The sequence below is a fragment of the Oncorhynchus mykiss genome, chromosome 3, assembly GCF_057628025.1.
Source record: "Oncorhynchus mykiss isolate SJ-2025 chromosome 3, ASM5762802v1, whole genome shotgun sequence".
NCBI lineage: Eukaryota > Metazoa > Chordata > Actinopteri > Salmoniformes > Salmonidae > Oncorhynchus > Oncorhynchus mykiss.
This window is the reverse complement of record NC_143024.1, coordinates 81381034-81452016: the sequence shown is the minus strand read 5'-3', so window position 1 is coordinate 81452016 and position 70983 is coordinate 81381034. Positions and strand designations below refer to the sequence as shown.

Sequence of the window (70983 nt, the reverse complement as noted above, 5' to 3'; positions counted from 1 at the left end):
ATATGGATGTGGGTACACAGACCCACCAGCCACTGTGGCCTCATGAGTTCAGTTTTATGGCCCTCACCCCATTCAAATTGTGCCTCTTTATTCTCAAGGAGAGATTCTTTCTTTCTCTTCTTTTATTTGTGCCTCATGCTCTCTTTCTTTAATTCTTTATTGCTCTCCATCTCTGCAGGGTCTGATGGTCTCTCTGCTGACTGACTACTCCCCCCAGATCCCCATGCCCAGATTCTAACTCTATCCCTACTTGCCAAAGGTATCCTAAGTTAACAGTTTTGTAATACTACAAAACAGCGCTCGGTCAAGTACTTGATTGACTTTGTAGTCTGCCAGGTACATTGGAGCCTGTTTTAAAAGTGCAAACTTAAAATGTGCACTTAATGCATGAAAGTATTTTACAAATGTATTTGAACCAGGACTGAATCTGAGAGAATAAAAGCTTGTTTCTTTGTATTGGACGTGTGATTTGTATACACAATTCTAGTTTAAGATATTAGGAATTGATTTTGGGGTTACAAACAAATAAATAAAAGTACCTCAAAATGAACAGGCGTGTTTTCTGTCCTAACACTACTTTCTTAGTTTACCAACAACTGCAAATTTGACCAAGTCTTTGGGAGAAATGCTGCGTTCCATGTGGTACACCACAGAGATAGCTAGCATGTGCACCTAACGTTACCCTGCTCAGATTTGGCTGGGAAGATCACATTTATCCTTCCACATACAGGTTGCATCCAAATATACAGAATTACAATGTCATGCACGAATAAAGTTTGTAGAATGTAGGAAATTTAGTACACCATTTGCAACAGTAGTCGTGTAGACAAGAAAAGATGGGTCTAGAAGCACAAAACTTGCTTTGCGTCTAGATCTGTCTGACCACTTTAGGAAGTGCTAATATTTAGAAAATCTGTTTTTTGTGGTAACTAAAACAATTTTATGCTAACTCGTTTGCAGTCCCTTTAGAATTGTGTGCTATGCTAGCTTGCTGGCTAGATAGAGGTTTGCTGGTTACTTTGCAACAGAAGTTAGCTTCTGTCATCAACTACTGTTGTGTTGTTGTATTTTGCCTATTCCATTGTTTGTAGAATTTAATTTGAATATAGTCCGGGAACAGACACAATGTGGACACATTTAAATGGAGACACAAGGCGTGTTCGGAATTTCATGATCACAACTCCATTATCAGAGTACAAAAGCTGCATGAACTGTCAAGTCTAGACACGTTACCACATAACCTTCACTCCAAATCAAAATTCAAAACCTACAACCTGGTTTGGGGCGGAATTACTGAATCACCTGGAAGGATTACAACTACCAAAGATGATTATTCCAACACTTTACAGCAAATGCTCTGGAAAACAACAGAAACCTGAAAACACCATCCAACCTGGTACTGAGTGAGTAATGTTTAGTCTGAAGCTCTATTTTATTTCCAAAAGCCAAGAAGAAAAATACATTCAATTACTTTATAAGGACTGAATACTAAATTAAGGCTGCCAAGCTTGATACAACTTCAAGTAGCACTGACGTGTCAGTCAAGTGAGAGGTGTCAAAGTCCTTCAGCCCAACAATGGCAGGAGAGTCACACAGTCTACTCAAACCAAATGGAAAGGCCTTAGAAGCTGCCTCCTGCTGTTCAGAGGTAATGAAAATACAGTACCCTGTGTATATAAAGAATGATAAGGCAAGAAAAGATCACAAAATGAAGCTCCTTATGGAAAATCAAGAGACACTTTTTGCTGACTATTATAAAAATGGGAACATCAGCAACCTCATCTTCCACACAAACCACCCCCTGGCATGGCACAGTGCTATATTAGCCCACTACTCTGTTAAAAGGAGGGGTGTTAACGAGGGTTGAAAACTCAGGATACTAGACAACGAGGACTCTGAGTCAGCTAATATAAATCTCTATAGGTCTGGAACAGTAATGGTACAGGGCAACAACAAACAGTTTCAGCTGGACTTTCACCTAATCAAAGAATTAGTCCAGCAGGAGAAGCTCTCCTTTGAGAAAGATACCCCCACCCCGAGCGGGTCAGACCAGACCTCTTCATTATATAACGCCACAGACGAGCAACCCCAAGCGGAAAGTCAACCTCCCAGCACAGTACTACCCCCTCATTGAAATTAAGGATACATTTACCCAGCTGGAGGTAAGGCAGGTGGAAATGGAACAGCAGGTGAATACACTCCAGTCAGCATAGACCCAGACAACAGTCTAGCACAACAACACCACCTTAACCAGACCCGGAGAGCAGGAGGTGGAGAGAGACGTATCTGCACTCTGGACTGTGGTGAGAGAACTTCAATATAAAAAGCAAGAGCAGGAGAAGAACAGAGCACTAGAGGAAAGGATCAGACTGCTGGAGGAGAGGGTGAGAGGGATGGCGTGTGACAGATCAACCCACTAGAGATGTGGCCACCCCTGCAGAGAAGCCAGCAGAACAGCCCACCTCAGCTCCCGACAAAAGTCTCAAAACCACAGCAGAATAGTCCACACCAGGCCCTGACCATAGCGTCGACATCACAGCAGACAAATGAATCAAATCAAATTTTATTTGTCACATACACATGGTTAGCAGATGTTAATGCGAGTGTAGCGAAATGCTTGTGCTTCTAGTTCCGACAATGCAGTAATAACAAGTAATCTAACTAACAATTCCAAAACTACTGTCTTGTACACAGTGTAAGGGGATAAAGAATATGTACATAAGGATATATGAATGAGTGATGGTACAGAGCAGCATAGGCAAGATACAGTAGATGGTATCGAGTACAGTATGTACAAATGAGATGAGTATGTAAACAAAGTGGCATAGTTTAAAGTGGCTAGTGATACATGTATTACATAAGGATACAGTCGATGATATAGAGTACAGTATATACGTATGCATATGAGATGAATAATGTAGGGTAAGTAACATTATATAAGGTAGCATTGTTTAAAGTGGCTAGTGATATATTTACATCATTTCCCATCAATTCCCATTATTAAAGTGGCTGGAGTTGAGTCAGTGTCAGTGTGTTGGCAGCAGCCACTCAGTGTTAGTGGTGGCTGTTTAACAGTCTGATGGCCTTGAGATAGAAGCTGTTTTTCAGTCTCTCGGTCCCAGCTTTGATGCACCTGTACTGACCTCGCCTTCTGGATGATAGCGGGGTGAACAGGCAGTGGCTCGGGTGGTTGATGTCCTTGATGATCTTTATGGCCTTCCTGTGACATCGGGTGGTGTAGGTGTCCTGGAGGGCAGGTAGTTTGCCCCCGGTGATGCGTTGTGCAGACCTCACTACCCTCTGGAGAGCCTTACGGTTGAGGGCGGTGCAGTTGCCATACCAGGCGGTGATACAGCCCGCCAGGATGCTCTCGATTGTGCATCTGTAGAAGTTTGTGAGTGCTTTTGGTGACAAGCCGAATTTCTTCAGCCTCCTGAGGTTGAAGAGGCGCTGCCGCGCCTTCTTCACGATGCTGTCTGTGTGAGTGGACCAATTCAGTTTGTCTGTGATGTGTATGCCGAGGAACTTAAAACTTGCTACCCTCTCCACTACTGTTCCATCGATGTGGATAGGGGGGTGTTCCCTCTGCTGTTTCCTGAAGTCCACAATCATCTCCTTAGTTTTGTTGACGTTGAGTGTGAGGTTATTTTCCTGACACCACACTCCGAGGGCCCTCACCTCCTCCCTGTAGGCCGTCTCGTCGTTGTTGGTAATCAAGCCTACCACTGTTGTGTCGTCCGCAAACTTGATGATTGAGTTGGAGGCGTGCGTGGCCACGCAGTCGTGGGTGAACAGGGAGTACAGGAGAGGGCTCAGAACGCACCCTTGTGGGACCCCAGTGTTGAGGATCAGCGGGGAGGAGATGTTGTTGCCTACCCTCACCACCTGGGGGAGGCCCGTCAGGAAGTCCAGTACCCAGTTGCACAGGGCGGGGTCGAGACCCAGGGTCTCGAGCTTGATGACGAGCTTGGAGGGTACTATGGTGTTGAATGCCGAGCTGTAGTCGATGAACAGCATTCTCACATAGGTATTCCTCTTGTCCAGATGGGTTAGGGCAGTGTGCAGTGTGGTTGAGATTGCATCGTCTGTGGACCTATTTGGGCGGTAAGCAAATTGGAGTGGGTCTAGGGTGTCAGGTAGGGTGGAGGTGATATGGTCCTTGACTAGTCTCTCAAAGCACTTCATGATGACGGATGTGAGTGCTACGGGGCGGTAGTCGTTTAGCTCAGTTACCTTAGATTTCTTGGGAACAGGAACAATGGTGGCCCTCTTGAAGCATGTGGGAACAGCAGACTGGTATAGGGATTGATTGAATATGTCCGTAAACACACCGGCCAGCTGGTCTGCGCATGCTCTGAGGGCGCGGCTGGGGATGCCGTCTGGGCCTGCAGCCTTGCGAGGGTTAACACGTTTAAATGTCTTACTCACCTCGGCTGCAGTGAAGGAGAGACCGCATGTTTTCGTTGCAGGCCGTGTCAGTGGCACTGTATTGTCCTCAAAGCGGGCAAAAAAGTTATTTAGTCTGCCTGGGAGCAAGACATCCTGGTCCGTGACTGGGCTGGATTTCTTCCTGTAGTCCGTGATTGACTGTAGACCCTGCCACATGCCTCTTGTGTCCGAGCCGTTGAATTGAGATTCTACTTTGTCTCTGTACTGGCGCTTAGCTAGTTTGATAGCCTTGCGGAGGGAATGGCTGCACTGTTTGTATTCGGTCATGTTACCAGACACCTTGCCCTGATTAAAAGCAGTGGTTCGCGCTTTCAGTTTCACACGAATGCTGCCATCAATCCACGGTTTCTGGTTAGGGAATGTTTTAATCGTTGCTATGGGAACGACATCTTCAACGCACGTTCTAATGAACTCGCACACCGAATCAGCGTATTCGTCAATGTTGTTATCTGACGCAATACGAAACATCTCCCAGTCCACGTGATGGAAGCAGTCTTGGAGTGTGGAGTCAGCTTGGTTGGACCAGCGTTGGACAGACCTCAGCGTGGGAGCCTCTTGTTTTAGTTTCTGTCTGTAGGCAGGGATCAACAAAATGGAGTCGTGGTCAGCTTTTCCGAAAGGGGGGCGGGGCAGGGCCTTATATGCGTCGCGGAAGTTAGAGTAACAATGATCCATGAAGAATGAAGAACCCCAAGCACAGGGATCTCACCCCCTCTGAGCACCCCTCCTGTCAGCCACCCGGATAGCCCTCCTGACAACCCCCCCACACCCACTGAGGACATACGCAAGACACAGAGTGTACTCCTTATGGACTCAAATGGGAAATATATACACAAGAAAAGAAAAAAAATTCTCGAACACAGTGTGTCTAAACTCTGGTGTCCAAACACCCAGCGTGCCCTAGACTTTCTGTCTGAGGACCAACTAGGTTCACCTAGCCACATAATATTACACACAGGCACAAACAACCTGAGAACACAGCAGGAAAGGGTTGCCACAGCACTGAAGGGAGTGATTGAAAAAGCTCCTTCTACTTTTCCCAATGTACAAGTGGTTATCTCCACCCTGCTACCATACAGCGGGTAAATGCAAGTATTTCCCATGACAGTGCCTCAAAACCAAATGTTTTCCTGGCCCACCACTCCACCCTGGACTTGAACAGCATCTATGACCAGGTCCACCTATACAAGGCAGCAGTGCCCACAGAGGACCCATACACACCCAGACCCCAACCAATCAACACCGCCCCTAGTCAACTATGCCCACAACCCATTTAGGCCCCCTCAGATCTGACCTATGCCCCTCCTGCCCATCCCATGCACCCCACCCCCGCAAAGAGGGCCTCAACATGGAAGTCACACATACGCCCAGGCCGTGAGCGGGCAAACAGGCCCAAACCCCACTCTTACACTAACCCAACCCAATGGCATGTACCAGATGCTCAGCAGGCTCTGCTCACACTTACTGGCCTGAGGCCAAACCACACGAACAACAACATTGGACACTTTATGGAACACAAAGCCTTCACTATCTCATCCTGGAATATCCAAGGCCTGAGGTCATCTGCCTTTGGCCTAAAGATCAGGAACCTGGACTTCATCAAAGAAATCTCAAATACAGGCATTGTCATCCCACAAGAAACCTGGTGTAGAGGAAACAGGCGCATTGGTTGCCCTCTAGGTTAAAGAGAGCTGGTAGTCCCATCCACCAAACTACCAGGTATGAAACAGGTAGTTTTTTTTTTTTTAAATTTCACCTTCATTTAACCAGGTAGGCTAGTTGAGAACAAGTTCTCATTTGCAACTGCTACCTGGCCAAGATAAAGCAAAGCAGTTTGACACATACAACAACACAGAGTTACACATGGAATAAGCAAACATACAATCAATAATACAGTAGAGAAATCTATATACAGCATCTGCAAATGAGGTAGGATAAGAGAGGTAAGGCAATAAATAGGCCATGGTGGCGAAGTAATTACAATATAGCAATTAAACACTGGAATGGTAGGGTGTGCAGAAGATGAATGTGCAAGTTGAGATACTGGGGTGCAAAGGAGCAAAATAAATAAATAAATACAGTATGGGGATGAGGTAGATTGGATGGGCTATGTACAGATGAGCTATGTACAGGTGCAGTGATCTGTGAGCTGCTCTGACAGCTGGTGCTTAAAGCTAGTGAGGGAGGTAAGAATCTCCAGCTTCAGAGATTATTTCAGTTCGTTCCAGTCATTGGTCACCCCCAGCGTGTGCTGGAGCGCGTGCTACGGGTGGTGCTGCTATGGTGAGCTGAGATAAGGCAGGGTTTTATCTAGCATAGACTTGTAGATGACCTGGAGCCAGTGAGTTTAGTGACGAGTATGAAGCGAGGGCCAGCCAACGAGAGCATACAGGTCGCAGTGGTGGATAGTATATGGGACTTTGGTGACAAAATGGATGGCACTGTGATAGACTGCATCCAATTTGTTGAGTAGAGTGTTGGAGGCTATTTTGTAAATGACATCGCCAAAGTCGAGGATCGGTAGGATGGTCAGTTTTACAAGGGTATGTTTGGCAGCATGAGTGAAGGATGCTTTGTTGCGAAATAGGAAGCCGATTATAGATTTAATTTTGGATTGGAGATGTTTAATGTGAGTCTGGAAGGAGAGTTTACAGTCTAACCAGACACCTAGGTATAGATTAGAAAGCCGCCACGGTCATCCCCCTCTTCAAGGGAGGATGACCGTAGACGACACCATTCTGTATACCTCTGGCCCTTCGTTGGACAATGTGTTAATTAACCTCCAGATGATCTTCAATGCCATACAACTGTCCTTCCGTGGCCTCCAACTGCTCTTAAATGCAACGTCGCCTATGAGCACAAACCCACCGTCGCTGGACCAGACAGGACTGGCAAAAAGTGCTCCTCACAGACGAGTCGCGGTTTTGTCTCACCAGGGGTGATGGTCAGATTCGCGTTTATAGTCGAAGGAATGAACATTACACTGATGCCTGTACTCTGGAGCGGGATCAATTTGGAGGTGGAGGGTCCGTCATGGTCTAGGGCAGTGTGTCACAGCATCATTGGACTGAGCTTGTTGTCTTTGCAGGCAATCTCAACGCTGTGCGTTACATGGAAGACATCCTCCTCCCTCATGTGGTACCCTCCCTGCAGGCGTATCCTGAGATGACCCTCGAGCTTGACAATGCCACCAGCCATACTGCTCGTTCTGTGAGTGCTTTCCTGCAAGACAGGAATGTCAGTGTTCTGCCATGGCCAGCAAAGAGCCCGGATCTTAATCCCATTGAGCATGTGGGACCTGTTGGATCGGAGGGTGAGGTCAAGGGCCATTCCCCCCAGAAATGTCCGGGAACTTGCAGATGCCTTGGTGGAAGAGTGGGGTAACATCTCACAGCAAGAACTGGCAAATCTGGTGCAGTCCATGAGGAGGAGATGCACTGCAGTACTTAATGCAGCTGGTGGACACACCAGATACTGACTGTTACTTTTGATTTTGACCCCTTTGTTCAGGGCCACATTATTCCATTTCTGTTAGTCACATGTCTGTGGAACTTGTTCAGTTTATGATGTCTCAGTTGTTGAATCTTGTTATGTTCATACAAATATTTACACATGTTAAGTTCGCTGAAAATAAATGCAGTTGACAGAGAGAGGATGTTTATTTTTTTTGCTGAGTTTCTATCCCCCCACTAGAATCCCCATACTTTAATGAAGACAGCTTCTCCATCCTGGAGGGGGAAATCAATCATTTCCAGGCCCAGGGACATGTATTGGTCTGTGGCGACCTAAATGCCAGAACTGGACAAGAACCTGACACCCTCAGCACACAGGGGGACAAACACCTGCCTGGAGGTGACAGCATTCCCTCCCCCATATGCCCCCCTAGGCCTAACTATGACATCATAACCAACAAAAACAAGTCACAACTCCTGCAGCTCTGTCGCACGCTGGGTATGTACAAAGTTAATGGTATGGTTCGATGGAATTCCAATGGTAGGTACACCTATAGCTCATCTCTTGGCAGTAGTACTGTAGACTACTCTATCACTGACCTCAACCCTGAGTCTCTCAGAGCGTTCACAGTCAGCCCACGTACACCCCTATCAGACCACAGCAAAATCAGAGTCTACTTGAACAGAGCAATACTCAATCATGAGGCATCAAAGCCAAAGGAACTGAGTAATATTAAGGCATATTGTAGTTTAGAAACCTACCAAAAAACAATTAGGCAACAACAAATTCAATCCCTTTTAGACAACTTCCTGGACAAAACGTTCCACTGTAACAGTGAAGGTCTAAACTTGGCAGTAGAAAATATATATTTGACCTCTCAGCTTCCCTATCAAATCTAAAAATCTCAAATAGAAAATCGAAGAAAAAAAAACACAATGACAGATGGTTTGATGAAGAATGCAAAAACCTTACAAAGAAATTGAGAAACCTGTCCATCCAAAAACATAGAGACCCGGAAAACCTGAATCTACGCCTTCACTATGGTGAATCACTAGACAATACAGAAATACACTCAGAGATCAGCTCAATGTAATTGAAGAATCCATAGGCTCTAACCACTTCTGGGAAAATTGGAAAACACTAAACAAACAACAACATGAAGAAGTATCTATCCAAAATGTAGCTGTATGGGTAAATCACTTCTCCAATCTTTTTGGCTCTATAACAAAGAACAAACAGAACAAACAGCAGAAACATATACATGATCAAATACAAATCTTAGAATCAACTGGTAAAGACTACCAGAACACACTGGATTCTCCAATTACATTGAATGAACTACAGGACAAAATAAAAACCCTCCAACCCAAAAAGGCCTGTGGTGTTGATGGTATCCTCAATGAAATTATCAAATATATAGACAACAAATTCCAATTGGCTATACTCTTTAACATCATCCTTAGCTCTGGCAACTTCCCCAATATTTGGAACCAAGGACTGATCACCCCAATCCACAAAAGTGGAGACAAATTTGACCCCAATAACTACCGTGGGATATGCGTCAACAGCAGCCTTGTGAAAATCCTCTGCATTTTCATTAACATCAGACTTGTACATTTCCTCAGTGAAAACAATGTACTGAGCAAATGTCAAATTGGCTTTTACCAAATTATTGTACGACAAGACTACATATTCACCCTGCACACCCTAATTGACAAACAAACAAACCAAAACAAAGGCAAAGTCTTCTCATGCTTTGTTGATTTCAAAAAAGCCTTCAACTCAATTTGGCAAGAGGGTCTGCTATACAAATTGATGGAAAGTGGTGTTTGGGGAAAAACATACAACATTATAAAATCCATGTACACAAACAAGTGTGCGGTTAAAATAGGCAAAAACCACACATTTCTTCCCACAGGGCCGCGGGGTAAGACAGGGATGCAGTTTAAGCCCCACCCTCTTCAACATATATGTCAACGAATTGGCGAGGGCACTAGAAAAGTCTGCAGCACCCGGCCTCACTCTACTAGAATCTGAAGTCAAATGTCTACTGATGATCTGGTGTTTCTGTCTCCAACCAAGGAGGACCTACAACAGCACCTAGATCTTCTGCACAGATTCTGCCAGACCTGAGCCCTGACAGTAAATCTCAGTAATACCAATAATGGTGTTCCAAAAAAGGTTCAGTCGCCAGGACCACAAATACAAATTCCATCTAGACACCATTGCCCTAGAGCACACTAAAAACGATACATATATTGGCCTAAACATCAGTGGCACAGGTAACTTCCACAAAGCTGTGAACGACCTGAGACACAAGGCAAGAAGGGCATTCTATGCCATCGAAAGGAGCATAAAATTCGACATACAAATTAGGATTTGGCTAAAATACTTGAATCAGTTATAGAACCCATTGCTCTTTACGGTTGTGAAGTCTGGGGTCCGCTCAACAACCAAGAATTCATCAAATGGGACAAACCCCAAATTGAGATTCTGCATGCAGAATTCTGCAAAAATATCCCGTGTACAACGTAGAACACCAAATAATGCATGCAGAGCAGAATTAGGCCGATACCTGCTAATTATCAAAATCCAGAAAAGAGACGTTAAATTCTACAACCACCTAAAAGGAAGCGATTCCCAAACCTTCCATAACAAAGCCATCACCTACAGAGAGATGAACATGGAGAAGAGTCCCCTAAGCAAACTGTCTCTGTTCACAAACAGACCCCACAGAGGCCCAGGACAGCAACACAATTAGACCCAAACGAATCATGAGAAAACAAAAAGATAATTACTTGACACATCGGAAAGAATTAACAAACAACGAGAGCAAACTAGAAGGCTATTTGGCCCTAAACAGAGAGTCCACAGTGGCAGAATACCTGACCACTGTGACTGACCCACACTTAAGGAAAGGTTTGACTTTGTACAGACTCAGTGTGCATAGCCTTCCTATTGAGAAAGGCCGCCGTAGGCAGACCTGGCTCTCAAGAGAAGACAGGCTATGTGCACACTGCCCACAAAATGAGGTGGAAACTGAGCTGCACTTCCTAACCTGTAGCACAAAAGTTCTGGGACACCTCCTCCCAGCTGCCCACTGCACTGAGGCTAGGAAACACTGTCACCACTGATAAATCCACGATAATTGATCATTTCAAAAAGCATTTTTCTATGGCTGGCCATGCTTTCCACCTGGCTACCCCTACCCCGGTACAACAGCCCTGCACCCCCCACAGCAACTCCCCCATTTCTCCTTCACCCAAATCCAGATAGCTGATTTTCTGAAAGAGCTGCAAAATCTGGACCCCTACAAATCAGCCGGGCTAGACAATCTGGACCCTCTCTTTCTAAAATTATCCGCCACAAGTCTTGCAACACCTATTGCTTGCCTGTTCAACCTCCCTTTCTGAGATCCCCAAAGATTGGAAAGCTGCCGCGGTCATCCCCCTCTTCAAAGGGGGAGACACTCTACACCCAAACCGTTACAGACCTACAATATATCTATCCTACCCTGCCTTTCTAAGGTCTTTGAAAGCCAAGTGAACAAACATACCACCGACCATTTCGAATCCCAACGTACCTTCTCTGCTATGGTTTCCGAGCTGGTCATGGGTGCACCTCAGCCACGCTCAAGTTCCTAAACTAAATCATAACCGCCATCGATAAAAGACAATACTGTGCAGCCGTATTCATCGACCTGGCCAAGGCTTTCGACTCTGTCAATCATCACATTCTTATCGGCAGACTCAACAGCCTTGGTTTCTCAAATGATTGCCTCGCGTGGTTCACCAACTACTTCTCAGACAGAGTTCAGTGAGTCAAATCAGAGGGCCTGGTGTCCGGACCTCTGGCAGTCTCTATGGGGGTGCCACAGGGTTCGATGCTCTTTTCTCTGTATACATCAACGATGTCGCTCTTGCTGCTGGTGATTCTCTGATCCACCTCTATGCAGACGACACCATTCTGTATTCTTCTGGCCCTTCTTTGGACACTGTGTTAACTAACCTCCAGATGAGTTTCAATGCCATACAACTCTCCTTCCGTGGCCTCCAACTGCTCTTAAATGCAAGTAAAACTAAATGCATGCTCTTCAACCGATCGCTGCCCGCACCTGCCCGCCCTTCCAGCATCACTATTCTGGACGGTTCTGACTTAGAATATGTGGACAACTACAAATACCTAGGTGTCTGGTTAGACTGTAAACTCTCCTTCCAGACTTGCGTTAAGCAATCCAAAATTAAATCTATAATCGGCTTCCAATTTCGCAATAAAGCATCCTTCACTCATGCTGCCAAACATACCCTCGTAAAACTGACTATCCTACTGATCCTTGACTTTGGCGATGTCCTTTACAAAATAGCCTCCAACACTCTACTTAGCAAATTGGATGCAGTCTATCACAGTGCCATCCGTTTTGTCACCAAAGCCCCATATACTACCCACCACTGCGACCTTTATGCTCTCGTTGGCTGGCTCGCTTCATATTTGTCGCCAAACCCACTGGCTCCAGGTCATCTACAAGTCTTTGCTAGGTAAAGCCCCGCCTTATCTCAGCTCACTGTTCACCATAGCAGCACCCACCCGTATCACGTGCTCCAGCAGGTATATCTCACTGGTCACCCCCAAAGACAATTCCTCCTTTGGTCTTCTTTCCTTACATCTGCTCATCTGCTGCCAATGACTGGAACAAACTGCAAAAATCACTGAAGCTGGAGACTCATATCTCCCTCACTAACTTTAAGCACCAGCTGTCAGAGCAGCTCACAGATCACTGCACCTGTACATAGCCCATCTGTAAATAGCCCATCGAACTACCTCATCCCCATATATATATATATATATATATATATATATATATATTTGCTCATTTGCACCCCAGTATCTCTACTTACACATTCATCTTCTGCACATCTACCACTCCGCTGTTTATTTGCTAAATCGCCACTACGGCCTATTTATTACCTTACCTCCCTAATCTTACCTCATTTGCACACACTGTATATAGATTTTTTATATTGTGTTATTTGACTGTATGTTTGTTTATCCCATGTGTAACTCTGTGTTCTTGTTTGTGTCGCACTGCTTTGCTTTATCTTGGCCAGGTCGCAGTTGTAAATGAGAACTTGTTTTCAACTGTCCTACCTGGTTAAATAAAGGTGAAATAAAATAAAAAATAAAAAACCTCCTGCCCAATGTATTGTTATTATATTAAGGCTAATCTGAAGATGGTGCTGGCTAAAGCTAAAACTGGAGAGTGTAGAGAGTATAGAGATATTGTTATCCACGTCGGCACCAACGATGTTAGGATGAAACTGTCAGAGATCACCAAGCGCAACATAGCTTCTGCGTGTAAATCAGCTAAAAAGATGTGTCGGCATCGAGTAATTGTCTCTGGCCCCCTCCCAGTTAGGGGGAGTGATGAGCTCTACAGCAGTCTCACAACTCAATCGCTGGTTGAAAACTGTTTTCTACCCCTCCCAAAAGATAGAATTTGTAGATAATTGTCCCTCTTTCTGGGACTCACCCACAAACAGGACCAAGCCTGACCTGCTGAGGAGTGACGGACTCCATCCTAGCTGGAGGGGTGCTCTCATTTTATCTACCAACATAGACAGGGCTCTAACTCCTCTAGCTCCACAATGAAATAGGGTGCAGGCCAGGCAGCAGGCTGTTAGCCAGCCTGCCAGCATAGTGGAGTCTGCCACTAGCACAGTCAGTGTAGTCAGCTCAGCTATCACCATTGAGACCGTGTCTGTGCCTCGACCTAGGTTGGGCAAAACTAAACATGGCGGTGTTCGCCTTAGCAATCTCACTAGGATAAAGACCACCTCCATTCCTGTCATTATTGAAAGAGATCATGATACCTCACATCTCAAAATAGGGCTACTTAATGTTAGATCCCTTACTTCAAAGGCAATTATAGTCAATGAACTAATCACTGATCATAATCTTGATGTGATTGGCCTGACTGAAACATGGCTTAAGCCTGATGAATTTACTGTGTTAAATGAGGCCTCACCTCCTGGCTACACTAGTGACCATATCCCCCGTGCATCCCGCAAAGGCGGAGGTGTTGCTAACATTTACGATAGCAAATTTCAATTTACAAAAAAAAAAATGACGTTTTCGTCTTTTGAGCTTCTAGTCATGAAATCTATGCAGCCTACTCAATCACTTTTTATAGCTACTGTTTACAGGCCTCCTGGGCCATATACAGCGTTCCTCACTGAGTTCTCTGAATTCCTATCGGACCTTGTAGTCATAGCAGATAATATTCTAATCTTTGGTGACTTTAATATTCACATGGAAAAGTCCACAGACCCACTCCAAAAGGCTTTCGGAGCCATCATCGACTCAGTGGGTTTTGTCCAGCATGTCTTCGGACCTACTCACTGCCACAGTCATACTCTGGACCTAGTTTTGTCCCATGGAATAAATGTTGTGGATCTTAATGTTTTTCCTCATAATCCTGGACTATCAGACCACCATTTTATTACGTTTGCAATTGCAACAAATAATCTCCTCAGACCCCAACCAAGGACCATCAAAGGTCGTGCTATAAATTCACAGACAACACAAAGATTCCTTGATGCCCTTCCAGATTCCCTCTGTCTACCCAAGGACGCCAGAGGACACAAATCAGTTAACCACTTAACTGAGGAATTCAATTTAACCTTGCGCAATACCCTAGATGCAGTCGCACCCCTAAAAACTAAAAACATTTCTCATAAGAAACTAGCTCCCTGGTACACAGAAAATACCCGAGCTCTGAAGCAAGCTTCCAGAAAATTGGAACGGAAATGGCGCCACACCAAACTGGAAGTCTTCCGACTAGCTTGGAAAGACAGTACCGTGCAGTACCGAAGAGCCCTTACTGCTGCTCGATAATCCTATTTTTCTAACTTAATTGAGGAAAATAAGAACAATCCGAAATTCCTTTTTGATACTGTCGCAAAGCTAACTAAAAAGCAGCATTCCCCAAGAGAGGATGACTTTCACTTTAGCAGTGATAAATTCATGAACTTCTTTGAGGAAAAGATTATGATTATTAGAAAGCAAATTACAGACTCCTCTTTAAATCTGCGTATTCCTTCAAAGCTCGGTTGTCCTGAGTCTGCACAACTCTGCCAGGGCCTAGGATCAAGAGAGACGCTCAAGTGTTTTAGTACTATATCTCTTGACACAATGATGAAAATAATCATGGCCTCTAAACCTTCAAGCTGCATACTGGACCCTATTCCAACTAAACTACTGAAAGAGCTGCTTCCTGTGCTTGGCCCTCCTATGTTGAACATAATAAACGGCTCTCTATCCACCGGATGTGTACCAAACTTACTAAAAGTGGCAGTAATAAAGCCTCTCTTGAAAAAGCCAAACCTTGACCCAGAAAATATAAAAAACTATCGGCCTATATCGAATCTTCCATTCCTCTCAAAAATTTTAGAAAAGGCTGTTGCGCAGCAACTCACTGCCTTCCTGAAGACAAACAATGTATACAAAATGCTTCAGTCTGGTTTTAGACCCCATCATAGCACTGAGACGGCACTTGTGAAGGTGGTAAATTACATTTTAATGGCATCGGACCGAGGCCCTGCATCTGTCCTCGTGCTCCTAGACCTTAGTGCTGCTTTTGATACCATCGATCACCACATTCTTTTGGAGAGATTGGAAACCCAAATTGGTCTACACGGACAAGTTCTGACCTGGTTTAGATCTTATCTGTCGGAAAGGTATCAGTTTGTCTCTGTGAATGGTTTGTCCTCTGACAAATCAACTGTAAATTTCGGTGTTCCTCAAGGTTCCGTTTTAGGACCACTATTGTTTTCACTATATATTTTACCTCTTGGGGATGTTATTCGAAAACGTAATGTTAACTTTCACTGCTATGCAGATGACACACAGCTGTACATTTCAATGAAACATGGTGAAGCCCCAAAATTGCCCTTGCTAGAAGCATGTGTTTCAGACATAAGGAAGTGGATGGCTGCAAACGTTCTACTTTTAAACTCGGACAAAACAGAGATGCTTGTTCTAGGTTCCAAGAAACAAAGAGATCTTCTGTTGAATCTGACAATTAATCTTAAGGGTTGTACAGTCGTCTCAAATAAAACTGTGAAGGACCTCAGCGTTACTCTGGACCCTGATCTCTCTTTTGAAGAACATATCAAGACCATTTCAAGGACAGCTTTTTTCCATCTACGTAACATTGCAAAAATCTGAAACTTTCTGTCCAAAAATGATGCAGAAAAATTTATCCATGCTTTTGTCACTTCTAGGTTAGATTACTGCAATGCTCTACTTTCCGGCTACCCGGATAAAGCACTAAATAAACTTCAGTTAGTGCTAAATACGGCTGCTAGAATCCTGACTAGAACCAAAAAATGTGATCATATTACTCCAGTGCTAGCCTCCCTACACTGGCTTCCTGTCAAAGCAAGGGCTGATTTCAAGGTTTTACTGCTAACCTAGAAAGCATTACATGGGCTTGCTCCTACATATCTCTCTGATTTGGTCCTGCCGTACATACCTACACGTACGCTATGGTCACAAGACGCAGGCCTCCTAATTGTCCCTAGAATTTCTAAGCAAACAGCTGGAGGCAGGGCTTTCTCCTATAGAGCTCCATTTTTATGGAACGGTCTGCCTACCCATGTCAGAGACGCAAACTCGGTCTCAACCTTTAAGTCTTTACTGAAGACTCATCTCTTCAGGGGGTCATATGATTGAGTGTAGTCTGGCCCAGGAGTGGGAAGGTGAACGGAAAGGCTCTGGAGCAACAAACCGCCCTTGCTGTCTCTGCCTGGCCGGTTCCCCTCTTTCCACTGGGATTCTCTGCCTCTAACCCTATTACAGGGGCTGAGTCACTGGCTTACTGGGGCTCTCTCATGCCGTCCCTGGAAGGGGTGCGTCACCTGAGTGGGTTGATTCACTGATGTGGTCATCCTGTCTGGGTTGGTGCCCCCCCTTGGGTTGTTTCATGGCGGAGATCTTTGTGGGCTATACTCAGCCTTGTCTCAGGATGGTAAGTTGGTGGTTGAAGATATCCCTCTAGTGGTGTGGGGGCTGTGCTTTGGCAAAGTGGGTGGGGATATATCCTTCCTGTTTGGCCCTGTCCGGGGGTGTCCTCGGATGCGGCCACAGTGTCTCCTGACCCCTCCTGTCTCAGCCTCCAGTATTTATGCTGCAGTAGTTTATGTGTCGGGGGGCTAGGGTCAGTTTGTTATATCTGGAGTACTTCTCCTGTCCTAATCGGTGTCCTGTGTGAATCTAAGTGTGCATTCTCTAATTCTCTCCTCCTCTCTTTCTTTCTCTCTCTCGGAGGACCTGAGCCCTAGGACCATGCCCCAGGACTACCTAACATGATGACTCCTTGCTGTCCCCAGTCCACCTGGCCGTGCTGCTGCTCCAGTTTCAACTGTTCTGCCTTATTATTATTCGACCATGCTGGTCATTTATGAACATTTGAACATCTTGGCCATGTTCTGTTATAATCTCCACCCGGCACAGCCAGAAGAGGACTGGCCACCCCACATATGCTCTCTCTAATTCTCTCTTTCTTTCTCTCTCTCGGAGGACCTGAGCCCTAGGACCATGCCCCAGGACTACCTGACATGATGACTCCTTGCTGTCCCCAGTCCACCTGACCATGCTGCTGCTCCAGTTTCAACTGCTCTGCCTTATTATTATTCGACCATGCTGGTCATTTATGAACATTTGAACATCTTGGCCATGTTCTGTTATAATCTCCACCCGGCACAGCCAGAAGAGGACTGGCCACCCCACATAGCCTGGTTCCTCTCTAGGTTTCTTCCTAGGTTTTGGCCTTTCTAGGGAGATTTTCCTAGCCACCGTGCTTCTACACCTGCATTGCTTGCTGTTTGGGGTTTTAGGCTGGGTTTCTGTACAGCACTTTGAGATATCAGCTGATGTACGAAGGGCTATATAAATACATTTGATTTGATTTGATATTAGAGACACATATTTTCCCCAGATTACACAGATCCACAAAGAATTTTGAAAACAAAGCCGATTTTGATAAACTCCCTTATCTTTCTGGGTGAAATTCCACAGTGTGCCATCACAGCAGCAATATTTGTGACCTGTTGCCACAAGAAAAGGTCAACCAGTGAAGAACAAACACCATTGTCAATACAACCCATATTTATGCTTATTTATTTTCCCTTTTGTACTTTAACCATTTGTACATTGTTATTAGAGCGTTGGAGTTAAATTCCCCGAGCTGACAAGATACAAATCTGTCGTTCTGCCCCTGAACAGGCAGTTAACCCACTGTTCCTAGTCCGTCATTGAAAATAAGAATTTGTTCTTAACTGACTTGCCTAGTTAAAGGTAAAATAAATGAAACAACACTGTATATATACATAATATGACATTTGTAATGTCTTAATTATTTTGGAACTTCTGTGAGTATAATGTTTACTGTTCATTTTTGTTTATTTCACTTTTGTATATTATCTACTTCACTTGCTTTGGCAATGTTAAAATGTGTTTCCCATGCCAATAAAGCCCCTTGAATTGAATTGATACACTCAACTCAGGATTTAAGTAGCATCACACAAGGTACTCACTCACCGACAATAAAATGTTATTTGACAAACACATCAGGGGAGAGCGCGAACGCAGTCCCACACTGGCAGAAATGATTAAATTGAGATTTCCACATTTGGGAAATTCGTAGTGGTCAATCGGAGTGCAATTGCTGATCCTCACCCTGGGTGATATGTCCGTGAAGGGCTACTGATTTCAGTACAAATATTATCGGCTGACGGTTACCACTTTGGATCCTGATAATAACGCATCATATCGACCGTGACATTTATGAATGCAGTTGCGGAAAGAGCGGTGCAAATGTGATTAATTTTGTTTATGAGATTATATTAGTATAATATCGCGTATTTTCCCATGATGCAACACCGTATACATTATTGATACATTTACCTTTTAATATCTTAACGGCTGTGTCTGATATCACAAAAGTAGGTGGTGTACCAAATTCTGAAATCACGTTTGTGCACATAGCCAAACGAATGGCATCAAATATATATGTTTCGTAGCAATTCAGGCATTGTAAGCATAGTAGTTTCCTCGCGCTTGTGTTCATTGAGACCATTGACCACAGGGTGGCAATGTGCATACAACCCCTAGATACGGTTTCCACTAGATTCCACAGCCACAAATCAAAATTGTCTATATCGTACAAATGTTGGTCTTCATTGAAGGTTAGGCATACGGTTAGCAATGTGGTTGTGGTTCAGATTTGAAATCAAATTTTAAGAAGGTAATTTTAGAAAAAGGTGGGGTTTAGCTATCATTTTGACTTTGTGAATGTGGAAGGTAGTAGCGACCCCCAGATGTGGGGAAGATGACCTACAACCCAGTGGAGACACAGTAGCCTTCGACTTCCTCCACAACAAGACAGAGTAGTAGGCTGGGCTAAATGACAGTAATAGTAAGCGGGATGAACGTTTTTCTTAGCAGTAAGTGTTACATCTATTTATGCATAAACCATGCACATCACTCACTTTAAGTTTTTGCAGGTAGGCCGATATAGCCAGGCCACAAGTAGGGTACACCTCAATTGTCCACCACATCCACCAATGCATTAGACTACATACAACCATTTGGCTAATTGTTATCATGAAGATTAAAGCTCTTTATGCAGACTAAATAGAATAACACTTTTAAGTTCTCAACTATCCCCCCTCATCAAGTGGGTGCACTCATTGGCCTAAGTAGAGTTGTTTTACTCACGCGAGATGTTATAATTACTAATTGTACAAAATAATAATATAAATAACTAAACAACCCAAAAGGGGTTGCCTATTTTTGTAAAAAATATATATATAAACGGTTTAAAATAAGGCAGTACATCATACCCATGTCTAATATGTTATTGTATCTGTTGAATTTTGTATTATTTCAATGCTATGCATGTATGTATGACAAAATCACTCTGCACTACTGTCCTTGCTTTTCATCATAAAGTAAATTCAGATGTGGTTGGAAAACAATTAATAGTAGGACAATTACTGAACAAAAAATTAAAAATTATCAGTGAAAGTAGGCCAATAAGCAACGTTGGGGACAGCTCCACATGAAAGCCCCTAAAGTTACTTAGAATTGTGTCAGTCACTCTTGCTATTGCTAGCTATAACTTTTGGAAATGCATCAGAGGCGTGAATTTAGTGGCGGGTCGTGCGTCCAAAAACTCCATTCCTGAATTTGCAACTTGCCTCAAGAAGATTCATTTCTGAGTGCGTTGGTTGGAACGTCATCGCTGTCCATTTGTGTGTTCATTGTTAGCAGCAGCAGGCAGGCAGGTTGGCGTGTGCCTTCACGAAAAGGCACTCAAAGAAACATTACCACAATCACTACATTTGGAAACAGACGACGGCATTAATTGTTATTTTCTCGCAAAAATAGTGTTTTATATTCGTTTGATAATGTCGGTGGGCATCGAGTCGGGATTCTCAAGTGAGGAGGTTCTGAACGTTCGCTTCCCACTCCACCGGGCGTGCAGGGATGGAGATATCGGTGCGTTGTGCTCGCTTCTTCAGTGTACCTCAAACCCGGCGGACCTAGCAGTGGAGGACTCTTTCTACGGCTGGACACCCATACATTGGGCTGCTCATTTCGGAAAGGTACTATATATATATATGGGGGCTGTGGGGTCATATATATATTATTATTATTATTTTTTTTACAATGAAATTATAGCGAAAAGAGGCAAGGCCTCCAGCCACTTTCACTAGACAGGCTGACACTGAATGATACGATACATATTCACATGGCTAGCTAACGTTAACGTACCATCATTTGATTATTTTTTGCCAGGAAATGGTTTGAAACATGTACTTTGTAGGCTGCTCTTTCTCTATAGGCAAGTGTAATTTGACATGGGGACGGTTGAAAATGAAGTCTTGTGCCTCCAGCTAAGAAGAAAGTGTAATGGCCTGACTGACTAGACTACATCAAGCAATCAACGAATATCTTTCAACCGTCGACGGCAAATATTTGTTATATCTGTGGCGGACTCGCTTGTTTATTGGTTGCGGTGGGAACCAATAACCTGCAAAGCGCCAAAAAGGCAGTTTATAAACACGCGGGGATCCTTCCCATGCGGAAGTGTTTACATAAAAATAGTAAACAAGTCAACTGAAGGACGAGGTGTGCATGGTTTTAAATCAGCCTCATCACTGACTAAATACTAATGCATTTTGAGAGAGCAGAGTAAAGTACAACAACAATAGCGACACTATCAATTTTAACATCTATGTCAAAACAAACAGAGAACAGCACCCCCTGTCCATGTCCATGCCTGGTTTGTGATGTGAACCTATCTCAGCCCCAGGCATAGGTTCCAAAATCCAATCAGCCATTGACTCTGTCTCCTCCTCTTTGCTGCTGAGTGAACATGATTCACCCTGAGTTACTGTATCCTGATGGGAAGGATGAGTGTTTAGATGAAACAGCAGGGGTTTAAAAATAATACAGGCATGGTCTGCCTCACTTAATGGCTGACCACAAGGCATTTTGTGTTTGTGAGAAGCAGTTGTCTGTCTTGCGTTGATCATAAAAGAGGAACTCATACCACACTATATACACACTATATCGAGCATGGCCAACTTCCAGGTTACACCGCTGTGTTAAATGTCTTGCTATATCAGACACTGCTACAGCACTGCTGGAGGAAAACACCAATCTGAGGGTCATCCTTGAGATTGTATTTGCATGGATGCGTAATCATCGGCCTGTGGGCCCCCTTTTGGATGCCCTCGGATCCAATTGTTTACTACATGATTCCATTTTCCTTATTTCATAGTTTTGATGTCTTCACTATCATTCTACAATGTAGAAAATAGTACAAAAATAAATAAAAACCCTTGAATGAGTAGGTGTATCCAAACGTTTGACTTGTACTGTGTATGTGTTAAGAAACTCAGTGGGGTCTAAACTTACTGTTGATGGTTAGAATAGTAGAATAAACAAGGTGAAATTTCAAAATGTGGTTGTGCATCAGCACTTTCTCTTATGTCAGTCACTGACAGTACCTCAATAAGCCCATGTCAGCGCAAATGTTTTAGATAGCTGGTAAGTTAACTAGCTAGACTAACTTACCAATCTAAACTTTGCCCTTGCTCAGTGGTTGATTTTTATCCGCTGTGTAGTGCTAGGGAAAAAACTAAACGTGCACCCGGGGGGGGGGGGGGGGTCCCAGGATTGAATTTGGGAAACCTCATCTAGTCAAGTTAGAATTGATGCGTTATTATATTACTCTGGTGGTGCATAACTGGGTGTGATTGTACCGGCTGTAAAAATAACCCTAGGGCGGGATTTGATTACAGGAAGTAGTCATACTGTAGGCCTTTGTCTTTTGATTTATTGTTACATTATAATGTTTTCCTTGAAGGACTGTTGATTACCTCATCAAGGCAGGACAGACACAGCAGAGTGTTTTCAATCACTGTATTGGTATTGGTATTGGTATTTAGTAATACAATTCATTTCTCTCTCTCTCTCACACACACAGTTGGAGTGTGTGACGCGTTTGGTGCAGGTGGGCTGTGGGGTCAACTCGGTGACCACGAGGTTTGCTCAGACGCCCACTCACATCGCTGCATTTGGGGGCCACCCAGAGTGCCTGCTGTGGCTGCTGCAAGCTGGTGCTGACATCAACAGACAGGTACAGTGCACATGGATGAACACACACACACAGCAGGGTTTCCGTTAACAGGTAATAGTCGGCTTTTGTCCAATCTTTATTTAATAGAAAAGGCGATAAATAAAATGCTTGCGGCCAATTGTCCGGGAGAAGAAATCCCATAGTAAAATGTATTTTTTTTGCCTATTCATTGATTTGAGTTGATTTCAGTTGGTGGAAATGCCTTTGACTGGTCATGCTAATTGGTATATATGTTAATTAGCATACTTTAGTGGAATTAAATTGCCGTGTGTACACAGTATATTCGTTATGCATCTTATTTATCACACATGTACTGTATACAGATACAGAGCCTTTGAGTGGAAAATCTGTCAGACAGCTCATGAAAAAAAACTATGCATATCGGTCCGTTAAATTAAAATGTTGCTGGTCAAATGTCCGGCACTACGTTTTCCTAACGGAAACCCTGACGCGTGTCCGTTTGTAGAGGAAAGGGGGGCAGCTCTGGTGAAAATGACAGGGGGGTGTGTGTGTGAGAGAGTGGGGTTGAGCTCAGACTGATCCTATCAGAGGGATCATCCTGGCTTTGTGCCACTCGACCTGACCCTTGACCCCTCTGGACTAGCGCCTGTTACATTGAATCTATTTCTATGTGACAGTTGATAGGAAAAATACCAAGGCACTTGCAAGAGATTCTGTTTTGTGGCTATCGTCGTTATTGTATCCTTAATACCAGTTTAACACTGTTTTTGAAGAGCCCCAGACAGCCTGCTTCTGCCCTCATGTTGTTGGATTAAAGACTGAAAAGCCTGTCTGAGCCCCAGGCCACTAGTTGGTGTGCATGTGTGCACGTACGCTTATCTACATGTGAAAAGCCAATGGGGTTTGCATTTAGACTTGACGTCATCGTGTGAGTGTGTGTTTTTCTGTCATGCTCTTTCGTTTCTGCTCCTGTCTTGTGTACACACACTTCACTGACCATCTCTGACGCTTCACTGCACCGCTCAGAGAAATCAGATTAGTAGGTCACGATTACACAACTCTTAGCTGCATCTCCTCTTGGCTTGCTGCAACAAATCACTGTTATTTCTAATACAGCCTACATTTAAAATGTCCCTGATCCAACACATTTAAAAATTAGCCATCCAGTATCCCCAGCATTAAACACATCACCCTCTTTTAAAGGCCTAATGCAGTCAAAAAGGTGATATTCCTGTGTTTTTTATTTCCACACTCCTCCCCGGACAGTCCTAGCAACATTTCTTGCTTGAAAATTGCTCTTTGCTAAGAAGCTATTTTTGTTTCTGTGACCATTATATTAAAAAATATGTATTATTTGTTTTAAATAATTCACAGTAAGCTCCTTTTACATTTTCACCAGAAATGATTTGATATTGAGATAAAAACAGCTGCATTGGCCCTTTAACCCCTCCCTCCCTTGTGTGGTTTTAATAGAGCCACCCTACATTCTCTGGGTGTGGACAAATATGACTATGGATGGAGGAGGGATTTTGTTTTGAAAAATTATCTCTGCCTCCTCCTCCTTCAGCACCTCTCTCACTTTCTCTCTCCTGGAGGAGGGATCTATTTTGAAAAATGCTCTTACTACCTTGCCACTGCCCTCCCTCTCTACCACCTTCCTCCCTCCCCCTCCCTTTCTCTCAGCCTGTGGCCTGCTGTGTAGCTGGGGTGAAGAGTTCAGGCTCTGCCCCTGGAGCACTCTACCCTGGTTTGGGAGCGGGGGAGTGAGGCTAACCGGCTGCATATTATTGCCGCTCTAGAAACCAATGTGAGCAACTCATTCAGTTTGTGTAAATACGGTGTAACGTGTTTATTTCTGTCTGTCTGTGTATCTCCTGTCTCTCTCTCAGGACTATGTTGGTGAGACTCCTATCCATAAGGCTGCCCGTGCAGGCAGTCTGGACTGTGTCAACGCTCTCCTGATTCAGGGGGCGAAAGCTGAGTAAGTCGAGCTACTGCACCCCCTGTGTGCTCGGTCTTCCCCTCACTGTAACATCCAACAGCTCCCATATCTACAACATTTACACGAGGACTCCATCAAAACTCTTAACGACCTGTACTTTCTTGTTCGGTTCACACTGTGCTCCATGTTCAAACTGTGCAAATGGGCCTATTTGTTTTGTATGGGTCTTGGGTTCTCTAGACTGATAAGGAAGTAGAATTACTACACGGGCACAACCAGTGGAATAACCTGTGTAGTTACCCTCTAACAAGCATGCAGAGATATACCATGTTTGTAACTTTTTATATTTTATGTTCAAAACTTTAACAATGGTAAGCGCTATAGCTGCCTGTACTTACACTTTGTTACAAGGTCATTTCATGAGTTATGTCCTTAGACAGTAGTTACTCAGGAATTGCGGCTATGAAATGTTGTTGCTGAGATGTCCACCTCAGTGTAAGTCCTGTTACTGTAGGAACCAGACAAGGACAGCAGAAACATTCATTTCATTTGAGGGATACACATTTCCAGATAAATGAAGAAAAAATAAAAGATTCCTGTTAACTTTAACCTGAATCCCATCATGTTGCTCCACTCTCCTTGGCTGTGCCTCTGTTTGGGCCATCTGAAGTCACAACACTACCTACACCAAGGGATTCTAACTATTCCTGGAGAGTTACTGGTGGTGCAAGCTTTTGTTCCAGACCTATAGTCACATCTGACTCAACTAATCATGGCATTCTGTTTGGAGCATGATTAGGTGCACTGAGTGTGTGCACTCAGGGCTGAACCAAAAGCATGCATACCCAGTCCCTTTCCAGGATGTAGTCAGGTGTTTGAGATCCTACTCTTAAACTGGTCTGAGAGAACCTCGCTCTTCAGCACTAGTCACTATCTGAACATGGAGCTGTGTCTTTATAGGGAAAAAAAGTTTTGATGGAGTTCTCCTGCAAATGTGACCTGTGAGCTTTACCATATTGAAAATGTTATTTTGATGTTATGTTTAAACTGTAGATTATGATTTGTATAATTGAGAGCATTTGTCTTCTTTGTTCACATGTTGATTTGGTAAGTGTATTTCTATAGTTGTAGCGGCTGACCAAATGTACATTTCCTCGTTGAATGAACACAGAGAGCGGAAAGGGCTGATTCCTGGTAAATCTGAACAAACATCCCTTTTACTTGCTTGGAGATGACACTGAAAACCCATCATCCCTTAATGAGCTTCTGCCCTCACTCCTTGTCTTATTTTCTTTGACCCAAACAATGTGAAAGGATTTGAGCGGTTAAAAATTAGTCAATGTGGCAGAAACACCACATAACGAACTTGTCACCTTTCCAGTCCTTTCTCACCATTGGAAATAAATGAAGAACTAGTTGAGAGGAAGTTGTTATTATTATCTGGAGGTAGCCAGCCATAGTCTCCCATCACTACAAAAGGGCTCGTCACGATGCATGCAGATAGAGAGAGATGGACAGGGAGCAAAGAGAGAGATGGACAGGGAGCAAAGAGAGACATACTGAATTAGTATGAATTGTCTTAAATGCCCTCCTCTGTTCTTGACCTTTTCAAAATGTCAGTAGATAAGTTCAAATTTTAAATAAATAGGATAAATTCCCAACCTTGTAATGGAGAAGAAAATGATAAGCTGTGCAACGGCTGCCATGATCTGAACCAAGGATGGAAGCTGTTACCATTTTATAAAAGCTTGTTTGGTGATTTGGCAAACACCCAGGGGGTAGTGACACTACACCAGCCAGTCAGCTCCGGTGCCCAAGGTTCCAGGTAGCTGATGAGTGGTTTACCTGATGTGAACTACACACATGTACACCTCACCCTAGACACCTGTATTTGTGGTTCAGCAGTATTTTAGGTTTGTGTGACTCTAGAAGGAACCACAAAAGAAAGAGTTATTGTTGACGCCAACAGTTGTTAATCCCTCACGCCCTCAGTATGTTTTCCAGAGACTCTGACTTCTAAATGGAAACATTCAGAAACATACAACTAGCCAGTCCTGTTTGTTGTCTTTCGATTGAGTGCTATTTGATATACCTGAGGAATTGCAGTATGAAGTGACGCTTACATACTCACTCAACTTGAAAGACGTTAAAGGTCTGTTTGACGTGATTAGAATACAGGAGAGGCTCTGCTCGCCATACTGTGGATGTGCTCCTAAACATTCTCAGTGCCAGCTACTTTATCTCCTTACAAGTAAATGGGTTGATTTATTTAGTCTAAAACAAAAAGTGCCTCACCAAACGTCAACAGAGATTAATCTCATAGGGAGGGTAGACTATACCTGCGGTGTCCCACAGATGATGGATGTAAAATGGACAGTCTGAGGGAGATTTTTTTTTTTTTTGTCCTTTTAAAACGGATGGATTTTTAATAATGGTCTGCATTTGTTCTGCTGTCAATTATTCTGTAGGTTAGACGCTGCCTGAGGCAAACTGCATTTATTGATATTATTTATACTAGTCACACACAGATAGTGAAAAGTTAGTACATGTATTTAGTAAAGGCCACTACCTTGCCCTGCAAATATTTTGCTTCCAACAGTTTTAGGATGTTCCTCATTGTATGATCAAGTGCCATCGTGTTTAGGTAGACGGAGATACTAGAATCCTACTACCAGAGTAGTTTTAAAACCTTGTCCATGCAAACAGATGTGTTCTTGTCAAGACGCATTGTTGACAGCAGCCAGCAGAGATGGTCTGTTTGACAGGGATCTAATTATTTCACAGCAGATTTTTTGAATTAGTTGCTAAATGATTTAAAAATATATATTTTTATTGATTTATGTTTTTCTGTCTCGAGGACAAATTGCACAAAAACATTCATAGTTTAATTCTGTCAAGGGAATTTGAGGCAGACATAGTTTTTAAATCCTCTTCGTCGCATTTGTGGGACAACCGGTATACATATTCGACTGTCCGTCATTCATAACCCGAACACACACCAGAAACTACCAGTGAGTTTATATGCCATGGGTTTATTTTAACACTGCCTGGGTTTACTATATAACTGTTACTAGAACCTTTCTGATTAGGAAGAAACTAAACTACATGTATTGTATTGCCAGGGAGAAACAGAAACCAGCAGGACACTGCAGCGCTTGAGGGTTTGAGTTGGAGGCCTACATCCCTGAACTAGTGAAATGTAACATCTCTTATTATAGGTGGTCATAAGCTACTCTACTCCTTATTTAAGCTGACATACAGTCAGTTATGCCATTCTGCAATGAGGTGAAGTGTATTTTAGTTTCTGGCAGGAATTATGACAACTCTTATAATTCTCATCAAGTAGAGAGTTGCGACCTAACCAAACGTTGTATTACGTAAATGAGCCTATAGTTTTGCTTGTCTTTGTGAACGACACACAAAACCGAATGCCAACAAATGTAGCCAATATTTTTATAGTAATAGTTAACCCAGGTAGAAAACAAAAATAAAACTTGGTATATCAATTTAATTAAAAAAAATCACTGGTGTTGGGGGGGGGGGTAACATCTACATGATGTTCATTCTGATGAAATGTGCATTTGGTCGCCAGCCACTGAACTATTTTGAAAGTTGTTTATGACTGTTTTTCCCTAAAGGTCCTTTAAATGCTACTGTACAGCTGTTTTGAGTTACTGTTTGATGTTACCATGTTTTCTTTGACAGCTGTAGCTCATGTTCTGTTTCTGGAGGCCCAGCATTCTGTAGTAACAGAGAAAGCAAACTAGACAGGAGGCTCATGGCATTAGATTCTTTTTTGTTTACAACACATTCTTAAATTCAAAAATATTGCCCCGTCTAGTGACCTAAGAAATTACAGGTGAAAATAAAATGAATAACAACCTTAAATATATATTAATGTTAGCCTCAAGTCTCATTAGTACCAAGCAGTAGTTTTGTCCCCTGCATGCTTCCATTGACATATGGTGCTTCAAAGGGCCCAAGGGTTTATCCAATAGCAAACTGGTTGTAAAATGTAGGCTAATCCACATGAAACCAGCTTTTATTTTGGCTTCTGAAAGACAAACTATAAAGGTTGTAAAAATAATCTCCGGAGGTTTTGGATGAAGCCATTTTCTCATGTGCTCCGTGGTTACTTCCACAACTGCTCAGTTCCCAGAGATGGAGCTGATAAAACTGAAATGGAAACCCATTTGACTATTGATTTATATGTATGGCTCAGGCTATAGCCTTAGTTTTCCTCCTGTGTTAAAGGTAGCTATAGTTTGAGTAAATCTAGCGTATCGATGCTATTAAGAGCAAAAATATATACTTTTGGTCGTGTATGTGGATACCCCTTCAAATGAGTGGTTTTGGCTATTTCAGCCACACCCGTTGCTGACAGCTGTATAAAATCGAGTACACAGCCATGCAATCTCCATAGACAGACATTGGCAGTAGAATGGCTCGTATGGAAGGAGCTCAGTGACTTTTAACATGGCACCATCATAGGATGCCACCTTTTCAGCAAGTCAGTTTGTCAAATTTCTGCTCTGCTAGAGCTGCCCCGGTCAACTGTAAGTGCTGTTATTGTGAAGTGGAAACGTCTAGGAGCAACAGCGGCAGGCCACACAAGCTTACAGAACAGGACTGCCGAGTGCTGAAGTGCATGTAAAAATCGTCTGTGCTCGGTTGCAGCAACACTACGAGTTCCAAACTGCCTCTGTAAGCAATGTCAGCACAATAACGGTTTCCACGGCCGCACACAAGCCTAAGATCACCATGCGCAATGCCAAGCGTCTGCTGGAGTGGTCTAAAGCTCGCCACCATTACTCTGGAGCAGTGGAAACGTGTTCTCTGGAGTGATGAATCACGCTTCACCATCTGACAGTCCGACGGATGAATCTGGGTTTAGCAGATGCCAGGAGAATGCTACCTGTCTGAATGCATTGTGCCAACTGTAAAGTTTGGAGGAGGAATAATGACCTGGGGCTGTTTTTCATGGTTTGGGCTAGGCCCCTTAGTTGTGTTGAAGGGAAATCTTTTTCCTTTTTTTTAAAACATTTTTATTGTACTTTTACCCCCATTTCTTCCCAATTTTGTGATAGCCAATTGGTAGTTAGTCTTGTCCCATTGCTGCAACTCCCTACGGACTCTGGAGAGGCGAAGGTCAAGGGCCATGCGTCCTCCGAAAAACGACCCAGCCAAGCCGCGCTGCTTATTGACACACTGCTAGTTTAACTGAGAAGCCAACCACACCAATGTGCCGGAGGAAACACCGTCCAGCTGGCAACCGAGTCAGCTTACAGGTGCCCGGCCCGCCACGAGTCACTAGATTGCGTTGGGACAAGGAAATCTCAGCTGTCCAAACCCTCCCCTAACCCGGATGATGCTGGGTCAATTGTGCGCGCGCTCATGTGTCTCCCAGTCACATCCGGCTGTGACAAAGCCTGGGATCAAACCCGTGGCTGTAGTGATGCGTCAAGCACTGCAATGCAGTGCCTTAGACTGCTGCGCCACTCGAGAGGCCTGTGAAGGGAAATCTTAACGCTACAGCATACAATGACATTGTAGACGATTCTGTGCTTCCAACTATGTGGCAACAGTTTTGGAAAGGCCGTTTCTTGACAATGCCTCCATGCACGAAGCGAGGTCCCTCCAGAAATGCTTTGTCGACCGGTGTTTAAGAACTTAACTGGCCTGCACAGAGCCCTGACCTCAACCCCATCGAAAACCTTTGGAATGAATTGGTACACCGATTGCAAGCCAAGCCTAATCGCCCAACATCTGTGCATGACCTCACCAATGCTCTTGTGGCTGAATGGAAGCAAGACCTGCAGCAATGTTCCAACATCTAGTGGAAAGCCTTCCCAGAGGAGTGGAGGCTGTTATAGCAGCAAAGGGGGACCAACTCCATATTCGACGAGCACTTGTCCACATACTTTTGGCCATGTAGAGTATGCAAGCTCTCTCGCTTATGTTGTGAATCATCAGAGAATACTGAACACTTCATTTGAACTTGATCAGATGGGTGGCAATGTCCACGTGCTGTAGAGGAGACAGGGCGTCGATGCGCTAGTCTAATAGTAATGTTGACCCTTTTTAGTGCTATTGACCCATTGAAGCATGCAGGCTAAATAAAATGTGCGTATTAGTTTGAAATGGAACATCACTAAAGCCCTTAAAAATAAATTACATTTACTATAAATGGCAATGCTACATAAATGCATTCAGCTTTAAATAACTTCTACAAACAACGTTAGGCTGTTATTGGGCCACCGTTCACACGCCAGCTCTAATTCTACTGTAAACGTAGCTCCGTTGCACGCAGACATTCCCACACAGACTGGTGCCAGGTTTACGCAACAGCTTCCTTTGAATTCTGGAAGTTATGTCTACACCAGCCAGATGAATGTTTGTTTGAGGGGAGCTTTTTAATTTAAATTAACTGCTAACAAAGGAAATTGTTTATTTTTGCAAGATTAAGCCGCATGTAAACAGACTTATTTTGACTGGCGGCAAATACAATTGAACATCCTACAGTATGAATCATATGCATAAATATAGCATTTTCTTACTGTTGCCAACTATACGTTTATCATGATATTGAATAGTACATTACATTTTGAACTTTCAAATGCACCCAACCATTTTAAACTTGTCACTCTCAAAATACTTGGTCTAAGCTGTTATCTGGTGTACCTATCAGATGACTGCACACTCTCTTGTTTTGATGCTCTATTGATGGAGGGCTTCCATGCCAAGCACCACCATTAGCAACGCACTCTGTTGTCATTAATGTGTTGCATGGTACAGTTCCACCAGGAGGATTCAATTCCTGTCTACCTAAACGGTCCATCCCTTTTCCCTTCACTGTGACGCATTCAGTCGTTGAGCCAAAAACATCTCCATCTTTAAAAGTATTTCAAAAGAATTAGAACTAATATGGGTGAACTAATACTATAACTTTTTTTTGTTCTTAATCTATTAGGGATTTGATCTGATATTCCTTGGTCAAACTTGTCCCCCATTTGGGGATATAGCTACATTGTTGCTGCTGCTACACAAATTGTTAATAGATATTTATTGTACCATACTTCTCACTGCGTCTCATGAACAGAGCTCTCTCACTTCTGAAGAGGACATTTGAACCTTGACCAATCACAGAAGTCGCTGTTGCGCTGTGCTTTTTCTGCTTTGCCACTTTACTCCAGTACCCTTTCCCCTTCCTGCTTCTCGCCCCTCAAGATGAACCCCCCCCTGATCTTTGCTGTGACTTTCAGCTGACCTTAGATTGACCTTCTCCCTGGACATTTTGAGCGAAGATGGTGAATAAATGAAGATGTCCAACTCAGGCAGTTTACCATTACATTTTTTTCTCTCACATTTCTGGTCTACATAACGGGTGGTTTCCCATAGACACCAGTGTGATAGCAGCTAGGTCTGGTCTAAGAACCAGAAAAAATGAGGGAGATTTCTCGCTTCCATCTGATTTGAGCTCTTGTCTGCTCCCCCTCAAATTCCAGTCTGACTTACCATTTAACTGATCAATACCTCTGCATTGTGCTACACAATTTACTTCAGAGGTCAAGCCTATTCAGCTTCTCAAACCACAACATGAAGAGCAGCTAGAATGACTTCTCTTTAAGATTGACCCAAATATGCAGACCATGGACATTTTCTGAAGCCATGGAATGTGTCCTTGTTTGTGGGTTTGTCCCTGAACCACCTCAACTGGCCTGAAACATGATTATCATAAAGAAGAGTTATAGCTCAACCATCTAGCATAGTGTTTTCTGCATCTCAAGTTCAACAAAGCAAGACTATGACCTATTTTTTTGGGGGGGGGGGTCGATGGTGGCAGTGCATTAAAACGTTATTCTGGACACGTGCTTTTCTTGTGCCCTGATCATCTTGAATCATCTGGCGCAAACATCTCAGCCTGCAGACTTGGTTGTGTTCTATCGTTTTTGATTCAGGTCTTTTATTTCCCCGTTAACACACTACTGCCCTTTTTCCAGATGACATTGGACAATTTACCAAATCTCTTGGTCTCATCGATCTGAGATCTTCATCAATACATGCAGAAAAGCAGCAAGTGGCGGCAGCATTCTGTTCAGGGAATTTCAGGTTAAACATTCTAGTTTATTAAATATATAAATATATGCTTAAAATATAAATTATATTAGGTTGTTTCACTCATAGTCATCCATTTAAATTGACAAACATTCACAGTCAAGCTCGAATACCTAAAAACATGCATAGATCGTTTTAATGTTTAACACGTCAATATTTAATTTGATTTCACTTTTGCGTTCTCCTTTTGGATTTCTTGTCATGAGCCTCAAGCACGTTCAGGATTTTACAATGAGCTCCTCTAGGGGGAAAGCTCAGCATAGGTAGTTGATAAATCACTCCGGGTAGGGTAGTGGATAGACTGTAGTCCAGAGTAGCACAGTCTCTAGGGTCAAACAGTGCCTGAACTATTTAACTGTATAATGCTAACAATTCTGTCATCATGGTTCTTAACTGTCATATTATACATTTTATAGGGCCTATACTATTTCTGCTGCGTAGAAGACAAACTGTTCTGTTTTTGAATGTCACCTTCAGTATTAACCCTATGATACCATAAGATCTGTTTTGAATATCTGATCTTCTGTCACCTTTCCCCTTATGAAAGTGGCATTAAGAAAGAAATACTCCAGAAAATCTTATGGTCTCTTCTTCTTTTGTACTGTTAACAAATAAGACTCAGAAACCTCCACGTCTCAATGTTTTGCAGCCATTGAATTCGAAATGACTTGATTTTTTCAAGTAATCCTAGAAAAGGGGGAGAATAGACACTGCAGAGTCTGCCCCGTTCCCTGGGATAGCCGTACTGTTGTGGCATTGAGTGTTCTCACTATCGCTTCCTATCTACACACTGGCAAACTGTTGAGGTATTTCTTGCGGTGATTGGTTTTAATGCTAGGACATTTATGAATATTTAAAAAAAGTAAATTTCTTTAGACATGTTTAGACCTGCATGCTTTGCTTAATATTACCTGTTCCTGTATTTATTTGTTTGTTTCTGTTTGTAAACTAACCGTAGGACCCATTTATGAGTAGTGAGCTTTAATCAGTCACAGGTCAGCATGATTTTAGGATCTCTCTTGAAGGTGATAGGCTAGCAACAGAAGACAGTGGCTGTGTGCTCAGAACTCAAAAGCAAAGCATACCAGGCATTTAAAAAGAGAAATTAACGCTTCCCCACTTACTGTTCAGATTCGGACATGGTCATGATCATTTCAAATCCAACAGGCTGATTCTTCAAGGTACTGTATCATTCTTCAGCATTTCACACACAGATGACGGGTCTCACTGACAGGACATTATGATTGTTTATTGTAGATATCATTATGGGGTGTGTTGAGGTTAAAATAAGGATGGCCTTAATTTCCCCCGCTCTCCCTGACCTGAACCATAGATTCATCAAACTTTTCAGCAAAGCACATCTAAGTGGATTGATTACTTTGTCACTAGAGCACTGGTTTCCAACCTGCCGTCTGCAGAGGTGTACAGCAGATTTTCTGCAATAAAATAAACATCTTCCATATTTATAACAGTTGGGGGTATTAGTGGTATTATAAGCAATTTTATATTTCACAATGCAAATTAATAATAGGCCTTTAATTTGCTACATTGATTGCTGAAATTCACTAAATGTTATGTTGAATTCTTTTTAGACTCTGCGAATGTTGGTCCTCAAGCTTTTGATGGTGATTTGGTTGTCCCCGTAACGGAAAAGGTTGGGAACCGCTGCACTAGAGGAACCAAATGGGAGCAGAGGTGCTAGGATGTGGTGAGAGTTTTGGAACTGGAATGTAGAGGGCTAGAAATCAGGGAGAGGTAGAGGGGAAATGCAAGGCCTCCCTTATCTAAAGGGAGACAGCAATTAGCCTGTCGTTGTCCATGCCAACTCTGACATGTCATTCAAAAGGCTCCCCTGCTGAGGTATGTGATGCGCTACACCAGGGACAGAAAAATAATCATAGCTGAAAGCAACAAAAAGAAAACTGCAGGATTAAAAACCCACTTAACTAAGTGTTTTTATTGGACATTCCGTCTTAATGCTATGCACCGTTACCATATTCAGGGACGTGAGATCTGATTCAAATGCACAAAATACATTGTCCTCTTGACTTACTAGCCATAGTTTATTCATGGATTACTGTAGATGTTTGAGTCAAAATGTAAATAAAAATAAATATTGCTATGTAGTATTTAATCAGTACATGAAAAGGAACATAGTCTAACTGCATACAAATCCAAACATTCCTTTTATTCTGCAGGAACAATGTTTTTGGGACCTGTCTCCAAATATAATTCACAGGAGACTGGGGTATTTCCTATTGCTTATTGACCTATTTAAAGACCAGACGTGCAGAAAGAGTAACTAAAATAGAACCTCTACAGTGGGGCTCGGATCCTGTGAAGGGAAACACAACATTATTATCCAGCTTTAACAGCACTCTGAACACAGTGTTGCCAAAATAGAGGGGTTACTATGGAGACGCTTGGAGATTTTGATAGTTGGAGAGGGACAGGAAGAAGAGAAACTACTCCATCTCCATAATTAAGAAGGGAAATGACAGAACTCCAGCTGAGGATCCGAAGTTGAGGGTTTTGATTAGATGTCAACGCTTCGTCTGGATAGATAAACTCAGTAATGGACAGTTGGAGTCAAAGGCCATTATTGACATGCCAATTGATGATCCATCTAATAATGCTGAGATTCTAATGTCGTCTACCAACTCATTCAAGTGCAATAATTAATTGAAACATTTAAAGTCAAATTGTCAGTGAAATATATTTCAGTAGCTGGAGGTCATGTATGTAGCTGATATTCAGTTTGAGGGTTCATTTATGAAGTTGTACTGACAATTTACTTAAAGGAGTGGTCACAATGCCTCCATTGGCTTTGGTGAATGGACATTTATCACCAACACTTCAATTAAGTCTCACTGAGGGTTTTTCAGACTGGATGCCAGTCTGTTTCTGCTATAACCAACTCCTTTGTTGTTGTCATGGCATCATAATGATAATCAATCAAATGTATTTATAAAGCCATTTTTACTCCAACCGATGTCACAACGTGCTGTACAGAAACCCAGCCTAAAACCCCAAACAGCAAGCAATGCATATGTAGATGCACAGTGGCTAGGAAAAACTCCCTAGAACGGCAGGAATCTAGGAATTAACCGAGAGGAACCAGGCTCTGAGGGGTGGCCAGTCCTCTTCTGGCTGTGCTGGGTGGAGATAAGAGTACATGGCCAAGATGTTCAAACGTTCATAGATGACCAGAAGGGTCAAATAATAATAATCACTGTGGTTGTAGAGGCTGCAACAGGAGTAAATGTCAGTTGGCTGAGTAGTTAAAGGATAAACAGTGACATCCTTTCAATGGGGACCACTTTGTGTACAAAGGAGCAGCATAGAATGTTTCCCAGAAATGTTGGTAGTTGGCTTCTTTTTCTGACTACTTTCATGTGTTTCAGTCACACATTTATTATGCAGAATGTAATGTAATCAAATTTGAGGGAAAAAAACTGTCAACGTGTGGTTTATCTGAAAATGTTTTAATATACTTCACATACAGGTTAAAAATAAAGGAAACGACAACATAAAGTGTCGTAATAGGGCATTGGGCCACCACGAGCCAGAACCGCTTCAATGCACCTTGGAATAGATTCTATAAGTGTCGTAATAGGGCATTGGGCCACCACGAGCCAGAACCGCTTCAATGCACCTTGGAATAGATTCTATAAGTGTCGTAATAGGGCATTTGGCCACCACGAGCCAGAACCGCTTCAATGCACCTTGGAATAGATTCTATAAGTGTTGTAATAGGGCATTGGGCCACCACGAGCCAGAACAGCTTCAATGCACCTTGGAATAGATTCTATAAGTGTCTGGAACTCTATTGGAGGGATGTGACGCCATTCTTCCACCAGAAATGTCGTAATTTGGTGTTTTGTTGGTGGTGGAAAACGCTGTCTCAGGCGACGCTCCAGAATCTGTTCAATTGAGTTGACTGAGACAGCCATGGCATATGGTTTTCATGCTCATCAAACCATTGTGACCACTCGTGCCCTGTGGATGGGGACATTATCCTATGGGGGCCTGCCCAGCCCTTTTATAAATGACCCTAAACATGATGGGATTTTGACTTATTTAACTCAGGAACCACACATGCCAAGTTTACAATATACTTTGTACCCTCATTTACTTTAGTGTTTCCTTTATTTTCAGACCTTTCCCTGTTATATTCAATGAAGATTGGTGGGGGCTACAGTCTGTTCATAACATCATGTTGAGTGCTCCATTATTTTCTTCACTCAATAACTGACAAAGGATCTGTGTGGGGTGATGAAAGCTTGGCCATTATGGTAGTACAGGTAAAAGTATGGGTAAAGCTTTACGTATCACATTACATGTCACTCATTAATGTAACATCATAAGGTAGTCTGAGGAGCAACCTGTCACTTTGGATATGTTTCCACAGGCAGCCCTATTGTGATCTCTCTTTTCGCTTATTGATCTTTTGATCAACAGATCTGAAAAAGATCCAATGTGAAAAGATCTGATCTGACTGGTCAAAATACCAATTGGTGGGAAAAATATCAGTATTGGGCTGCCTGTCTAACTACAACCATTGGTACTTTTGGGTGTATGCTATCCTGTCGGTTACTCCAGGATCTGATTACACATTACGGTCAAATTATGGCTCCCGAGTGGCACAGCAGTCTAAGGCACTGCATCTGTGCTAGAAGCGTCACTACAGACACCCTGGTTCGAATTCACCCTGGTTCGAACATCCGGCCGTGATTGGGAGTCCCATACTGCGGCACACTATTGATCCAGATTTGTCCGTGTTTGGCCAGCGTCAGCCGTCATTGAAAACAAGAATTTGTTCTTAACTGACTTTCCTAGTTAAATAAAGGTTACAAATGATTGTATTGAAATGTTATTTCCATGATTTCTTCTTACAGCCCATGTGCTCTAAAAAAATACTATTGTTGTAAACAAGAACACTTTTGCAGTTTGACTCTTCGTTATTTTTCTTTTATAAAACAAACTTAAAATAATCTTTAGTCGGTGTAATTTATCCATAATACATCAGTCAAATTCAAGGAGGTGGAGTTTCTACCTTTTAAAAAAAAAAAATGAATCCCTATATTTTAATGACACATCTGGTCTTTGTTAGTTACAGCAGGGGGTGGGTCCAGGCCTGGGATTGGATCAGAAAGGTAGGGGTTAGGCTGTAGACTGTTCCTCCTTAACAACGTGGGAGATTATTGGTGGGATTAACGCTGACCTTTTCAGTGACTGACTATTTCCTTCCTAATAAGAGACAATTCTTTCATCAGAGCCTCAATATTTGGGTCATAGTTCAGATATAAATAGACTGAAAGATGGGTCTCTAACTGTATGTGTACACATTGCATATAACCTACATAGTATAATTTAGTTTGGTTGATCATAAACTATATCCTGTTTCTCCCTTCAACATATTCACCTGCGAGTTGGGTTGAAGTGTTACCTGATTACCTATACAATAATGGCTTATTTCTCAGAGAAGCCAGAACAGAATACTTGGCGTCTTGTTCTTTGTGCACATCGTGTTCCCCACACTGGTTGTCTCAGATTCTCTGGCACCCTGAATGATTGTTACTCCTCTTAGTGAGACCCGTCAGTCTACATGCTCACAACAACATTCTATATAAACAAAGCTGTTGCTTGAAGGTAGAAACTCTTGGAAGCGTTCATTTCTGTTTTTTCAAACTTGGTCAGAAGGGGGGGGGGGGGGGGGGATATGTATGCAAGTTAATCATGTGATTTTTATTTTTATTCTTATTCAACAGAGAAATGTGATCTCAAGCACGTTATTTACAGTGCGTTGTTTGTATTTTCGTTTGACTGCACATTAAGATAGGAATAGGGAGTGTAAGAGAAACGAAGCAGTGAGTTTATGAATGAGTGAACCGTATCTAAACTGAAGTGTGTGTGTATATAACTTCCTGGATGTCACTGGGTTGCTGCACCTTTCACTTTATGTATATTTACAATTGATATTTCTACAGTACATCCATAAGATGATCCTACGACCACATACAGCAACACAAAACACTGGGGTAGTTTCTCAGATTTAATTTGTTCTTAGTGCATCATTGGAATCTATGAGAGGCACACACTGCCCACAGAAGGTCAAGTGTTCCCGTTTTCTCATTTCCAAATAGAAGTTCATTCCTTGACACACAGGCCTGCCTCAACCCTCTTCCCCTCACAAAGACCTGGTTGTTCGCCTTGCACAATCATTTCCCCGCAGAATCCAATGGTGTTTAGCCTCAGAAACAACAAGTGTGGAACTGTTCTCCCGCCAGCCAGCAGAAATTTTGGGCAATTGGCATCCAGACAGTCAAGCTTATGGCCTCCGTTTGCTTAGAGTATTTTTCTAGACACTTCCAGGAAATGAATTGAACCGGTTCCATGGCAGCGCAGACCTCTATCCTTACAAGGGAATGTTTTTGGTTTGCTACAACGCATGCCAGGACAGGAACAGTGACCTGGCAATTCTTTACTTGTCTATGACCTACTTAGAAGCGGGTCTTTTTGGTCTGGCCCTATTTGATAGCTTTATATTTGACTTAGTACCCAGGTTAGAGTAGTACTATATTTTAGACTAATTTGCTTTGACACTCACTTATCCCTTTCACATTTTTTACCCAATGATTTAAAAATCCAGACCGAGAGCTGCCCAAACACTGATGCAAGAGTGACGCTAATACGCTGAAGTGTTACCCACCCAGTGACATCCTTGCCTTTATAGCATATCTAGAAGCATTATGGAAATCATGCTACCTGCATTGCTGTTTGCTCATTCATAAAGTCCTACTGTATGCTTATTACAGGTTTATAGCGGCAACAGAAAATGACTAAACAGACTGTTATGCACATGCCTGAATCTGAGACCAAATCACCCATTGGTATTGTTGTTGTCTGTTGCGATACCAACGTGGATGGTATGGTGTTTTCTTAACCTTATTGGGTCCTTCTGACTGGATGCCAGCTGCTTTGACACCATGACATGTCTGTTTTCTCTTCTTAAACAGTGAGTGGCACTGAGCTCCAGCTCATCGAGTCTTCGTTCTCCCAGGATAGGAAAGTGAAAAAGAGACATCTTTGGTCATTCTTGTTCCTTGAAGATTACTCTGCAAGAACTGTTCGTTTCTTCTTTGCCTTTCCCTGTCTTTTCCCTCTTTTTTTCTTTTCTGTGTCTCATCAAAACATGGACATCATGGATGTACTGAAAAAGGCTGCTTCCCGTGATATGTGCCTAACCGATGAGGAGTTGGAGGACCTGTCCTGTGGCCTGCAGTTTGACCACATTTAGAAAGAGAACTTTGATCCTGTGTTGCCAGTCTCTTCTACTCACTTTGTCAAGATTGTCATTATTCAGCTTTTTTAGACCTAAAGTTTCAAAGGCACTTTTCTTAAATTCTCTCATGCATGCATACATACATACATACATACATGCACATTTTCCACAAGGTAGACTTGACCATGATTTTGAACCTGCTCAACATCTCTGTACCTGAACGTCAAGAATTGACACCACCTTGCATAACTTTTAATGTGAAGGAAATGTCTTCCTTTGGAAATTTGTGCCAATTTGGGATGTCACCAATCCAAAACCGAACAATTCCTCTTTGTGATGGCTTTTAACTGAACGAGTCCATGATCTCCAAGGACGTACATTTCTTCTGCTCAATCTTTCAGACATTTGATACCAGAAATCAACCTAAGGAATATTTTGAACAACTATTTCTGGGATGTGGAAGTGATTTTGGTTTTGAGATTCACGCATTATTCATATGTATGTATAACAGTTGTTTATCATGTTCTCTTGCAGTGGACATATTTACGTGTCATTTAAAAATACATTTTATTTCCAAAACCTTAAATTATAATTAACAAAGGTGAAGAAATGATCTAATAGGATCAGTTGTCATCTCACTCAGAGATGATGATGTTAGGCTAGCAGAGGCAGTCAGGGACCTGTGTGTATGTGAGGTTAAGTGTGTGTGTGTGTGTGTGTGTGATCCCTGGCTATGGCAGGGTGTGGGTTTCTCTAACACTCTCTTCTCTTATTGCACAGTATGAGGAACGCTAGTGGGCTGTCCGCTGCTGACCTGGCCCATGCCCAGGGGTTTCACGAGTGTGCTGAGATACTATCCAATGCCCAGAACCTGCAGCGGTACCAGAACCTGACCCAGCTTAATGGCTTTGGTCTGAACGGTGCCATCCAGAACGGAGGCCACTCCCACCCTCTCATTCAAGGGCGGAGCCTCCTTAACGGGGCACCAAATAGAAAGAGGTCGTTTGATAACATGGAAGACAATCAAATCAAGAAGGCCAGAACTGAAGGTTAGGTTTTTGCATTTGTTAGCATTTTTTATACTTTTATAAAAAATAACCTAATCAAACCTGGGAGGAGATTATAAATGTTTTTCATGACTTTCCATAATTATACGTGATAAAGCATCAAGTGTCAAAACCTCATAAAATCCTGTTGTAAAACCAGGATTAACCTTTGAGTGCTGGCCTATTGAGAATCTGGTTGAATACATTATTGTTCCCTTAGTTGTGCAGCGTTACAATGAGCAGTATGAAGAAGGGGATGGGAGGGGACTTACCTGTGGCTGCTTGCCAGGCCTCTGATGTTGGCATGTGTAAATGTATGGCTTGTTTTATTGGACTTCTGCAAACTCTGGAGTAGAATTGTGAGTGGTTGCCAGGAAGTTGATTGACGCTGCAGGGTATCAGGTAATGGGGCAGTGGATGATTATTGCTGAATGAAGCTTACAATTGGGCTTTGGACTCACTGAGTAAGTTTGATTATTCTAGCATGTTAAATTGCAGTCTCCCCTTATGCCCAGGCAGCTGTGCATGATGGAATGACCTCTTTGGGCCTGTCGGGTTTTCTGCCCTGTATGTTGTTCTTATCTAATCCTGTTCTTGATGGTAGTTCAACACGCTCATCCACTGCTCTCACCAGGTCTGTGCCTGCCGCTGGGGATGCTGAACGGGAATGGGTTGGTCTGCGGTGTCGGAGAGGTACTGATGGAGAGCATGCACCAGGAGAGTATGGAGTCAGCAGCGCTGCCGGCAGTGAGCTCAGGTGGGCCAGGACCCTTTGCGTTTGGGATAAATGGGTCTGCGCCGGTGCCAGGCCTTGTGGGCCAGGGGGGAGTGGAGGTGTCTACCCCAGCCGCTAAGGAGCAAGAGATCTTCACTGTGGCCTCCATGCAGATCCCCTGTCGCTGCACTAACTCCTACGCCTACCTGTAGAGGCCTTAGTGTGTTGAGTAAGAGTGTTGACCCTCCTAGTGGTTGTATCTTGGTAGAATGTCCACCAGGCCCTCTGGCCATGTTTTCCAACAGATGGCATTACTTTCTTTGGCATGGTATTGTTGGGTTTTTGGCATGGTATTGTTGGGTTTTTGGCATGGTAATGTTATACTCTTGCGGTTCTAAAAATATGGGTGTAAATAACTTGTATTGTACACATTGTACATACATGTTATGAAAAACATTGCCTTGCTACCATAATCGCTAGAGAAACATGAGTATTTTTTGTCTTTTGTTTTACTGGTAGCTTTGAATGATTCACAATATTCTTGTTAAAACATCTCTTGTGTTTTTGGCAAAGCCCCTTTAGGATGAGTGAATTCTGTTTTGCACAATTATCCTTTCACCGCCCCTACATTGCACAATGTTAACTGTAATAACGTTGTCAAATGATAATTCCAGTTCTTTAATGTAGAAACGCCCACACCTTGGGTACAATGTACTGAAACAAGCCTCAGTTTATGGAGAAGGTTAGACTTCAAGTCATTGAGGCTGCACTGACGGTTCCCTCTGCATCATGAATATGCAATGACAGAATTCTGCCCTTTTATGATGAGTTAGACAGTGACGTGTTTACTGAGTACTGTATTTAGTGGTGCCATTGTGACGCTGCTCCGCCCAATAAGGGGCAAAAGACAGAATTTGTCCATCTCATGTCAGAATGAAGAGGCCACTAGAGAATGTTCCTACCCTCAGTGTAATAAGATGAAGCATATTTTGTTTTATTAGTTACATTTTCCCCTCTGAGAAACATTTGTATTAACTCTTGTCTTGTAGCTATAAAGCTATTTAGTTTTTTTTTATACAAGAACTCTTATGCCAAAGCATATCTTTACATAAATATATAGAGTACATAAACCTTCGCTATGCAGCTTTTCTATATTATGCGCGCTTTTAGGTATTTCCAAGGTGCTATTTGAACTGACACTGTCCTGTTCGCTAGCAGACTGTAGACTTTGGTTCTGTTAGACACTTCTAGTGCCCCTTCTCTTTCTGCTTTTCTAGCAGAGGACTTTGTACGCTTTTCTGTATAGCCTAGTACCTATTGTGTGTGTGGTGTTGAAAATGGTGTAAGTTTATATTGACTGTTTTTCAAGTGTTGGCTTGTTTTGTTGTATTATAATGTACTATTACTTTGCTAACTTCACTAATGACAAAAGTTAAATGTTGATAAATGAGTGTGATTAGTAGTGCTACCATTTTCACGAAACAAGGGGAAGCTACTCTTTCCTAAGGCTGGAAATCGTTTGAGGAAAACAAAAGGAACCTTCGTAAATATATTGTTCACAAACTTAAAATCCCTCCTCCCATCCATCTGCTTCATACATGAAGGACAATTGTTCTGTCAAGGAATCTGCCCTGCACTACTATTTGGTTTGTACAGAATCACAAATGTTAATGAGTAGATTGCATTTATTAGAGCTTCTGATGCTCAGTGCTGAGTAGTTTTGTATACTTTTAAACTCATTAAATGTTCATTCCTTTGAATAACATGATGGTGGCTTTGTTTTTTTTTGTGTACATGAGAAAGAATCTCAACATTGGTCTGAACACACTGAGGAGTAATCTATTTCATCTTTCAATTGAAGTGCCCTGAATGACTGGGAGGTTTGGCGCCCTCTAGTGATATTGAGATAGCTGGGCAGGCCCTCAGTTGTGCTGTCTTGTTTCTAACAGGCTGACTACGTGGCGCGAGCGTTACAAAATCATTTCAGAAATCTATATTATTCAATTATTGCACCTACAATGCTCCCTCGCGCCAACGAGCATCTGCGTTGCCAAGGGCTAAAATAGAAGTCAGTTCTATTTGTGATGCAGATTGGGCTGCAAGTCCTGTCTCTCCCATCTCCTCATTGGTTTATAGAAGCAGGTACCCACGTGCCATCTCCTCGGTTATACCCACGTAGGTGACTGAAAGACGAACGAGGTCAGTGGCGGTAATGGGTTACCGAGGTCAAACCGGTAACCCAACTGCGCGCATACATTTATTTTGTCCCCCCCCTACACCAAACGCGATCACGACACGCAGGTTAAAATATCAAAACAAACTCTGAACCAATTACATTAATTTTGGGACAGTTCAAAAAGCATTAAACATTTATGGCAATTTAGCTAGCTAGCTTGCACTTGGTAGCTAATGTGTCCTATTTAGCTAGCTTGCTGTAGCTAGCTAATTTGTCCTGGGATATAAACATTGAGTTGTTATTTTACTTGAAATGCACAAGGTCCTCTACTCCAACAATTAATCCACACAAAACGGTCAACCAAATCGTTGCTAGTCATCTCTCCTCCTAGGCTTTTTCTTCTCTTGACTTTTTATATTGCGATTGGCAACGTTCATAAATTAGGTGCATTACCGCCACCGACCTCGTTCGTCTTTCAGTCACCCACGTGGGTATAACCGAGGAGATGGCACGTGGGTACCTGCTTCTGTAAACCAATGAGGAGATGGGAGAGGCAGGACTTGCAGCGCGATCTGTGTCAGAAATAGAACTGACTTCTATTTTAGCCCTTGGCAACGCAGACGCTCGTTGGCGGTGAGCAGTGTGGGTGCAATAATTGAAGAATATAGATTTCTACATTTATTTTGCAATGCTATCGCCCGCGACGCAAGCGGTGTAGTCAGCCTGTTAGGATATGCCCCATTACAGCAAGTGGTGGCAGCATGTTAACTTCTTGTTTCTAGGACTATATGATAGTTTCAATGAGACAATCTTAAGCATGGTGTTTTATGACGTTGTCTGTGTTGACATCTATAAGGGACTTTGATCGTCTCATCTTACCTGAACCAATGGGAGTGGGGAAGGGGGAGAAACTAGGGAAGTGTGCCAAGGAGGAGCAGTGATTGGTGTGTCAATATAACCAGGAAGAGTACAGTGAATCAGGATGTGACCCAGTGCAATCAAGTACAAGGGTGAACGATAACGAGGTTATGTAAAATTTTCTGGAACCCATTTGGCAACCTATCGATTTGAATTCCTGCATAGATTGAGTCACAGATTTACAGTTTCTGAAATGTTATTCTCTAAGGGGAATAGTTGTGCAAAACAAAATCAAATCGCATATATTTGCTTATCTCTATAAGTATGAAGTTGTGGCCCTGTACTGGCAAACACAGTATTTGAAATCATTTTGACCAGGTGTCTCATTTCCAATGGCAGGTGACCCTCTAGAAGCAGGTTTAGGGTGTGAGGGGATCCCCTTAAACAGACACTGCCCCCCAACACACCTGAATGGGTGTGACTCTACCATCGCCCCTGCCGACATCGTCCCCCACCACGTCTACAGGGATGCAGCAGAGCACATGGTTGCCACTGGTAACGCGGGCAGCCAGGTGGAACACCAGACATCGGTGACGGCAGAGCAGCAGTACAACCATCAGCAGTATAACCATGCCCTGTTCAGCACCATGCTCCTCTACCACGGCTCCTAAGGTGGAAGGATCCCGTTGTCAGGCCATCCCTCGGTTTGCCTGTCATTTATGCTTGATGTAAGCAAGCATTCATACGCCTTAAAACCATGAAGGGAGTTGAGTGGCTGCTTCTTTATATGGTCATTGTGTAGTTTATTTATGTTAAGGGAAGGGCCATCTCTCCTGAAGGAGAGTGTTTACTTTTCAGTTTATGGATATGAAATGTTCTGTAAAACAGTCACTTGTTTCGTGATACCTTTTTGTGATGTGAAAAGTCGATTTTGAGTGGCTAAAGAAACAGTTAAGGCATATAATGCATTCTCTTTATTTTCAAAACTAGCCTGAATGTAAATGAAAGTGTTATGTCAAATGTCTCAGATGAGATGTGTTTTTCTGAGTACTGAAATGATGCCTCAACCTTTGAAACCCTTGTTTGTTTGAAGAATGTCTTTTAACTATGAGGCAGGTTTTGTTTTGTCATCCTCGTTCATCTGTATCCTGATAAATTAAATGACCTAAAAGCACATTGAGATGTGATTATTCTTCTAATTGTCAGGAGATGTAACTGTATGCACTAATGGATGGGGAACAATACAGTATGCTATGACATTGAAATACAGATAGGATATTCAACAACAACAATGATTGAACTACTATCCTGTATTCTTTATGCCTCGTATAAAGATTGAATATTTGAAGATCTATTTCCTCCCATAGTTTATTCAATAAGTAAATGCATATGACATGACCCATTTGTTAAATCATGGGTTTGAGTTGTACTCAATGCACCTGTACTTACTGCAACAAGTCCCCGTGTTTGCATAGTGAGTGTTATTCAACACCATTTGACCACCCAGGTGCCTGGCAACTGCACGGGAACACTGCAGACAATGGATTTATGCTCTGTCCCCGTGCATGTGTGTCCTGGCTGACATGCGCAGTGTGGTCTAGGCCTCCATAATGGGACAAATCGACATCTCTTTTATATGTACACTGAACCAAAATATAAACAGTGTTGTAAAGTGTTGGTCCCATGTTTCATGAGATGAAATAAAAGATCCCAGAAATGTTCCAAACGCACAAAAAACATTGCTCTCAGATTTTGTGCAAAAATGTGTTTACATCCCTGCTAGTGAGCATTTCTCCTTTGCCAAGATAATCCATCCACCTGACAGGTGTGGTATATCAAGAAGCTGATTAAACAGCATTTTTATTCATTTATTAAACATTTTTATTTCACCTTTATTTAACCAGGTAGGCCAGTTGAGAATAAGTTCTCATTTACAACTGCGACCTGGCCAAGATAATGCAAAGCAGTGCGACAAAAACAACAGAGTTACACATGGGATAAACAATCGTACAGTCAATAATACAATAGGAAAACCTGTCAACTGTGCAAATGAAGTAAGGAGGTAAGGCAATAAATAGGCCAATAGTGGCGAAGTAATTACAATTTAGCAATTTACACTGGAGTGATATGTGCAAATTAGGTTATGCAGGTAGAAATACTGGTGTGCAAAAGAGCAGAAAAACAAAACAAATATGGGGATGAGGTAGGTAGTTGGTTGGATGGGCTATTTACAGATGGGCTGTGTACAGCTGCAGCTCTGTAAGCTGATCTGACAGCTGACGCTTAAAGTTAGTGAGGGAGATATAAGTCTCCAACTTCAGAGATTTTTGGAGTTCGTTCCAGTCATTGGCAGCAGAGAACTGGAAGGAAAGGAGGTCAAAGTAGATGTTGGCTTTGGGGATGACCAGTGAAATATACCTGCTGGAGCTCGTGCTACGGGTGGATGTTGCTATGGTGACCAGTGAGCTGAGATAAGGCGGAGCTTTACCTAGCAAGGACTTCTAGGTGACCTGGAGCCAGTGGGTTTGGCGACGAATATGTAGCGAGGACCAGCCAACGAGAGCATACAGGTCGCAGTGGTGGGTAGTATATGGGGCTTTGGTGACAAACGGATGGCACTGTGATAGACTACATCCAATTTGCTGAGTAGAATGTTGGAGGCTATTTTGTAAATGACATCGCCGAAGTCGAGGATCGGTAGGATAGTCAGTTTTACGAGGGTATGTTTGGCAGCATGAGTGAAGGAGGCTTTATTGCGAAATAGTAAGCTGATTCTAGATTTAACTTTGGATTGGAGATGCTTAATGTGAGTCTGGAAGGAGAGTTTACAGTCTAACCAGACACCTAGGTATTTGTAGTTGTCCACATATTCTAAGTCAGAACCGTCCAGAGTAGTGATGAGGGACGGGCGCGCAGGTGCGGGCAGCAATCGGTTGAAGAGCATGCATTTCATTTTACTAGCATTTAAGAGCAGTTGGAGGCCACTGTAGGAGTGTTGTATGGTGTTGAAGCTCGTTTGGAGGTTTGTTAACCCAGTGTCCAAAGAAGGGCCAGATGTATACAGAATGGTGTCACCTGCGTAGAGATGGATCAAAGAATCACCCGCTGCAAGAGCGACATCATTGATATATACGGAAAAAGAGTCGGCCCAAGAACTGAACCCTGTGGCACCCCCATAGAGACTGCCAGAGGTCCGGATATCAGGCCCTCCAATTTGACACTGAACTCGGTCAGAGAAGTAGTTGGTGAATCAGGTGAGGCAGTCATTAGAGAAACCAAGGCTGTTGAGTCTGCCGATAAGAATGCGGTGATTGACAGAGTCGAAACCCTTGGCCAGGTCGATGGAGATGGCTGCACAGTACTGTCTTTTATCGATGGCGGTTATGATATCGTTTAGGACCTTGAGCGTGGCTGAGGTACACCCGTGACCAGCTCGGAAACCAGATTGCATAGTGGGAAGGTACGGTGGGATTCGAAATGGTTGGTGATCTGTTTGTTCACTTGGCTTTCAAAGACCTTAGAAAGGCAGGGTAGGATAGATATAGGTCTGTAACAGTTTGGGTCTAGAGTGTCTCCCCCTTTGAAGGGGGGGGGGGGGGGGGGGGAGGGGTGGATGACCGCGGCCGCGTTCCAATCTTTAGGAAGTGATCATTACACAGCAGCACCTTGTGCTGGGGACAATAAAAGGCCACTAAAATGTGCAGTTTTGTCACAACACAATGACACAGATGTTTCAAGTTTTGAGGGCGCGTACAAATGGCATTCTGACTGCAGGAACGTCCACCAGAGCTGTTGCCAGAGAATTGCATTTTCATTTCTCTAACATAAGCCATCAACTTTGTTGTAGAGAATTTGGCAGTACGTCCAACCGGGACACAACTGCAGACCACGTGTATGGCGTTGTGCGGGCGAGCGGTTTTCTGATGTCAACGTTGTGAACAGAGTGCCCCATGGTGGCGTGGGGTTATGGTATGGGCAGGCATAAGCTACAGACAATAAACACAATTGCATTTTATCAATGACATTTTGAATGCAAAGAGATACTGTGATGAGACCCTGAGTCCTATTGTCGTGCCATTCATCCACCGCCATCATCTCATGTTTTAGCATGATAATGCACGCCCCCATGTCGCAAGGATCTGTAAACAATTCCTGGAAGCTGAAAATGTCCCAGTTCTTCCATGGCCTGCATGTACGACAACTTCGCACAGCCATTGAAGATGAGTGGGACAACATTCCACAGGCCACAATCAACAGCCTGACCAACTCGATGCAAAGGAGATGTTTCACGCTACATGAGGCAAATGGTGGTCACATCGGAGGGACTGTTGTCCGGTCCTCTGACAGTCTCTATGGTGTGCCACAGGGTTCAATTCTCGGGTCGACTCTCTTTTCTGTATACATCAATGATGTTGCTCTTGCTGCTGGTGATTCTCTGATCCACCTCTACACAGATGACACCATTCTGTATACTTCTGGCCCCTCCTTGGACACTGTGTTAACTAAGCTCCAGATGAGCTTCAATGCCATACAACTCTCCTTCCGTGGCCTCCAACTGCTCTTAAAAGCAAATAAAACTAAATGCATGCTATTCATTCGATCACTGCCCACACCTGCCCGCCCGTCCAGCATCACTACTCTGGACGGCTCTGACATAGAATACGTGGACAACTACAAATACCTGGGTGTCTGGTTAGACTGTAAACTCTCCTTCCAGACTCACATTAAGCATCTCCAATCCAAAATTTAATTTAGAATCAGCTTCCTATATCGCAACAAAGCATCCTTCACTCATGCTGCCAAACATACCCTCGTAAAACTGACCATCCTACTGATCCTCGACTTCAGCGATCATCTATAAAATAGCCTCCAACACTCTACTCAACATACTGGATGCAGTCTATCACAGTGCCATCCGTTTTGTCACCAAAGCCCCCATACACTACCCACCATTGTGACCTGTACGCTCTCGTTGGTTGGCCCTCGCTTCATACTCGTGGCCAGATCCACTGGCAACAGGTTATCTACAAGTCTCTGCTAGGTAAAGCCCCGCCTTATCTCAGCTCACTGGTCACCATAGCAGCACCCACTCGTAGCACGCGCTCCAGCAGATATATCTCACTGGTCACCCCCAAAGCCAATTCCTCCTTTGGTCGTCTTTCCTTCCAGTTCTCTGCTGCCCATGACTGGAACGAATTGCAAAAATCTCTGAAGCTGGAGACACATCTCCCTCACTAGCTTTAAGCACCAGCTGTCAGAGCAGCTTACAGATCACTGCACCTGTACATAGCCCATCTGTAAACAGCCCATCTATCTACCTACCTCATCCCCATACTGGTATTTATTTATTTTGCTCCCCAGTATCTCTACCTGCACATTCATCTTCTGCCAATCTACCATTCCAGTGTTTAATTGCTATATTGTAATTACTTCGCCACCATGGCCTATTTATTTCCTTAACTTACCTCATTTTCACTCACTGTATATATACTTCTTGTTTTCTTTTGTTCTACTGTATTATTGACTGTATGCTTTGTTTATTCCATGTGTAACTCTGTGTTGTTGTATGTGTCGAATTGCTACACTTTATCAGGTCGCAGTTGCAAATGAGAACTTGTTCTCAACTAGCCTACCTGGTTAAATAAAGGTGAAATAAAATAAATAAATAAAACGTCAGGTTTTCTGATCCACACCCCCTTTTTTTGTGACAAAAGATGGATATTGTTGCATGTTGAGTTTATTTTGTTCAGTATAATTCCCTTAGTACTAGTATGATTCTCCTGACATGTTCAGAACTTATGATCACACACCACAGGATAGAAAGAATACAGGCAAGATTGCATTACAGAATGCAACAATATGCAGGCAGCTATAATATGTTGTACTGAACTGCTACCGAATAGTTGGGTGTATAAAGCGATTTACTCCTTTGCCAAGCACTAACTTGTTTTTAAATGTAACTAGGCAAGTCAGTTAAGAACAAATTCGTATTTACAATGACGGCCTACACCGGTCAAACCCGGACGATGCTGGGCCAATTGTGCGCCGCCCTATGGGACTCCCCAGCACCGCCGGTTGTGATACAGCCTGGAACAAAACAGTACATTTATTTGTAATACCTTTATATATTTAGTTTACGATGTCTACTCCGGAAAGAAGACGACTGATCTCTCTATATACTGTTCACGTGTGCGAACACCCGTTTGTCAGCTGTCTCCCAGGCCTGGCCGACCTTGATCGCTGGACATTTATTGACCTCACTGTACAAACACACGTCATTGTAACCACGCCCCCCGTCAAACACTATCTCAGAGCCAAAGGACAAAAAATAAAAATAGGGTGAGACTATGTAATTGGACACGTATTAAACATTGTTTTTTGATACATCATACGCCATTCAATTCACACACTTAAGGAAGAAGTAACACATTCAAGGGAAAATACATTAAAAGCTCAATTATCGAATGTATCGTTTTACTTAAGAAGAATACACAAAATACGTCGCCTATTTGCTGAAGTGGTATCGCCTAATAAACCACGCACTAGCGGCTAGGGTAGGAGGATAGGATTTCAGAGGCGACAGCGAAAAAGGAACTGAATGTTGTTGTAAACACAACATTAACCAGTTAGCTATATTATAAATACATTTAGTGTAAACAAAACAGTACATTTATTTGTATTACCTTTATATAGATTTAGTTTACGATGTCTACTCCTGCAAGAAGACGGCTGATGAGAGATTTTAAGCGGTGAGTTGAACATTTTTCACGGGTGGTGTTAATGATATGCCTGAAGCTAGCTTGTCAGCTAAGGGTACTTGGCTAGCTTGCTAACGCGACCAAGTCATCCAGCCGTCTATTTGATATTTGGTGTTTTATTTAGTTTAACAAATTTGCTATGTTACCTTTGAAAATAGCGGATGCTTCACACAACAGTCTACCGCTAAAGTCGACCCTAAAACATTAGCGACTTATTTCGTCAGCAAGCTAGTTTTCTTACAAGACTTGACTAGCCAGCTAACGCTACTCGGCTAGCTAAGAAAACAACTCGCTCTCTCCAAGGCGAGTCACCATAGTTAACTCGCAAACGAAACTGAGTTAAATTAACTAGACGTCATAAAATTACTCAGGTTGTGTTTAATATCTTCATATCAAACCATGCATAACGTTTATGAATACGACTGACTTTTAGCTAAACACTAATCTAGGGTTTCTGCATTGGTTGATAATATTGCAAGTAAATTAAGAGTACACTAATTCAGTAATGTTGTAATATACTACAGCTATCAGTTTGAAAATAGGGCTAACAGTTGCTTAAGTTAGGTAGCAAGTAATTTGAAACGTGGAAGTTGTTTCTTTTCCTCGGACCCCCATAGGCTACAAGAAGACCCTCCGGCTGGTGTCAGTGGTGCCCCTTCCGAAAACAACATCATGGTGTGGAATGCAGTCATATTCGGGTAAGACTGTAAAGCGCAACCGGTCCGATGTGCACATTCAGACTGTGTTCTCTGTCACAGATGTTCAGTACAAATATTACATTAACACCTAGCAAAATATCTACTCATAAGGAGCCTAGCGTTACCTTCAATCCTTAAGATCCAAGGACCGTGTGTTCATTTCAGAGGTAACAGTAGACTGGCCGAGAAAACAGCCAAATACTCAATTTTTAAACCTGAATCGAGTCAACTGAATCGAGTTCAATAAATATGAAGCCCTTTACGTTCATATCACAAGTATTAACACAAATGCAAATAAACAAAACAAAAAAACATACTGTTTTAACCGGTTTTATCACAGTTGCAGCCGACAGTATTTTTCAGTGACAACACGTTTCTGGCTGCCTTTCGTTATACACAGGTGTTCCGCGCATGCTAAAGAGCTAAGTACCACAAGTTGTCGCTCTGTCTTAAGTAAACACAGGCTCTAACATGGAGCTATGGCGGTGTGGGAACTCTAACCCTATAAAGGTGTGTGTCTATTTGTGTTTTTCTCGCCGATATGAAAGATAGTCCTTATGCTCCCAAAATGGTACCACAAGTGATGCATGTTAATGTTCAGACCTAGCGCCAGGTCTCTTAACAAAACTCCCCTGTACAGAAGACGCCTTCTTCCAATGACTCTTATGTGTAGTATCATGGAACTGGGTGAGAGTCATGGTAAAGGACTATGTAACGCCATGCTCCATCAGCAAATACTGCTGAGTTTGGGTTCTGAAACAGCCTTTGCTAGTTATTGGTCATTCTGTGAGAGCCAGGTCATGTCAAGACCTTTTTAGGCCAATGATACCAACAATTAAGTGAATTATCTGCTCATTGTAATGTTCCTTCATCTGTATAACTTATTTATGGGGAACTGACACATTAATATTTCATGCACACAAACTTAACGTATTTATTTCCCTTTACAGCCCAGAAGGGACACCTTTTGAGGATGGTGAGTACAGCACTGTACACCCCATTCTTTCTATTTGCATACTCTGTGCAGTTAAGGTTTGTGTGACATAATTGTTGATTTGATAAATTCCACATGAAGTAGGCTAGAGCAGTCAATCATCAACTCCCTGTTTTATCTAACAGCGGTATTGCAGATAATGCAACAGCTGTAATTGCAAAAACACGTTTTCTAACATTCTTGGTTGCGTGATATTAGCCGTGGTTCTAATTCATATTTCCCTCCATCTTTTATATGTTCCAGGCACATTTAAGCTCACTGTTGAGTTCACAGAAGAATACCCCAACAAACCCCCCACAGTGCGATTTGTGTCAAAGATGTTTCATCCAAATGGTATGTTGTCACAACGAAACAACGAAACATTCCGATAATGATTAGTATTGCCTACAAAGATTAACACTATTTTTACCCTTCCATTTTATTTACAGTGTATGCAGATGGGAGTATATGCCTGGACATTCTACAGAATCGATGGAGTCCAACCTATGACGTATCATCAATTCTTACCTCAATCCAGGTAGACACATTTATCATGTTTTCCATGCATCCTCCTGTCAACATTTAGTCCTACTGCGACGGAGCAGAGATAAGCTACAACAGACCTTAGACTTCCCATACTGAAGTGCCATGGTGCATATTCCTACTGTTATGCCACACTCCGTGTGCTGTAGAATGCCTGTCTCATCTACTCTGTTGGCCTGTCACCCCTCTCTCCCTTCCCTCCTTCCAGTCCCTGCTAGACGAACCAAACCCCAACAGTCCGGCCAACAGTCAAGCGGCCCAGCTTTACCAGGAAAACAAGAGGGAGTACGAGAAGCGTGTGTCGGCCATTGTAGAACAAAGCTGGAGGGACAGTTGACCAGACCCTCTCCCTTCTGTCCTCCTCTGTCCCCAGCACTGCGCTGTGTGACTCGAGTTCTAGTGGAGTACATCTTCATTTAGTTTTTCTTTTTAAGCTTTTATGCACTTTACCTCTCCCTTCCCTTGTAGAACCTCTTTTTTTCTGACACGCTTGGAGTGATTGTTAATTTTATTTTTTTCCCCCTCTCATTTTGGCCTATCGGGACGTATGTGCTGAATCTTGCCTTTGCCACTACGCTCTTCAATTGAGGACCATTTTTGGATATCAATTACCTTGCCTCATCCCTTTACTGAAACAAATGAGTTGGACTAATGTTTAAAGTTTGGAAGAAATATCAATTATGATAACCTAGCTTGTAGGTTCCTTCTTTGGTGTGCTCCCCTTACTTTATATCAAGCTAATTTTACAAAGCAGCATCTGAGCTATCAAGCTCTACCTTTCTTTGGACAATTGCTGCCCGTGTTCATCCTAAACACCCTGATTGAGAATCAGACCCACAAGCTTAACCCATGTCTTTGCTGTGTTGTGAGCTCTGTTACATGCATGACAGTGAGTGCATTTGTTGTTCAGTACCCTCAATGTATATAGGAAAACATACATCTGGATTTATGTACAGATTTTGCACTGGTTGTTCATGTCATTTTTTCCAGCACTTGTAAATAAAGGCAAAACTACCTTTACTTTGACCGTGGTACTGTTTCTCTTGGATACCGACAGTAAGCCATGTGCTCCCTACAGTATTCATCAATCCATTCTATATTTAGCTTTGTGGCAAATCATGTGATATCAGTGATCTGTGAAACTAGCTTCAAAGTTCATGCATGCAAACCTTAATGAGAACTCCATCTAAAACCAATTGCAGAACCGCATAGAGTACACAACACCAAATGACACGAGTTGTTGCATTTAAATATATTTTTGACTGTCAGTATGCAAAGAGCAGAGGGGGAGATGCCATTTGCAGAACCCCTTGGTAAGGATGTAAGGATTTTAGGCTAGGTTTCATAAATACTTTTGGACTAGATACATTTAATTCACCTTACTGGTGTCAAGTGAAAGTCCACAGGCCCGTTGCCAGGGGGATTTGATGTCACGCACTCCATAAAACATTTCCAACTTAAGAGATTGATTAAGTGTCTACAATGCATTTTGCTAGGGCAGTCCTATCAGTAATGGTACTTACATCTCAGTAGATACAAAGACAATTCAACAGGAAGTTCATAGATGTATTGCACGATCTTGGATGAATTTTTTTATTTGTTCGGAAGAGCATTATGGTTGCATGCATGATACAGCAACGTCAACAATCATTGGTGTGGCTATTTGATAAAATAATCTATTACATTATGCTGTATCTGTCGTGAACCAGGATGTCCATCTTCCAGTACAGCATTTACTAAAATAAGTCCCTCTTTCCAATTCATTTTCAAACCGCATCGGGAGTAGAAAAAACTAACCTAACATGACAATGTCCGCTGGGCTAGGTAGAGAAGCTACCTGTTGTAGGCCCTTTCCTTCTTCGCCCTCTCTAGGGCCTTGTCAATTGTCTTCTCATTCTCGCCCCTGCATTTGGGGCAGAACCACTTCCCCTTGGGCTTGTGATGTAGCGCCACACAGGAGAAGTGGAACCACTCGATGAGACACTCGTCGTTATCACAGCCAATCATCTCGCCGTAAGATACCTGTTCACACAGGCAGTAGGTGGGCTCGTCTGGGTCGATGGGCAGGTCTAGGGGTGACACCTCCCTCTCTGACTTGCCCTTTGACTTCTTCTTCTTGGACGACAACGTTTTGGCCCTCTTCTCTCTGGGCGCCACCTCATCAACATGACCCATGCTTCCATAACTCTCCCAATTCTCTCCGCTTTTCTGCCGCCGTGACCGTTTCCCGCCAGACTTGTCCCCCCCGCCGACTGAGCACGGTGTCACCTCGTCACGCCTCTTGTCATGGTGACCAGCTTTGCCCGGAGTTGTTGTTTCTGCTGACGGCACTATGGAGGCTGCGGTCGTCGTCATGGCAGTTGATGTGGGTACATGGGTATCAGGGTTCTCCTTGGAGGCGTGGAGGAGCTCAGAATGCCAGTCCACCTGTCTGCTACAGTTCTCCACCAACTCCACCTGGAACAGTACAGAGTGAGTATGTGTGTGTATATATATTTTAAACACTGTGGGTTTTGATCAGTGAGGTGACATGCAGTACCAGTCAAAAGTTTAGATAACCCACTCATTCCAGTTTTTATTTTTTATTTTTTTAAACATTGTAGAATAATAAAGACAAACTATGAAATAACACATATGGAATCATGCAGTAACCAAAAAAAGTTACATCAAAATATATTTGAGATTCTTCAAAGTAGCCACCCTTTGCTTTGGACAATATTGGCAACCTCTCAATAAGGTTAATGAGGTAGTTAACTGGAATGAATTTCAATTAACAGGTGTGCCTTGTTACTTAATTTGATCCAATCAGTTGTTGCGACAAGATAGGGTTGTTACACAGATTTCCAAATATGGCTAAAGACCAAGTCCATATTATCGCAAGAACAGCTCAAATATGCAAAGAGAAACGACAGTCCATCATTACTTTAAGACATGAAGGTTAGTCAATGCGGAAAATGTCAAGAACTTTTAAAGTTTCTTCAAGTGCAGTCGCAAAAACCATCAACTAGCTATGATGAAATTGGCTCTCATGAGGACCGCGGAAAGGAAAGGAAGACCCAGAGTTACCTCTGCTGCAGAGGATAAGTTCACTTGAGTTACCAGCCTCAGAAATTACAGCCCAAATAAATCCTTTAGAGTTCAAGAGACACATCCCAACATCAACTATTCAGAGGAGACTGTCAATTGCTGCAAAGAAACTACTAAAATGACGCCAATAAGAGACTTGCTTGGGCCAAGATGGAAATCTGTCCTTTGGTCTGATGAGTCCAAATTTGAGATTTCTTGTTTCCAACCCTTGTGTGTTTGAGATGCAGAGTAGGTGAGCGGATGATCTCCGCATGTGTGGTTCCCACAGTGAAGCATGGAGGAGGTGGTGTGATGGTTCTTTGCTGGTGACACTGTCTTATGTATTTAGAATTCAAGACACACTTAAGCAGCATGGCTTCCATAGCATTCTGCAGCAATAAGCCATCCCATCTGGTTTGCACATATACCGCATTTTATGATATACCGGTATTGATGCAGGGACCAGTTTGGGTTTTTACTTTACCTTCTAAACCAGTATTTTAATGTTTGGTTTGTTAAATGTGATACGCCATGTGTGTAGTGTAGTATGAGCTAAAAATATGTTTATTAACCTAACCCTCGCATGTCATACATAGGTACGGATACCCCCAAGGGACATCCTACAACAATGTGTAATGTTAATTTTGATAGTTTACTTCGCTACTTGAATAATCTCTCTCCACCCTGTTCTCCGTTCCAAACACAGCCACGCCCCCTGTTACTGAAGGAGCGCATTTGACTTTCCTCAACCACGAGACACTTGCATTCAGTCAAGAATGCAGTTTTCACTTTGCTTATAAATATAAATCAACTAGCGTTCTATAATGACACTATAAGTTTGTGTTTCTTACATCAGTAAACAGCAAGTTTGTCAATTTCTTAGCAAGTTGCCCTAAATCTTGTGGGACGCTAATTATTAGCCGCTAATGCTAATAGCTACTGAGTAAGAGCAAACGTGATGGTGTAGACCTAAATCAGCATCTTCTAAAATCAATGAGGAATATGCAAAGCAAGAATGTTAGCTTCATGAAGTAGCTAAGAGAAAACATGCAACGTAGCCAAAGCTCATAGGTTCCCCTAGTAAACACTTATCAAAACTTTAGTTCCTACCCTGTCACAATAACGCCTTCCTGGCATTTTAATTAGTTGCCATCTCAAACACTGTATTCAAAGTGCCCACTATTATATTCTAACTATAGAATTAGAATAGTCATTATATTTCCAAGATTCCAACAGTTTTGCTCTAATTCGCAAGTCAAATCACAATTGCAACATTTGGTAAAAAAAAAATAAGTCCTAGATTATTTGCCCATATCATGCAGCCCTATGTGGCAGTGTGAGAATTCTCAATTGAGCAGTGGTTGTAAAGTACTTAAGTAGTACTTGAAAGTGTTTTTACTTAAGTCTTTTTGGGGGGAATATGTACATTATTTTTACTCCATACATTTTCTCTGACACCTAAAAGTACTCGTTACATTTTGAATGCTTAGCAGGACAGGAAAATGGTCAAATTCAAGAGAATATTCCATGTCATCTAATGCCTCTGATCTGGCAGACTCAAACACAAATGCTTTGTTTGTAAATTATGTCTGAGTGTTGGAGTGTGCCCCTGGCTATCTGTAAATAAAAACAAGAAAATGGTGCCACCTGGTTTGCTTAATATAAGGAATTTTTATTATTTATACTTTTACTTTGATAGCCAAGTACATTTTATCAATTACATTTACTTTTGGTACTTAAGTATATCTAAAACCAAATACTTTTAGACATTTACTCAAGTTGTATAAAATCCTGTTTACTTAAGTAATATTCTATTAATGTATCTTTACTTTTACTCAAGTATGATAATTGGGTACTTTTTCCACCACTGCAACTGAGCGCAGGGAATGCAGAAGTGATAAGTGCTGAAATGTGTTTTGGTTGAAGTTGAATTGAACAGTATAAAACAATCAGAATGGAGAAAGACTCATTGAAATCGCTTAGAATGTACATGTTGCCACCCTAGGATCACTCACTACTCACAAAGCAAACATAGAACTTTGATTATTCAAAACTAAAAATACCATACCATTTTTTTTTTTTTTTACAAATACCGTGATATAATATTTTGGCCATATCACAGTCCTAGGTGGGACTGTTTTTCAACGGGACAATGACCAAACCACACCTCCAGGCTGTGTAAGGGTTATTTGACCAAGGAGAGTGATGGACTGCTACATCAGATGACCTGGCCTCTACAATCACCTGACCTCAACCCAATTGAATGGGATGAATTGGACCGCAGAGTTAAGGAAAGCAGCCAACAAGTGCTCAGCTTGTGGGGGAATTCCTTCAAGACTGTTGGAAAAGCATTCCAGGTAAAGCTGGTTGAGAGAATGCCAAGCATGTGCAAAGCTGTCATCAAGGCAAAGGGTGGCTACTTTGAAGAATCTCAAATATATTTAGATTTGTTTAATACTTTGTTGGTTACTACATGATTCCAGATGTGTTATTTCATAGTTTTGATGTCTTCACTATTATTCTACAATGTAGAAAATAGTAAAAATAAAGAAAACCCCTTGAATGAGTAGGTGTCCAAACCTTTGACTGGTATTGCAAGTTGGTCAAGGAGTGACCAATATGGTCTTTGTTGCAGCCTCATCCATCAATATTATTGCTTTTCAAGTTGGAAAATCAAACTTCTTCAGGATTAGTGTCCTGTCCGCAGGACAGTTGGGCTAACGTAGGCTGATGTGATTAGCATGAGGTTGTAAGAAACAAAAAAAGATTCCCAGGACATATACATATCTGATATGGGCAGAAAGTTTAAATTTTTGTTAATCTAACTGCACTGTCCAATTTACAGTAGCTATTAGAGTGAAATAATACCATGCTATTGTTTGAGAAGAGTGCACAATTATGAACTTGAAAATGTATGAATAAACCAATAAGGCACATTTGGGCAGTCTTGATACAACATTTTGAATAGATATGCAAGATTTCACTGCATCACTCAGACTTTGCACATAAAGTTCTGCTATACAGCGGCCAAAGTCTAAATTGCACCTTTCAAAAAAGTTACAGAAAAAAAAAGAAAAAAAAATATTCCTTTTGTATTGTCTTTTACCAGATCTAATGTGTTATATTCTCCTACATTCCTTTCACATTTCCACAAACTTTAAAGTGTTTCCTTTCAAATGGTATCAATAATACACATATCCTTGCTACAGGCAGGTAGATTTAGGTATGTCATTTTAGGCGAAAATTGAAAAAGTGGTTGAAGCAAAGTTTATATAAAAGGGGAGACACTTTTGTCCATAAACAATAATACAGGCAGCCAGCCACGTTCACGCACCATCTGCCCAGCAATCTGGATCTTCTCATCTCCCAGCTCCTGGCTGCGGATAAGAGCTCTCTGGATGGCCAGCTGAAGTCTATGCCGCTGGAGAGGGTCGGACTCCCGACTGTAGCGCTCATAAACGTCATCCAGCTCTTGCAGGCCATCTGAGGCAGGCAGGCGGTGGCCATAGGATGCAAGAGATATAACAAACAATTTAACAAACATGGCCCATAGATAGCGTAAAGTGGATGGAGTGGCAGTTTTATTATGGAGCTAAACAAACGTGTATTACTCTAAGCTAAATACATTTACATAACTTGAAACGAATATTGTCTTAATTTTACATAGAATAGTAGACACCTTTTATTCAAATTGTAACTTCATCGAATGATACAAGCTAGCTAGCCTGTGCATCTGGACGCCAGTACCCAGCTACTGCTAGAAACTAGCAGCGTAACTTCAGCTAGCTAGGTTAACAGACTAGTAGCAGTTGTGTAAACTGGCTATATTGATTAACGTTACCTAGCAGGTAGCTAGCAAAGTTGGTCAGTGGATGAAACGTGAACGATTTACCTTGATATGTCGCATCAATTTCCTTCATAAGCGACACACTCCTCTGTAGGTCGAAAGGCAGTGATTCGACCAAATCCAAATATTCTTCCACATAATTTGAAACGACGTGGACCGGGTCGCCGTTAGCCGGATTTAACATTGTCGTCAGTCAATGTCCACACAAAGCTGTCCACAAAAAAAATCAAATGTTACACAGAACATCCTTCTACAACATTATGGCACACAGAACATCCGAAACTCAATCCTACAGTACACGTTGGACGAATGAATAAAACATATTTGCAATCTCTTTTACGTTTAAGCTGACCTTTTTCCTTACTGTATCCATGAAACCTAGTTCCACTATCTAACGTTTAACAGGAGGAAGCTTCAGGCTCTTAGAGCCTACTGTGTTAGCGAACTAGCTACCATTAGCTAGTAGCAGTAACGTCGTTACAGCCTTCACACTGATTATGGTCTGAACACGCTAATGAAGCAATGCAAACGACCAATTTTTACTCACCAGAAACGTTATATGTTTTCCGCCTACTGAAGCTCATACAATGTATTCAATCCAACTGGAGAATATTCTAACGGTGCATTGATTAGAGCGTGAAGAACGGTAAACTTGAGTTGAACAAATAAACCGGTGTTTTGCGCATGCGCATCCTGTGAAACTCGACATGTGTCGATTTGTTTTTTTGTGAAGATACTTTTTCGGCAACGACGTTTGAATATGTTTTTAAGTCTATTGTTTTAATGCATTTAGTTTACAATTATGCAGATCTTGTGAAAATGGTTGATGCCTGACATGTTGATGTTACATCTTAGCTTGATACAGTTCCATAGTTTTGCTCTGATGTTATGAAGGCGATAACCCGCCATATCGTAAATACAATGTATGCGCCCTCAGGTGGCAGTATGACAGAATGGCAATTATTTAAAATGTAAACAAAGTTTCTCTCCATCGCAGGCATTTTGCACTGTTTGAGCTGACAGTTATCATTGATACATTGGATAATCTAACTCTGTGCAACACTGTGAGGGAGGTAGAAGACAGAACAAAGAAGTTAACTTTCAACCAACATTTTAATATTTACAATGTAAAAGATGTTTATGACAAAAACAGGAGACCACACCGGTGCCATATTGTCACTAAGATTCTATTCTGGATGACAGTAAAGATAGAGAATGGATTCTCAGGATTCCCATGGAAGAGTGTGTCGTTATGTCTATGTACAGTATGTATGCATGTATGTAAGTGTATGTACAGTACGTATGTGAGTATCTTGGACCCCTGTAGACCGTTCTCAGCTCTCAAATAGTTTTTTGAAGGCGGAGCTGATCTCCTGGATCATGTCTGTGGTGGTGGTGGCTCGCCAATGTTTGTGAAAGGCCTGTCTGTTACACTGTCTGGTCAGAGAACAGGCCCCGAACGCTGCCACCACTGACGGGTTCACACTGAGGCAGAGATTGGAGAACATATTACAGTTACGGCAATGACAAATAAACTGTCCAATTAGGCCAACTAAGTAACAATGGCAGCCCCTTCTAATGTTCTCTCTCATAGAACTATATTCATTTTGGCCATGTCAGTGTATAAGCACATAATGGTAATGAATATGGTACCTTTTGGTCATGTCTGCTGAGGAGGTGTATGCCCAGTGTGCCAGCACTCCCAGAGAGCCAGATAGGAGGTCACCTTGTCCCCCACACCTACACCCGCTGCCCTCCTGTCTGCACAAGATCCCTGGACGTCACAGAGACACAGGACACAGTCAGAGCTTTACAGGAAATTGTGTGAATGTCGCATTTAGTCTAAGTGTAGCTGTACGTGTGTGCGTGACAGACACTAACCCTTGTTGCCGTCAGTGATAAGATCGTCCTCCCCCTTGAGCACCACAGTCAGGTTGCCCATGGCAACACTGAGCTCCATGGCACTCCTCTGATGGTCACTGCTATCCAGAGGCTCATGGTGCTAAAAAAACAGACAGACAGTAGGATAATGATAAACACACAACACACACAGAGCTGAACTGGCAGACTCACCATAGCCTCATACAACCTGGTGAATTCCATGTAGTTGGGAGTGAGGATGCCCTTCTTGTACCCTTGAATGACTGATGGTTGCTGAGCAACCAGCCACAGCCCGTCCTATTGGTGGAACATACAATCACTGCACATCTTTGTGAAGAAATCTAAATCTATTAACAAAGTGAAAATATGTTTTGTGTACAGTACTTACTGCATCAATAATTATAGGGATATCTCTTGCTTTGGACTTCTCAATTACTTCCTGAAGAGAAAAAAAGAGTCATGAAAACATTGGTAATATGTCAACTGTCAACTAAAATTGACTGTGTGTGTTCAGTGTCCCATGTGCCTTGGCGGTTTTCAGCAGCATTTCGTCTCTGCCCAGCCCCGGGCCCACCACCAGGCAGTGAAGTCTGGGGAGCCATTTCTCTATCTCCTCCACTGCATTGGGGCTGTCCCTATAGATAATATTAACACAGTTATCATCAACAAAGACATCCATTACATGCACACTGCTTACAAATAGGCTTCCATTCCTAGACAGAACTTACAGCACAGGATGAACTATGAGCTCCGGACTGTAGGATTTGATCACCGTCACTGCAGCTTTAGCGCAGAATACGTGTGACATATCGGCCCCCTGGGAAGTGATACAGCAGAGGTTTTGTCGTCATATCACTGTCTCCACCAGAGTAAAAAATGACACAGGACCAAGAAAGCTACTTTGTGCTTACCACTTTCAATGCAGAGATAGCAGCAAAGTACGGAGCTCCTGTATACCTTACCATGACAAGAAAAACAATCAGAAAGAAGGATGGAACGAAAGAAGGATAGAAAGAAGAACATTTTAGAATATCTTTGGTACCTCACACAATATGGGTATACTCCAGAAAACCTTAATTTAGAAATCCAAGTTAAAGGTGGGGCTGGGTCACTTGGATAACTTACTCCTGACATCCCCCAATAATCCCAATCCGCCCATATTGGCCTTTGTGCTTTTTAGACGTCAGCTGAGGGACTATATTCTTCACCAGTGGAAGGATATCATCCATTCCTCGGCAAGCTGCTGTCCCAAGGGAGGAGTGCTCGAGGACTGAAAAAGGAGAGAGAAGTATTCAGAGTTTACTTAAAACTTGCCGCTTCCCTGCGCTAACTGCTTGTGTGTGCATTTACAGTGCCTTGCGAAAGTATTCGGCCCCCTTGAACTTTGCAACCTTTTGCCACATTTCAGGCTTCAAACATAAAGATATAAAACTGTATTTTTTGTGAAGAATCAACAACAAGTGGGACACAATCATGAAGTGGAACGACATTTATTGGATATTTCAAACTTTTTTAACAAATCAAAAACTGAAAAATTGGGCGTGCAAAATTATTCAGCCCCTTTACTTTCAGTGCAGCAAACTCTCTCCAGAAGTTCAGTGAGGATCTCTGAATGATCCAATGTTGACCTAAATGACTAATGATGATAAATACAATCCACTTGTGTGTAATCAAGTCTCCGTATAAATGCACCTGCACTGTGATAGTCTCAGAGGTCCGTTAAAAGCGCAGAGCATCATGAAGAACAAGGAACACACCAGGCAGGTCCGAGATACTGTTGTGAAGAAGTTTAAAGCCAGATTTGGATACAAAAAGATTTCCCAAGCTTTAAACATCCCAAGGAGCACTGTGCAAGCGATAATATTGAAATGGAAGGAGTATCAGACCACTGCAAATCTACCAAGACCTGGCCGTCCCTCTAAACTTTCAGCTCATACAAGGAGAAGACTGATCAGAGATGCAGCCAAGAGGCCCATGATCACTCTGGATGAACTGCAGAGATCTACAGCTGAGGTGGGAGACTCTGTCCATAGGACAACAATCAGTCATATATTGCACAAATCTGGCCTTTATGGAAGAGTGGCAAGAAGAAAGCCATTTCTTAAAGATATCCATAAAAAGTGTTGTTTAAAGTTTGCCACAAGCCACCTGGGAGACACACCAAACATGTGGAAGAAGGTGCTCTGGTCAGATGAAACCAAAATTGAACTTTTTGGCAACAATGCAAAACGTTATGTTTGGCGTAAAAGCAACACAGCTCATCACTCTGAACACACCATCCCCACTGTCAAACATGGTGGTGGCAGCATCATGGTTTGGGCCTGCTTTTCTTCAGCAGGGACAGGGAAGATGGTTAAAATTGATGGGAAGATGGATGGAGCCAAATACAGGACCATTCTGGAAGAAAACCTGATGGAGTCTGCAAAAGACCTGAGACTGGCACGGAGATTTGTCTTCCAACAGACAATGATCCAAAACATAAAGCAAAATCTACAATGGAATGGTTAAAAAATAAACATATCCAGGTGTTAGAATGGCCAAGTCAAAGTCCAGACCTGAATCCAATCGAGAATCTGTGGAAAGAACTGAAAACTGCTGTTCACAAATGCTCTCCATCCAACCTCACTGAGCTCGAGCTGTTTTGCAAGGAGGAATGGGAAAAAATGTCAGTCTCTCGATGTGCAAAACTGATAGAGACATACCCCAAGCGACTTACAGCTGTAATCGCAGCAAAAGGTGGCGCCACAAAGTATTAACTTAAGGGGGCTGAATAATTTTGCACGCCCAATTTTTCAGTTTTTGATTTGTTAAAAAAGTTTGAAATATCCAATAAATGTCGTTCCACTTCATGATTGTGTCCCACTTGTTGTTGATTCTTCACAAAAAAATACAGTTTTATATCTTTATGTTTGAAGCCTGAAATGTGGCAAAAGGTCACAAAGTTCAAGGGGACCGAATACTTTCGCAAGGCACTGTAGTTCAGCCTAGATATCTTTGTGGGTCTGTTTCAGCCTTATTCAGTTCTGTTTGACCTGTTGACAAGCAGTCTCACCAGAGCTGGCCATTGGTTAAACACATGTCAACTGAGTAAGAGAAGCAAATACCTAAACCTGCGTTGGACTGTGGTTGACTGTGGTAGCTGGGCCACTCAGCCTGGGACTGGGGCGAGCGGACTCGGCGGTGACTCGACCGACCACGCCTCATTTGGCCAGAGGCGGACATGGGCACACCTGGCTGCATGGTGGACTCCATGGTATTCAGAGCAGGCGGCATTGCTGTGTTTGGGGTAGCTGTGGCGACAGGGTTCCTGGTGGCGATGCTGGAAAACATCTGTCCCAACACCTGGAGCATGTGGAGCTCACGGGCATGTTTGGCTTCTCGCCGGTGGTCCTCGGCCTGCAGACGCTGCTCCTCCATCTGGTAGAAGCTCTGCTCAGCCTCGGCACTTTGCTCCAGGAGGCGCTTCGTCACACTGTCCAGGGCCAGGTCGGCGTGCCGCTTCTTGGGCCGCTTGGAGGATGGCCCACCAGCTGACTGGCTGCTGATCTGTCTGACTGTAGTGCCTGTTGAGGAGGAGTGGATGGAGGTTTGAGAGCTGCCACTGTGGTAGTATTGGTATACTAGCTATGGTTGATTTCGCAAATACGGGCACTTTTTGGATGTTTTTGAAAATGAAACCTCTTGAAACTGTTTTTTTAATCTATGTGAATATTTTCTTCACTCTCTGGAAACAAGATCAAATAGTAGCTGAGACCATACTATTTAAGAGTAGAAAGATTTTTTAGGTTTCCCCAAATACCCGAGGGGAAATGTCAATACCACCACGTCATAAAATTGTCCATATATGCCTTGATGATACTCAGAAACATGCATTTACCACATCAAAATCTTAATATTTGACAATTTAGGAATTATCTCTAAGAACAAGCATATAAAAGGTTCACATATGGGAATCATAATCAATATCAATTGTAATTTTAATACACATTTACCGTGATGGTAATGACAGTGTGGTGGAAATTACATTTCATATAAAACTTATTAAAAATACCATTAAATATGTTGAACGTCACAGTTGTACATGTTTCATTTTATTGAAGATATAGAACACAATTCAAAACCTCAAAAAACAAAAGGTTACATGCCTCAAGAACTTAAAGCGTATTTTAGAACAATTGTTGGATTCAATGCATTAGGCAGAAATACATCTACAAGGTTGTAAACACTAGTTGACATTAAACAAATTGTTGTTCACTGGCTGCAGTCTATTGATTCAGGCTCATGAGACAGGTATGTGCTCACTCAAGATTATGCTCTCTATTGCTTAACGAGAGAGCAAATTTCCTCCCAGACTGCGCCATCAGGCATCATATGCCGTTTAGTCACTGGATGAGGCTCAGGGACAAGCCCCAGCACATTCTCTGGTTGGTACCATACAATTTCCTCTCTCGTTGCCCAAAATAATCTGTTTGCTCTCACACGACTCATCGTCTTGACTAGAGCACTGCTCTCTGCATCAACATCTTGTATTGTATAATACCAGGGTAAGGGTATTCATATTTCACAACACACCACTTTCCAATCAGTCTCATGTATGTCTGCAATGGGCAGTTTTGCACAACAAAATAGTTGTGGTGCTGTGCAGGTTGAAGTGAAGATTGTGCTTTGTCTGCCTCTGTTGAATTATCACGGTCTGTGGCCCAGAACAATCACAGATGTGGAGTTGAGCACCAACAACTGAGAGCTCTCCATGTGATTTGTCCTGTAATGGCAGTGATGATCTGTAAACAACATAGAACATTTCTTAAATTGATGAATATACAGGAAATCTCTAACACATTCTGTTAACACCTTCAGTAAACACTTAAATGACTTAGAATGAAAAGACAGTGATTTGAAAATCTACAATTTGATCTACATTTTGTAATTACAAATCTATAGTTTTACATGAAACATATTACCTGGTGTATTTTCATTGTTCCACGGATCGTCTCAATAAGATCTGGAAGCAGAAGATCAATATTCTCAATCTCTCGCTCTGTGGCGTAAAAGAGCTTCACATTTGATTGCTCTTTGGAAAGTTCCTCGTAGAACCCTTCCATTCTGAAGGTCATTTCCTCTTGCCACCATGGAATCAACTTCTCTTCACAGCTGCACCGATTTCATCCGCAGGACCATTCCCATGTCCAGCCTCCAAAAAATCCCATGTGACCTTCTGAAAGCCCAGTTGAAATGGAATTGTGCTCAGGTAGAATAAATGATTATTGAATCTGTACTGTGTGGTTGGTGCATGTATTACAACATGGAAGACAGTGGCAGATGGATTCAACTCATGAAGGTGGGAGAGAACTTTGGAGAGATGACTAATACATTTTGCCATTACCACCACATTGTCCTTACCATCACAGTTCATTATGTGGTGGTAATTACATGTGGTGGGAAATACATTTTTACAGTATTTGGTCATAAAGAGCAGGGATTCTTGCATGAAGTTGAACAGCAAGCATACAATGTATCCTAAATAATTATTTGAAATTATAGCCTATTTGATAATGACGTACAATATCTCAAAACATATTTACCTTTATTTTCTCTCATTTCCTGGCATCAAACTCTGAATCTCCCTCAATGAGCTCCACTGTCTCTATTCATATCCATAATAACCAAGTACACAAAAATAAACTTACTTAATGCAGCTGGTGGCCACACCAGATACTGACTGTTACTTTTGATTTATTTTGACCCTGCCTTTGTTCAGGGCCACATTATTCCATCTCTGTTAGTCAAGTCTGTGGAACTTGTTCAGTTTATGATGTCTCAGTTGTGTAAATATTTGTATGAACATAACAAGATTCAACATGTTAACTTTGCTGAAAATAAACACAGTTGACAGTGAGAGGACGTTTCTTTTTTTGCTGAGTTTATATAGTTTCCATTTGACTCTTTTTTAATCAGGTGCATTCAATATTTTCTAATTATCAAGAGTTCTGTAAGGGTAATACATAGAATGTCAAAAGTCAGTGTGAGACAGGGCAAAAAAAACATGCAAAAACTGTGAAATCCAGACATTAAATGCTTTAGGAAATAAAATGAAACACTGAAAGCTGAAAAATAAGTTACGGTAATTTTAGTCTCTACTTAATGGATGTGAAATAATAAATTGTATCTTAAAAATCAAACTCTGCGACACAAAAAGGCCTGTATTTGCAAAAGACTCCATATAATAACAATGTAACGACATGCCATACTAATGGTACTTACTATTTCCCACTGTCACAGGGATGGGAGGGTATTCGAGCTTCACTTGGGTTTCTGGGTAGGAGCTTTCCCCTGTGCTCTCCAAGTATGGGTCCTGTGGAGGGTCTGTGTCCACTTCCTCCTCGGTCTCATCCCCCACGGCCCCACTGTGTAACAACTCCTGGGGGTCAATCTGGGGACGGCAGTTTAGTATCGTCTCCATGGCATCGTAGAACTTGCAGATTTTGTGGTATTGTCCGTTGTTCCTCAGGTTGCCCTCCTTGGCCAGGATAAACTGCCTTTTCAGGCTTTTGATTCGCACCCTACACTGCTCTGGGGTTCTTTCGAACCCCATAATTCCCAACCTCCGGGCGACGTCGCGGTAGACATGACTGTTTCGGAAGTTTCCGCCCAACGCCGTCTGGATGTCCCGCTCCCCCCAAATATTCAGCAAGGTTCTGGTTTCGACATCCGACCAGAGAAAGCCCCGTGTTGAATTGGCGAGCATAATTATCAGGTGCGAGAACAACTGATGCGTAATTTATCTTTTAAAGCATGCAGTACGGTCAGAACACCAATAAATGTTACCAAGTCAGCTGGTGAACAAGACTAGCTAGCTAGCAGCAGGAACCTGTATCAAACCTCGACATTCAGAGCCTGAGCCTAAGAAAGGCTAGGTAACAGGTAACATTTTACCTGGACATGGATGGTGCACATTCAGCAGCCAGATGTTGTTTTTCAGACAATGCACTTTCATACAATGGAGATTAGTGTCTGCAAAACTGATTATGGGCCCCCACCATACACTCGAGTACCGCAACATAAACGGTCATTGATATCCGGAATCCTTGGGACGTCACTACCCCCTTTGAAGTTGAAATGCAAAATGGTTAAGGTAGGGTTAGAGTTTAAGGTAGGGACGTCCCAAGGATTCCGAATAGCACTGACCTAAAACAACGGTCAGGGACAGCATGTGTACTACATCACAGGGATTAGCTCACAGAGCTCTACTGGGTCCTAAAGGAAATAGGACGCTTCAGGGATTGGTGTATAAAAAGTGACAGCGACATAATTTTAAAAAGCAGTACAGTATTTGTTGTTTCCACTTTAACTTCATCGTTCATATAGGTTACAGCAATCGACAGTACAACAGTAGAGGCAAAAGACAACCAAATATCCAAGTTCCATGTTTGCATGATTCGGTCATGCTCTTGCGAGCCTATTAGAGGCCGTAGGTAAACCGTGTAATGAGAGGCGCACGGTGCGCACACACTGACAGTTCTTACTTAGACACGAATTGTGAGTTACTGCTGAAAATAGGATAGATAGACGCTTCACTGGGATGAGAGGCGCTAAAAGATCCAAACAAAAACAGGAAGTGTGTTGATAGGAGCATAGAGCTAGATAAAGGACTTCGAGTAAGTAGACAATGGACCTGATCGGACAGCTCAGAGCCTCTGCTCTTTTCTGTCCATAAGAAACATTTGGATTGGTGGAAGAGGCAGGGCAGGAGCAAGGAAGGAGGGTGGTCAGTTTCGCCTTTTTTCTTTCCCCGACATGAGTTTGTGGTGGTTTGCTTTGAAAATAAAAGTAAAAAATAATAAAAAATAAATAAAATTATATATTATATAGCCTCCAGAGCTATATAATATACAGTATAATATCAAATCGTATTAGTCACATGCACCGAATACAACAAGTGTAGTAGACCTTACAGTGAAATGCTTACTTATGAGCCCCTAACCGACAGTGCAGTTTTAAAAAATACAGATAGGAATAAGAGATCAAATGTAACAAGTAATTAAAGAGGAGTAGTAAAAAAAAAATATATATATATATATACAGGGGGGTGCTGGTACAGAGTCAATGTGCGGGGGCACCGGTTAGTTGAAGTAGTATGTACATGTAGGTAGAGATAATTGAAGTGACTATGCATAGATGACAACAGAGTGGCAGTGGTGTGGAGAGGGGAGCGGGGGCAATGTGAATAGTCTGGGTAGCCATTTGACTAGATGTTCTGGAGTCTTATGGCTTTGGGAGTAGAAGCTGTTTTGAAGCCTCTTGGACCTAGACTTGGCGCTCCGGTACCGCTTGCCTTTGCGGTAGCAGAGAGAACAGTCTATGACTAGGGTGGCTGGAGTCTTAGACAATTTTTAGGGCCTTCCTCTGACACCGACTGGTATAGAGGTCCTGGATGGCAGGAAGCTTGGCCCCAGTGATGTACTGGGCCGTACAGTCTTCCCTCAGTAGTGCCTTGCAGTCAGAGGCCGAGC

At 42.5% G+C, this 70983-nt stretch overlaps 5 protein-coding genes across 13 annotated transcripts in view; 3 read left to right on the top strand and 2 right to left on the bottom strand.

The window, feature by feature from the left end:
* otc (ornithine transcarbamylase) overlaps positions 1 to 550 on the top strand; it is a 9550-nt gene extending 9000 nt beyond the window's left edge. For both annotated transcript variants that reach the window (XM_036975032.2, XM_036975031.2), the window contains one exon: positions 179 to 550. In XM_036975032.2, coding sequence (XP_036830927.1) covers positions 179 to 238 — 60 coding nt within the window. In that variant the 3' untranslated portion in view covers positions 239 to 550. The remainder of the gene's footprint in view (positions 1 to 178) is intronic.
* Positions 551 to 20018: 19468 nt separating this feature from the next.
* Positions 20019 to 45881, top strand: ankrd10b (ankyrin repeat domain 10b). 3 transcript variants are annotated; one of them, XM_021597828.3, is made up of 6 exons: positions 20019 to 20567; positions 22457 to 22609; positions 24460 to 24551; positions 40693 to 40961; positions 41593 to 41715; positions 45107 to 45881. In XM_021597828.3, the coding sequence occupies exons 1-6, from the start codon at positions 20370 to 20372 to the stop codon at positions 45376 to 45378; spliced, it is 1107 nt and encodes a 368-aa protein (XP_021453503.1). In that variant the 5' UTR covers positions 20019 to 20369; the 3' UTR covers positions 45379 to 45881. The 3 variants fall into 3 exon arrangements, with proteins under 3 accessions (XP_021453503.1, XP_090086380.1, XP_090086381.1); XM_090230254.1 differs by lacking the exons at positions 20019 to 20567; positions 22457 to 22609; positions 24460 to 24551 and adding exons at positions 33717 to 33808; positions 34220 to 34335; XM_090230255.1 differs by lacking the exons at positions 20019 to 20567; positions 22457 to 22609; positions 24460 to 24551 and adding an exon at positions 36786 to 36931.
* A 5118-nt stretch (positions 45882 to 50999) lies between these two features.
* Positions 51000 to 54699, top strand: LOC110520480 (ubiquitin-conjugating enzyme E2 A). The gene is made up of 6 exons (XM_021597827.3): positions 51000 to 51456; positions 52083 to 52163; positions 53114 to 53139; positions 53401 to 53490; positions 53586 to 53674; positions 53888 to 54699. The coding sequence occupies exons 1-6, from the start codon at positions 51413 to 51415 to the stop codon at positions 54014 to 54016; spliced, it is 459 nt and encodes a 152-aa protein (XP_021453502.1). The 5' UTR covers positions 51000 to 51412; the 3' UTR covers positions 54017 to 54699.
* A 559-nt stretch (positions 54700 to 55258) lies between these two features.
* LOC110520479 (inhibitor of growth protein 1) lies at positions 55259 to 61525 on the bottom strand. 2 transcript variants are annotated; one of them, XM_021597825.3, is made up of 4 exons: positions 61140 to 61525; positions 60638 to 60802; positions 60080 to 60228; positions 55259 to 56136 (listed from the first exon to the last, which is right to left on the bottom strand). In XM_021597825.3, the coding sequence occupies exons 2-4, from the start codon at positions 60774 to 60776 to the stop codon at positions 55513 to 55515; spliced, it is 912 nt and encodes a 303-aa protein (XP_021453500.2). In that variant the 5' UTR covers positions 60777 to 60802; positions 61140 to 61525; the 3' UTR covers positions 55259 to 55512. The 2 variants fall into 2 exon arrangements, with proteins under 2 accessions (XP_021453500.2, XP_021453501.2); XM_021597826.3 differs by having other exon boundaries at positions 60945 to 61289.
* Positions 61526 to 61686: 161 nt separating this feature from the next.
* On the bottom strand, positions 61687 to 70321 carry LOC110520478 (ATP-dependent (S)-NAD(P)H-hydrate dehydratase). Of its 5 annotated transcripts, none has more exons than XM_021597822.3 (11): positions 68735 to 70321; positions 65578 to 66036; positions 63599 to 63743; positions 63385 to 63430; positions 63202 to 63290; positions 63000 to 63108; positions 62862 to 62912; positions 62666 to 62770; positions 62474 to 62594; positions 62246 to 62366; positions 61687 to 62077 (listed from the first exon to the last, which is right to left on the bottom strand). In XM_021597822.3, exons 1-11 carry the CDS (start codon positions 69216 to 69218, stop codon positions 61927 to 61929), a joined length of 1881 nt encoding a protein of 626 aa, XP_021453497.3. In that variant the 5' UTR covers positions 69219 to 70321; the 3' UTR covers positions 61687 to 61926. The 5 variants fall into 5 exon arrangements, 4 of the variants coding, with proteins under 4 accessions (XP_021453497.3, XP_090086379.1, XP_036830924.1 ...); XM_090230253.1 differs by having other exon boundaries at positions 62246 to 62353; XM_036975029.2 differs by having other exon boundaries at positions 69407 to 69687.
* Between the last annotated feature and the right edge of the window lie 662 nt (positions 70322 to 70983).

Bases quoted from the DNA above. Each gene is read 5' to 3' on its own strand.
- ankrd10b (XM_021597828.3), top strand. From the start codon at position 20,370: ATGTCGGTGGGCATCGAGTCGGGATTCTCAAGTGAGGAGGTTCTGAAC. The intron at 20,568-22,456 runs GTACTATATATA...TCACACACACAG, and splicing joins GGGCTGCTCATTTCGGAAAG to TTGGAGTGTGTGACGCGTTT. The intron at 22,610-24,459 runs GTACAGTGCACA...TCTCTCTCTCAG, and splicing joins GTGCTGACATCAACAGACAG to GACTATGTTGGTGAGACTCC.
- LOC110520479 (XM_021597825.3), bottom strand. From the start codon at position 60,776: ATGTTAAATCCGGCTAACGGCGACCCGGTCCACGTCGTTTCAAATTAT. The intron at 60,229-60,637 runs GTAAATCGTTCA...TGCCTGCCTCAG, and splicing joins AATTGATGCGACATATCAAG to ATGGCCTGCAAGAGCTGGAT. The intron at 56,137-60,079 runs GTGCGTGAACGT...GTACTGTTCCAG, and splicing joins TCCAGATTGCTGGGCAGATG to GTGGAGTTGGTGGAGAACTG.
- LOC110520478 (XM_021597822.3), bottom strand. From the start codon at position 69,218: ATGCTCGCCAATTCAACACGGGGCTTTCTCTGGTCGGATGTCGAAACC. The intron at 63,291-63,384 runs GTAAGCACAAAG...ATCACTTCCCAG, and splicing joins CTATCTCTGCATTGAAAGTG to GGGGCCGATATGTCACACGT. The intron at 62,078-62,245 runs GTACCATATTCA...TCTCTGCCTCAG, and splicing joins TCAGCAGACATGACCAAAAG to TGTGAACCCGTCAGTGGTGG.
- LOC110520480 (XM_021597827.3), top strand. From the start codon at position 51,413: ATGTCTACTCCTGCAAGAAGACGGCTGATGAGAGATTTTAAGCG. The intron at 52,164-53,113 runs GTAAGACTGTAA...TTCCCTTTACAG, and splicing joins TGGAATGCAGTCATATTCGG to CCCAGAAGGGACACCTTTTG. The intron at 53,491-53,585 runs GTATGTTGTCAC...TTTTATTTACAG, and splicing joins AAAGATGTTTCATCCAAATG to TGTATGCAGATGGGAGTATA.